The following is a 72,089-nucleotide window of genomic DNA, read 5'->3' as shown; positions in this document are numbered from 1 at the left end:
GAGTTTGCCTGCCAGTTTCATGCTAAAGCCTGCTGGAATCAGGCACAGCGCATATTGGAGAACATTTATGCAAAGTAAAGCTGCCATTGAACTTCATCTCAAGGTCTGGACTCGAGTTATTCTTTTATCCCTCAATTATTCCCCCTATTTATTGCTTCGGAGCCAAAGCCTGGGGTCCAGCCGTATCCAGGTAGGAGCACCGTGACACACAATAAGAGACATTTTAGGCCACAACATACCACTTGGCATTTCCTACACCTGCACGTTATAGAGAGGGCTCTGGGGGGAGGCCGCCCGTTGCAATTGCCCTCCCCCATTGAAATATATCAACACTTATGCAGCACATGTATTTGGGGGATTCAGGAGACAGCTGTCAGCAAAAATCATTGCTCAGCCAACAGCCATCTCATCTAAATAGCTAGCTTTACACTGCCATACACTGATTTTATGTGGCTGTATCGGTAACATGCTACTTGTATAACATCTTTGGAGTCTATATATAAGAACTTCAATTGTAACACTTCTCATTGTAACAGATTTCTCATAGTATATCTTCTACATCTGAAGTTTTTTTTTTACATCTGGTATATTTTATTCTAGTCATGTTAGTTGGAAATAGAGATAAGGAAATCGATTCTAAATTGATCAAATTGTGTTATGAACAGCTCAAAAATCTTGGGGGGATTTGTCCCAAATAGTGATGAGCTAATCAATTCATACGAATCAATTAATTTTATCAAATAGAGTTCTACAACTCAGAGCAGGTGTACTCAAAGCTGAGATTCTGGGACACCTCCCTCGCAGGTGTTGATGAGACAAATAGATTTGTACAAATCAGTTCACCCATCTCTATTCCCAAATAAATTGCACAAAATAGCTGAATCTCTTTTACAGATCAAAAGACAGAGAAGAAGGCTTCTTCCACCGAAAATAATTACTTTTAGACCATTTTTTTTTTTAAAAGACAATTTGACAGTGCAGTCCCTTTTTTTTTATAATGGGTTATTTGTTACCACCAGCTACAACCCATTTACCTATAGTCCTATAAACATATATGTCACCCTCTCTTCAATATTACTAATACTGTCTTGGCATTAAAGAACTTAAAAAGGGGTTGGATAAAGTCCAGCAGAGCATACAGAGTGTTATGCAAGACTTTTCAAGGCAGTTGGGGCACTTTTAATCCAGACTACATTAAGTTAGATGGTCGATTCCACCGAATTGGACCTGAGAAGAAATTTGCTTATCTCTAGTTGGAATTTATTTTTGCACAAGTAAGCACTAAGGGGGTCATTTACTTATCTGAAATATGCCTAACTTAGGGGTATTTTAGGCACAGATGGCAGCGCAACAGTTAGGCCTCTTTCACACGGGCGTCATGGGTGAGGGCCGGATGCCTTCAGGGTGCATTGTGGGAAACCTGCGTGAGTAGGCACGCAATTGCAGTCCATTTTGTCTGTGATTGCCTTCTGATGCTCAGGTCCTGCTGAATGAAGCGCAGGTCCTGCTGAATGAAGATAGAAGGATCTCCACGTGGTAAGCGTGATTACATCATCAAAGATTCTTTTGCAGGTCCTGAAAGAAGAAGAAAGAAGACGATGCCGGCTGCGCAATCAAGTGGTTGGGGTGAGTTAATTATATATTTTTTTTAACCCCTCAATGCACATTTTACTAATAATACAGTCAATAGACTTTAATGGGGTCCGGGGTTGCTCATCCCTATCCTCTCCTAGCAACCATGCGTGAAAATCGCACCTCATCCGCACTTGTTTGCTGATGCTTGCAATTTTCAGGCAGCCCCATTCATTTATATGGGGCCTGTGTTGCGTGAAAAACGCAGAATATAGAATTTTCACGCAACGCACAAGTGATGCGTGAAAATTACTGCTCATCTGCACAGCCCCTTTGAAGTGAGTCCAGATTCAGTGCAGGTGCAATGCGTTCACCTCACCATTGCACCCACGCGGAATTGTCGCCCATGTGAAAGGGGCCTTATTTGCGTCGCTATCTGCGACTTTTCCCCACTCACACCTGATCTAAGATTGTGGGCGTGGCAGGGGGCGGTGAAAGAGACGTACCGGCAGTACTATCTCATTCATCATTTTATACGCCTGTTATAGGCGTAGAAAATGGTCTAAATGTAAGAGAGCTTGGAAACTGTCTTTCATTTAGAACTAGCGCTGGATTTGCTGTAGTTATTGAAGAGGCCAGCTATGGACCTTTAAATGTGCCCTAAAATATAGACGCATGGGTACATATATAAAGGTCGATATATCAGCAGCAATATATCAACCAAGTAGATTGCATTTGTCATTTCATAAATTGCTAGTTATATGCAACTCCTCCACTTTTTGCATGCAGTCTTCCTTATTGATGTGTTAGTTGGTAAATTTTATTACCGAATTAAACTAAAATGTATAAGTGTCCGCTTTGTCTTTGACCTATCTCAAACCATTGCCATTATAGAATCTTGAATTTGCTCTCCATATGACATGGTCAGCCACACAGGTTGCAATTTGATGGACAGTAAGAATGAACCTTCAGAAATAGTATTTTGGCTAATATAGCTGAAACAACACTACCGTCCTCTTGACCCCTGTAAGAAAAGAATTTGCAACCCAATTTTGTGGCTGTCATAGGAGCATTGCAGAAGTAACAAAATGACTTCCATTTGAAGGCAGCCAAGATCAAAAGGACAGAGAAGCGTACTAAGCTGTCCCCACAGAGCACATTTCAGTTACAGCTAACCGTCTTTTTTGGAAGAAAACACATTAATATCCGTGTTGTAAAGTTCCCTCTCCTTCATTTTAGAATACAATCGAGCCTCATCCATTATGATAGATCAATCTAATTTACCCCTCTGACAGCTGTCATAGAAATAACAGTGAAAACATTGGCATGCTGAAATCAATATCATCCAATTATAATGTTTAAAATTCTGTTTTGATAAAAGAAGCAATAGTGAAGTGAAAAACATGATAGCAGAGTGCCGCATGCAGAACCATTATTGCTAATTTCACTCCTGAAATATTATCAGTGTGACCAAATTCTTTGGCTGCTCTTATTAAGCAAGCCAATCTGGGCTGCCTACAGATTTTCAGAATAATTGCTGTTTCTCAACTGCCTTTTTCTGTACTAGAAGGTACAGTGTCTGTAAACCATACATTATATATAGAGTACTGTGCAACAATTTAAGCAGGAGTGGGAAAATGGTTGCAAAGTAATAATGCTTTAAAAAATAGAAGTGTTAATAGTTTATTTTTATCAATTAACAAAATGCAATGTGAATGAACAAATGAGAAATCTACATAAAATCAATATTTGATATGACCACTAGGGATGAGCGAACCCGAACTGTATAGTTCGGGTTCGTACTGAATTTTGGGGTGTTCGTGACACGGACCCGAACATTTTCGTAAAAGTCCGGGTTCGGGTTCGGTGTTCGGCGCTTTACTGCCGCTTTTTGAAAGGCTGCAAAGCAGCCAATCAACAAGCGTCATACTACTTGCCCCAAGAGGCCACCTACTATTGGCATGGCTGTGATTGGCCAGTGCAGCATGTGACCCAGCCTCTATTTAAGCTGGAGTCACGTAGCGCCGCACGTCACTCTGCTCTAATCAGTGTAGGGATAGGATGCAGCTGCTGCTGTTAGGGCCAGAATAGGCAGGGATTTACTTACTGAAGTGATCGATGTACAGCTGTGTATCATACAACCTCTGCTATTTAATTGCTCACTGTTTTAAGGCTGCCCAGGGCATTTTTCAGTCACTTTTTTCTGGGGTGATCGGCGGCCATTTTGTGTCTTGTGGTGCGCCAGCACAAGCTGCCATCAAGTACATTTAACCATCAATAGTGTGTTGTTTTTTTTTGCTATATCCTACATCAGGGGCTTGGTTGTGCTTGCTATTTTATTGAGGGGTGAAATACAATTGCCAAAATAGCAGTACCCTAAATCTGGTGTTTCAGCTGTGGCTAGCCAATTGCAATACTGTCTGCTGTCTGGCAAAGGATATATTTTTTTCTGGGTTGAAATACAATTCCCAACTTAGCAATTCCCTAAATCAGTGGTTTCTGCTGTATCAGGCCAAGTTTAAATCTATCCATAAAAGGGTATATTAGATTGAAGGTGCGGATAGGGTCATTCTCAATAACTTCAAACGCTACCGTGCATCTCCAAGTCTAATTCTGTCCGTAAACGTATACCTGTCATCCAGCGCCTAAATAATAGGCCTACAATTTATATTCAGCTAAATCTGTGGTTACTGCTGTGCCTGTATTAGTGTAATACAGTACCTAAGTAGATAGCTAGATAGTGTTAGGTGCCTGTAAAAAAAGGCCTGAATTTGAATTTGATACATAGGGCCAAATAATTTTTTTCTTATTGTGGTGAACGGTAACAATGAGGAAAACATCTAGTAAGGGACGCGGATGCGGACATGGTCGTGGTGGTGTTAGTGAACCCTCTGGTGCTGGGAGAGGACGTGACCGTTCTGCCACAGCCACACGTCCTAGTGTACCAACTACCTCAGGTCCCAGTAGACGCTAGAATTTACAGCGATATTTGTTCTAAGGATGGTAAGGCCTGAGCAGGTACAGGCATTAGTCAATTGGGTGGCCGACAGTGGATCCAGCACGTTCACATTATCTCCCACCCAGTCTTCTGCAGAAAGCGCACAGATGGCGCCTGAAAACCAAGCCCATCAGTCTGTCACATCACCCCCATGCATATCAGGGAAACTGTCTGAGCCTCAACTTATGCAGCAGTCTCTTATGCTGTTTGAAGACTCTGCTGGCAGGGTTTCCCAAGGGCATTCACCTAGCCCTTACCCAGCGGTGGAAGACATAGAATATTCCTCCATAATTCATTTGCAGCACTCTCAGAATGTAAGGACAACATGGATATGGACTCAAGCACAGAGGGTGAGAAACCATCGACTCCTATGTCTAATGTATGCAACAAAAAAGATAAAGTGAAGTCTCAAAGGATGCAGCTGTTGCTGGGTGATTCAATCATAAGAAGTGTGGAGCTTAAAGAAAATGGTTTTGTGAAATGTCTCCCTGGGGCTACTGCTAGAAGAGATAGAAGACGTATTATTAATATTGTTAAGCAAGCAAAGCAGGAAGGGGACGTGGATGTTCTTGTCCATCTAGGGACAAATGACCTGGCTTGCAATGAAGTGTCAGAGGTGAAAAAATCTTTTATCACACTTGGTAATGACTTACAGGATTTTGCATCCACCATTTTATTTTCTGAAGTTCTGCCTGTGCATAATGTTCAGAATGATAGGCAGAGGCGCATAAAGGAGTTCAACATATGGCTTGGTAAATGGTGTCAAGAGCAAGGATTTGGCTTTGTTTCTCATGATAGCTCTACTTGGAATAGAAAGGAACTGTACAAAAAAGATGGTTTGCATCTTTCTCTCAAAGGAACAAATGTACTTAGTGAACAACTCCAAGAATTTGCGAAAGAGTATTTAAACTAGGAAGGGGGGGCAAAAGAGTGAAAATAAAAGAGTCCAATTGCCCCCCGAAACAATGCCAGAACAGGTCAGAAGCACAGAGGTTAAGAAATGATAAGCTCAGAGTCCTGTCTACAAATGCTCGCAGTTTAGGTAAAAAAAAATCAATGAACTTGGGTCAATAATGGCATCTGAGAATGTAGATTTAGTGGCTGTTACGGAGACATGGTTTAATGAAAGAAATGACTGGGACATAACCATACCAGGGTACTCTTTATACAGAAGAGACAGAGAAGGCAAGAAAGGAGGAGGAGTGGCCCTGTATGTGAAAGATAGCATTAAATCTAACCTAATACAAGTTGGTGAGGCCAACATAGAGTCAGTTTGGGTTACGTTGCAGTTTGCTAACCATGCAGTAACTCGTGTAGGTGTGATATATAGACCACCTGGTCAAGTTAAAGAACTAGATGATCTACTAGTTGAAGAAATAGCTAAAATGACAATGAAAGGAGAAGTTATCATTATGGGAGATTTCAATCTTCCAGATATAAACTGGAAAACCAAAATAGCAAGTTCTACCAGGAGTACAGATATTCTAAATTCCCTACTGGGGTTATCTCTACAACAAATGGTTGAGGAGCCAACCCGGAGGGAGGCCATTTTGGATTTGGTATTCACAAACGGGGATTCGGTATATGATGTCATTGTAGGCGAAACCTTGGGATCTAGTGATCACCAGTCAGTGTGGTTTAATATAAGAACTGTGAAAGAGTCCCACCACACAAAAACAAAAGTTTTAGATTTTAGAAAAACAGACTTTTCAAAAATGAAATTAGTCATAAATGAGTCCTTATCAGACTGGAACGGATTACATGGAGTCCAGGAGAAATGGGACTACTTAAAAGGTGCATTATTGAAGGCAACAGAAAATTGCATTAGACTTGTCAGTAAAAGCAAAAAAGGAGGAGACCACTGTGGTACTCAGCAGAAGTGGCCCAAATCATTAAAAATAAAAAGCTAGCATTTTGTAATTATAAAAAAACCCAGAGCAATGAAGATAAGGAAATCTACAAGATTAGGCAGAGAGAGGCCAAGCAAGTTATAAGAACTTCTAAAGCGCAGGCAGAAGAAAAACTAGCTCAGTCTATGAAAAAAGGGGATAAGACATTCTTCAGATATATAAATGAAAAAAGGAAATTAAAACAAGGAATAACTAAATTAAAAACAAAGGACGGAAGGTATGTAGAAGAGAATAAAGGGCTAGCCGACTGCCTTAATGAATACTTCTGTTCAGTTTTTACAAAAGAAAAAGGAGAAGGACCTCCACTAGAAAGAATGACTATTAAATGGTTTGATGCATGTATCTTTACAGAGGAAGATGTTCTAAGTTTGCTGTCTAAGGTGAAGACGGATAAGTCACAGGGGCCTGATGAGATACACCCAAAATTATTAAAAGAGCTTAGTGGTGAGCTCAGGGCTGGGACAAGGCCATTTGGTGCCCAGGGCGAAGATGGCAAACTGCGCCCCCCCCCCCCCCCCCCCCCCCCCGTTTTTAAGAAAGAATCAATGTTGTTTCAAAACAAGAATATACTTAAAGCAATAGAACAAAGGACTGTGGGACTTTGAAAGTCACAGACACTATAAAGTTCCCCCCCATCATCATGTGCCAGTATAAAGTCCCCCCCATCATCATGTGCCAGTTTTGTAATAAGCCCCCCCAATGTGCCAGTAACACTATTGTAAAAAAAAACAAAAAAAACCCACTTATACTTACCTAAGTGTCAGCGATGCGATGCAGCCTCTTCCTGTGTCCCACGCTGTAATGTAAGGCTCAGGCGGCACGATGACGTCATTGCGCCGGCCTCTGATAGGCTGCCGGCCTAGTGCCTGCAGCCAGGGGCGTACATAAAAATCACTGGGCCCCATAGCAGGAATCTAAATTGGGCCCCCATTCCCCTTTTATAGCCCCTCCCTTTGTTCCATGAACTATTCTTGCTGCTGCGTTTTATAATTTATGCCATCAGGGCCGGAATGGGATTACAAAACAGCCCTGGCACACAAAAGAGGTATAATAGATGCAGATGTATATTATATACAGCAGTGTACAGTTATGTGAGGTACGCGGTATAATAGATGCAGTGTGTACAGGTATATAGTATATTCCCTAGTGTTCTGATATGTGAGGTACAGGGTATAATAGATGCAGTGTGTACAGGTATATAGTATATACAGCAGTGTACTGATATGTGAGGTACGGGGTATAATATATGCAGTGTATACAGTATATACAGTAGTGTAATATGTGAGGTACGAGGTATAATAGATGCAGTGTGTACAGGTATATAGTAAATACAGCAGTGTATTGACACCTCGTACCTCACATATCAGTACACTGCTGTATATACTATATATCTGTACACACTGCATCTATTATACCTCGTACCTCACATATATAGTATATACAGAAGTGTACTGATATCTGTACACACAGCATCTATTATACCTCATACCTCACATATCAGTGCACTGCGGTATATACTATATATCTGTACATATTGCATGTATAATACTGTGTAATATATGCAGTGTGTGTGCATGTATGTGTGTGTATATATATATATATATATATATATATATATACAGAGCAGTGTATTGATGTGACACATAGAAGGTATAATACTGTAGATGCAGTGTTTATAGAAATATGTGGTCAGTTATGCATTATAGTCACTGTGAGGTACATGAGGTAGTGGTAACTGTCTGAAGTAGTATACATGAGTGAGCAATGAGTAAAAACAGGGCATGGAGGGGGGGGGGGGGTAAATGATGAAAAGTGGAGGACCTCCTCTTACCTCTCCATTCCAGTCTGTATGGATCAATACAGAGCTGCTTGTGAACTTTTAATACTTGCTGTTAGGGGTTGAAGGACCTGTGATGATGTCATCACAGGTCCTGGCAGATGTACCTTTGAAACCTAGGAACTACACCATTTTTGGTGCAGTTCCTTTGCTAGATTCTGCAGGACCTGTGATGTTGAAGATGATGTCATCACAGGTCCTGGCAGATGCACTGTTCTAACCTGGGAACTACACTTTACACTGTGCAGTTCCCTTACAGGACCTGTGATGACATCATCAAAGGTCCTTTAGCTTTAGAAAGGTAAACAGGAGTAATTAGGGGGCGGGGCCTCTCCTCCACTTCGGTGCCTGCCTGCAGCCTATCAGAGGAAAGGGAAGGGACACGCCTCTCCCTCCCCTGCACCTCCGCTGGCACAGACAGTTTACAATGGAGATGAGCGCAATGGAAGCACTCATCTCCCTGTGCCTGGCGGCGGCTGCTCACTTGGGGGGGGGGTCATTTTAGTTGGGGGGGCACATGGGGGGGCACAGCATGATGTAGGGGGGGCCGTGGCCCCCTCTGGCCCCACCCTGGCGACGCCACTGCTGCTGGCACTTCACCTGCGCCCCCCTCCTGTCCGCAAATGGTAGCACCCAGGGCACCCGCTCCTTCGGCCCCTGCCTTGTACCGGCCCTGGGTGAGCTGGCAAAACCGTTAACAGATTTATTTAACCAATCATTAGTAACAGGAGTCGTCCCGGAAGATTGGAAATTGGCAAATGTCGTGCCCATTCACAAGAAAGGTAGTAGGGAGGAATCGAGCAACTATAGACCAGTGAGTCTGACATCAATAGTAGGCAAATTAATGGAAACCCTATTAAAGGATAGGCTTGTGGAACATCTAAAATCCCATGGATTGCAAGATGAAAAACAACATGGGTTTACTTCAGGGAGATCATGTCAAACAAATCTTATAGATTTTTTTGACTGGGTGAATAAAATAATAGACGGTGGAGGTGCAGTAGACATCGCATATCTAGATTTTAGTAAGGCTTTTGACACTGTCCCACATAGAAGACTTATCAATAAACTGCAGTCATTGAGCATGGACTCCCATATTGTTGAGTGGATTAGGCAGTGGCTGAGTGACAGACAGCAGAGGGTTGTAGTCAATGGAGAACATTCAAAACAAGGTAATGTTACCAGTGGGGTTCCACAGGGATCTGTACTGGGACCGATTTTGTTTAATATCTTCATAAGTGATATTGCAAAAGGCCTCGCTGGTAAGGTTTGTCTTTTTGCTGATGACACAAAGATATGTAACAGGGTTGATGTTCCTGGAGGGAAACGCCAAATGGAAAAGGATTTAGGAAAACTAGAAGAATGGTCAGAACTCTGGAAACTGAAATTTAATGTGGATAAGTGCAAGATAATGCACCTGGGGCGTAAAAACCCAAGGGCAGAATATAGAATATTTGACACAGTCCTGACCTCAGTATCTGAGGAAAGGGATTTAGGAGTAATTATTTCAGAAGACTTAAAGGTGGGAAGACAATGTAATAGAGCAGCACGAAATGCCAGCAGAATGCTTGGATGTATAGGGAGAGGTATAAGCAGTAGAAAGAGTGAAGTGCTTATGCCGCTGTACAGAACACTGGTGAGACCTCACTTGGAGTATTGTGCGCAGTACTGGAGGCCATATCTCCAGAAGGATATAGATACTCTAGAGAGAGTTCAGAGAAGAGCTACTAAACTAGTACATGGATTGCAGGATAAAACTTACCAGGAAAGGTTAAAGGACCTTAATATGTATAGCTTGGAAGAAAGAAGAGACAGAGGGGATATGATAGAAACTTTTAAATACATAAAGGGAATCAACTCGGTAAAGGAAGAGAGCATATTTAAAAGAAGAAAAACTACCACAAGAGGACACAGTTTTAAATTAGAGGGGCAAAGGTTTAAAAGTAATATAAGGAAGTATTACTTTACTGAGAGAGTAGTGGATGCATGTAATAGCCTTCCTGCAGAAGTGGTAGCTGCAAATACAGTGAAGGGGTTTAAGCATGCATGGGATAGGCATAAGGCCATCCTTCATATAAGATAGGGCCGGGGGATATCCATAGTATTCAGTATATTGGGCAGACTAGATGGGCATTTGGGTTCTTATCTGCCGACACATTCTATGTTTCTATGTTTCTATGTTTCTATAGAATGCACTGACGCACAACCACTTTTGTTTCCTGCTGATAAGGACATGGGAATACCACCTCAGCACGTCTGTGATGATGAAACACAAGTGCCAACTGCTGCGTCTTTCTGCATTGTGCAGACTGAACAGGAGGTCAGGGAGGAAGACTGGGTGGAAGACGATGCAGGAGACGATGAGGTCCTAGACCCCACATGGAATGAAGGTCGTGCCACTGACTTTCAGAGTTCGAAGGAAGAGGCAGTGGTGAGACCGAGCCAACAGAGTAGCAAAAGAGGGAGCAGTGGGCAAAAGCAGAACACCTGCCACCAAGAGAGTCCGCCTGCTACTGGCCACCGCCATCTGGGACCGAGCACCCCAAAGGCAGCTTCAGGGAGTTCCCTGGCGTGGCAGTTCTTCAAACAATGTGCTGACGTCAAGACCCGAGTGGTTTGCACGCTGTGCCATCAGAGCCTGAAGCGAGGCATTAACGTTCTGAACCTTAGCACAACCTGCATGACCAGGCACCTGCATTCAAAGGATGAACTGCAGTGGAGTAAACACCTTAAAAACAAAGAACTCACTCAGGCTCCCCCTGCTACCTCTTCTGCTGCTGCCTCGGCCTCTTCTTCCGCCTTGGGAGGAACGTTGGCACGTGCCGCGTAGCAAACAGAGGATGTACCACCAACACCACCACCTCCGTCACCAAGCATCTCAACCATGTCACACGGCAGCGTTCAGCTCTCCATCTCACAAACATTTGAGAGAAAGCGTAAATTCCCACCTAGCCACCCTCGATCCCTGGCCCTGAATGCCAGCATTTCTAAACTACTGGCCTATGAAATGCTGTCATTCAGGCTGGTGGACACAGACAGCTTCAAACAGCTCATTTTGCTTGCTGTCCCACAGTATGTTGTTCCCATTCGCCACTACTTCTCCAAGAGAGCCGTGCCTTCCCTGCACAACCAAGTATCCGATAAAATCAAGTGTGCACTGCGCAACGCCATCTGTGGCAAGGTCCACCTAACCACAGATATGTGGACCAGTAAGCACGGCCAGGGACGCTATATCTCCCTAACTGCACAATGGGTAAATGTAGTGGCGGCTGGGCCCCAGGCGGAGAGCTCTTTGGCGCACGTCCTTCCGCCGCCAAGGATCGCAGGGCAACATTCTTTGCCTCCTGTAGCCTCCTCCTCCTACTCGGCTTCCTCCTCCTCTTCTTCCACCTGCTCAACCAGTCAGCCACACACCTTCACCACCAACTTCAGCACAACCCGGGGTAAACGTCAGCAGGCCATTCTGAAACTCATATGTTTGGGGGACAGGCCCCACACCGCGCAGGAGTTGTGGCAGGGTATTGAACAACAGACCGACGAGTGGTTGCTGCCGGTGAGCCTCAAGCCCGGCCTGGTGGTGTGCGATAATGGGCGAAATCTTGTCGCAGCTCTGGGACTAGCCGGTTTGAGGCACATCCCTTGCATGGCGCATGGGCTGAATTTGGTGGTGCAGAAGTTCATTCACAACTACCCCAACATGTCAGAGCTGCTGCATAAAGTGCGGTCCATCTGTGCGCGCTTCCAGCGTTCACATCCTGCCGCTGCTCGCCTGTCTGCGCTACAGCGTAACTTCGGCCTTCCCGCTCACCGCCTCATATGCGACGTGCCCACCAAGTGGAACTCCACCTTGCACATGCTGGACAGACTGTGCGAGCAGCAGCAGGCCATAGTGGAGTTTCAGCTGCAGCACGCTCGGGTCAGTCGCACTGTGGAACAGCACCACTTCACCACCAAATTCTGGGCCTCCATGCAAGACCTGTGTGCTCTGTTGCGCTGTTTCGAGTACTCCACCAACATGGCCAGTGGCGATGATGCCGTTATCAGCGTTACAATACCACTTCTATGTCTCCTTGAGAAAACACTTAGGGCGATGATGGAAGAGGAGGTGGCCCAGGAGGAAGAGGAGGAAGAGGGGTCATTTTTAGCACTTTCAGGCCAGTCTCTTCGAAGTGACTCAGAGGGAGGTTTTTTGCAACAGCAGAGGCCAGGTACAAATGTGGCCAGACAGGGCCCACTACTGGAGGACGAGGAGGACGAGGATGAGGAGGAGGTGGAGGAGGATGAGGATGAAGCATGTTCACAGCGGAGTGGCACCCAAAGCAGCTCGGGCCCATCACTGGTGCGTGGCTGGGGGGAAACACAGGACGATGACGATACGCCTCCCACAGAGGACAGCTTGTCCTTACCTCTGGGCAGCCTGGCACACATGAGCGACTACATGCTGCAGTGCCTGCGCAACGACAGCAGAGTTGCCCACATTTTAACGTGTGCGGACTACTGGGTTGCCACCCTGTTGGATCCCCAGTACAAAGACAATGTGCCCACCTTACTTCCTGCACTAGAGCGTGATAGGAAGATGCGCGAGTACAAGCGCACGTTGGTAGACGCGCTACTGAGAGCATTCCCAAATGTCACAGGGGAACAAGTGGAATCCCAAGGCGAAGGCGGAGGAGGAGCAAGAGGTCGCCAACGCAGTTGTGTCACGGCCAGCTCCTCTGAGGGCAGGGTTAGCATGGCAGAGATGTGGAGAAGTTTTGTCACCACGCCACAGCTAACTGGGCACTCCAGGGCACTTCATTCAATCCTCTTTTTTTAATTTTACCATTATATTGCGGGGCAACCCAAAGTTGAATGAACCTCTCCTCCGTCTGGGTTTACGCCAGGGCCTAAAAATATCTGACAGTGGCCTGTTACAGTGTTGTGTGACATGAAGCATGATTCTCTGCTATGACATGAAGCCTGATTCTCTGCTATGGGACCTCTCTCCTCTGTCTGGGTGCCGGGGCCTAAACATATCTGACAGTGGCCTGTTCCAGTGTTGGGTGACATGAAGCATGATTCTCTGCTATGACATGAAGCCTGATTCTCTGCTATGGGACCTCTCTCCTCTGTCTTGGTGTCGGGGCCTAAACATATCTGACAGTGGCCTTTTCCAGTGTTGGGTGACATGAAGCATGATTCTCTGCTATGACATGAAGCCTGATTCTCTGCTATGGGACCTCTCTCCTCTGTCTGGGTGCCGGGGCCTAAAAATATCTGACAGTGGCCTGTTCCAGTGTTGGGTGACATGAAGCCTGATTCTCTGCTATGACATAAAGCCTGAATCTTTGCTATGGGACCTCTCTCCTCTGTCTGGGTGCCGGGGCCTAAAAATATCTGACAGTGGCCTGTTCCAGTGTTGGGTGACATGAAGCCTGATTCTCTGCTATGACATAAAGCCTGAATCTTTGCTATGGGATCTCTCTCCTCTGTCTGGGTGCCGGGGCCTAAAAATATCTGACAATGGCCTGTTCCAGTGGTGGGTGACATGAAGCCTGATTCTCTGCTATGACATGAAGCCTGATTCTCTGCTATGGGACCTCTCTCCTCTGTCTGGGTGCCGGGGCCTAAAAATATCTGACAATGGCCTGTTCCAGTGTTGGGTGACATGAAGCACGATTCTCTGCTATGACATGAAGCCTGAATATTTGCTATGGGACCTCTCTCCTCTGTCTGGGTGCCGGGGCCTAAAAATATCTGACAATGGCCTGTTCCAGTGGTGGGTGACATGAAGCCTGATTCTCTGCTATGACATGAAGCCTGATTCTCTGCTATGGGACCTCTCTCCAATTGATATTGGTTAATTTTTATTTAATTTATTTTTATTTTATTTCATTTCCCTATCCACTTTTGTTTGCAGGGGATTTACCTACATTTTGCTGCCTTTTGCAGCCCTCTAGCCCTTTCCTGGGCTGTTTTACAGCCTTTTTAGTGCCGAAAAGTTCGGGTCCCCATTGACTTAAATGGGGTTCGGGGCGAAGTTCGGGTCTAGGTCGGATCCCGAACCCGAACATTTCCGGGAACTTCGGCCGAACTTCTCGAACCCGAACATCCAGGTGTTCGCTCAACTCTAATGACCACCCTTTGTATGAATTCTTCTAAGTACACTTGCACGCAGTTTTTGAAGGAAGTTGGCAGGGAGGTTGTTCCAAACATCTTGGAGCATTAACCACAGACTTTCTGTGTATGTAGGCTTGCTGAAATCCTTTTGTCACTTCATGTAATAAAAGACAGACTCAATGACGTTGAGATCAGGGCTCTGTGGGGGCCATACTATCACTTCTGGGGCTCCTTGTTCTTCTTTATGCTGAAGATAGTTCCTAATGACATGGGCTATATGTCTGGAGTCGTTGTCCTGCTGCAGAATACATTTGGAACCTGATGGCATTGCATGATGAATAAGCCTGTAATTCTCAGCATTGAGGAAACCATTAAAGAGGTTGTCTGGGTTTTTAATATCCTCAGGATAGGTCATCAATATCAGATAGGTGAGGGTCTGCCACTCAGCACCCCCACCAAGAGGATGTGGCGCTCTGGTGAGAAAATATTCCAAAATCCCATTGTCATTAGTATGTATACAGAATTGATTAAAGTAAAAAAGGGGCCTCTTCATTTTTTTAATAATAAAAGGATAAGCTAGCATGTTTGTGCAGATCAGGAAAACATTTTATCTTGCCAATATTTGACATCTCTGCAGACTGTATTTATAATTCTCAGTTTTCCCTGAGCTAGCAGGTGGATGTTAGCTGCTATGATGTCTTCTATAGACTATAAATGTAGAAAAGAGGGGATTTTGCTCCCTTTCTGTATCAAAACCTCAGAAGTTGCAACAGTAATGGAGGTCATTATACAGCAGTACTGTGCAGTTTAGATGTGAATCCAGCAGTTAAATGAAACAGTAAATCACTTAATAGCCAGCAACATGCTCTGTCTGTCTTTCTCCAGCAATCCTTCCTTTCTCTTTCTCCATCTCCCCTCTCTTCTCTATAGTCTTCTATGGGCTGCAGGTATAATCTGATCCTTCGGTGAGCTGTCTAACTTACCTTCATTTGTCTTCACTAGAGATGGCTTTGCGATTCGCCCAGCGGTCGGTTCGCGGCAAACTTAACTCATTCGCGGTTCACCGAACATGCGAACATATGGCGATATTCGTCGGCGCCATATTTTTTTACATTGTGAATAACTTTGACCCATCACACATCCATCAGGTGGTACAGGACAGCCAATTGAGACATTTCCGCACATGGACATACCCCCTACCTTATAAATACACCTGATCTGGCTGCCGTTTTTCATTCTGTCTTTTGTCAGTGTAGGGAGAGGTTGCTGTGTGGAGCAGGGACAGGCTGTTAGAGTGTTAATAGTGACACAAATCGCTAGCTAATAGGTCCACAAAAGTCCATTTAAGGACTGGTATAGGTGTGCTATTGATTGGTGTGCAGTATATAGGGGTGTAATACACTTATAATATACTTTCTAATATAGAAAGCATATTATAGTGGATTTGTATAGTGCAGCATTGTGACTGGTGATCAGTTCTGCAGCGATACTACAACTACAAAGAGTGACAAACGCAATTAGAAAAAAGTATTATAACTGGTGTGATAAATTAGTGGCCCCCAAAACCACATATTGAAGGGGGTGTTATATAAGAATATACTTTTCAAATAGTGTATTTGGGTGATGCAGAAATTTATCCGCTTTCACTGCGTTACCTCTGCTACACACAGTGAGAACATTTAAAGGAAAACATTTTTTATAACTGGTGAGAATATAGACCAGTTGCCCCCAAAACGACATATTGAAGCGGGGTGTTATCTAAGAATATACTACTCAAATGTGTATTTTGGTACTGAAGAAATTTTGCTGCTTTCACTGCGTTACCTCTGCTACACGCAGTAAAAAAAATTCCTGTATTATTTTTTTTTTTATAACTGGTGTGATAGACCAGTGTCCCCCCAAAACGACATATTGAAGCGGGGTGTTATATACCTTCTTCCACATACACTGCGCTTCTCTAGAGACTTTTGTCACAGGGTCATTTAAAAAATGACAGGCAGAGGAAGAGGCAGGCCCTTCTGCAGGGGTGGTAGGGGTAGGGCAGGAGCACCAGGCCGGAGCCAAAGTGGGAAGTTGCAGAAGGTGCGTTCAATTACGTCAAAGGACGCACCAGACTTGGTTGAGTGGCTCACTCAGCCTTCCGCTTCTGTACCCTCCTCATCCTCTCTATCTGCACCCTCTTCACTCTCTGCTGTGTGCACCCCCAAAGACACCACCACCAACACCACCACCACAATATACCCTCCACTTGAGTCACAGGAACTATTTTCCAATCCATCACAAGACATTTCCGATGTGCTGCCATTCTTGGCATCGGATCAGGAAGAGGAGGTAGCAACAGCCGCCACTCAGCAGTCTGACGACAGTACCCAGATCAGCCCAAGGAGGTTGGTCCCCGCTGTTGCTGCCTACTCCGAGATCTCTAATGTTAGTGGAGGGGATGATGACGTGTCTATAGACGTATCATGGGTGCCCACAAGAGAGGAAGAGGAGGGGAGTTCAGAGGGAGAGATGGACCAGCAGATAGGGAGGAGAAGCAGGCCGAACTTACATTGCACAGGAGGGACAAACCAGACTGCTAATGTATCAGGAGCAAGCAATCAACCATGTACGGTCACATTTGGCGCTCCCAGGATGCCGGCACAAGGCTCTGCAGTGTGGGCTTTTTTTAATGTGTCAGCTGCTGACAATAGTGTTGCCATCTGCAGCCTTTGCAGTCAACGCATAAGTCGCGGTAAGCCCAACACCCACCTAGGGACGACCGCAAGGCACCTGGGAAGAAGGCACCTGGCCTCACATCACAGAGCCCAGTGGGAGCAACGCTGTCAGAACACACAAAGCCACACTCCAGGCACTCACCGTCCAGCCTCTTCTCCTCTCTCCTCATAATTGTCCTCCATTCCACCTTCCATCATGCCATCCTCACGTTTGTCAGGAAAAAGGCAGGCTTCCATGGCCCAAATGTTTGAGCGTAAAAAAATGATGACGCCGGATAACCCTCTTGCCCAATGGTTGACCGCTGGCTTGTCAGAGCTGATAGCCCGCCAACTACTGCCATATAAACTTGTGGACTCGGAGGCCTTTCGAAAATTAGTGGCCATTGGAACACCACAATAGAAGGTCCCCGGAAGGAAATATTTCTCGCAGAAGGGCATCCCAGAGCTATATGGCCACGTTCAGCAGCAAGTGAATGATACATCTGACCACAGACACGTGGTCTAGAAAACACGGGCAGGGAAGGTATATAACTTTTACTGCCCACTGGGTGAACCTTCTGACGGCCGTCAAGCATGTAACCCGTGGCACCCGTGTAGATTTGGTTTTACCGCCACGGATTGCATGCAGGCCTGCCTCTTCTTCTCCTCCTCCTACTCCATCCTCCCTCTCCTCCTCGGCTGACTCCTCCTTTTCCGCTGCTACTGTCTCTTCCATTGCGCCGGCCAAGATCCCAGAACCTATTCGACATGCCAGGTGAGATGATGCCATGCTGTGCTGCGTCTGTTGTGCCTGGAAGCCAAGAGCCACACCGGTCCTGCACTCCTTTCAGCTTTGCGTTCACAGGCAGATCAGTGGCTCAATTTGACAGTTGGTAAAGTGGTGTGCGACAACGGTGCCAATCTGCTGAGTGCGCTGAAACAGGGCAAAATGACACACGTGCAGTGCATGGCACACGTCATGAACTTGGTCGTGCAGCAATTCATTGTCAAATACCCCGGGGTCCAGGACGTCTTGCGGCAGGCCATGAAAATCTCGGGCCATTTCAGAAGATCTTACACGGCCATGGCTCGCCTTGCTGACATTCAGCAGCGACACAACCTGCCCGTCAGACATCTCATTTGTGACTGCCCGACGTAATGTAACTTAACCTTGTATACGCTCGATAGGCTGCTCCAGCAGAAACGTGCAGTTAATGACTACCTATACGAACTCTGCGGCAGGACAGGTTCTGGGAGCTTGTTTTTTTTTCACTGCGCCAGTGGCTGCTCATGCGCGACGCATGCAGACTTCTGCAGCCATTTGATGAGATCACCAAACTGGTCAGTCGCAGCCAGGGCGCCATCAGTGACATTGTACCTTTTGCCTTCTTTCTGGAGTGTGCATTGCGTCGTATCTTTGATCAAGCCGTTGAGGAGCAGGAGCTGGAAGATGAGGAAGTCGCAATGCTGGATGAATTCCCATAGGGGGGCTACTCCATCTGAGACAAGTCAACAACAGGAGTCTGAGGAGGAGTCAGAGGAGGATGGTGCTGGGGAGGAGGAGGAGCAAGAAGAGCATGCTTTAAACCTTTCTGGGATCCCTAGTGTTGTCCGTGGATGGGGGGAGGGGAACGAGGACGACATTATCCTGGATTATGAGCAGGAGCCAGGCCGCTTCCAGTTTAGTGCAAATGGGGGCCTTCATGCTCCAGTGTTTTAAGAGGGACCCCCGTATAAAAAGCATAAAGGGCAAGGACCAGTACTGGGTGGCAACGTACTTAGACCCCCGGTACAAACAAAAAATGGGGGAAATGTTACCACCATCACAGAGGGATGTCAGAATGCAGCACTTCCAGGCCTTGCTTAGAGAAATTCTGCATTCTGCTTTTTTGTGCGCTGGCAGAGGAATTTCCACTCACAGAGAAACAGTTGCGGGTACCAATCCAACAGCGCCTGCAAGAAGAGAGCGGTTTGAAGATGTGTTGATCACTTCTGATATGAGAACATTCTTTCAGCCGACCCATCGACAGCTGTCCTCCGGATCCAGCTTCAGGAAACGCCTAGACCGGCAGGTGTCCGACTACATCAGGTTAACGGCCGATTTGGACGCTCTGAGAAGTGTTAAACCCCTAGACGACTGGGTGGGCAGGTTTGACCTCTGGCCAGAGCTTGCACAATTTGCAATGGAACTGTTGGCTTGCCCCTCGCCAAGTGTCCTGTCCGAAAGGACGTTCAGCGCAGCAGGGGGGATCGTGATCGATAAGCGCACTCGCCTAGCTCATGACAGTGTTGACTACCTCACATTTCTAAAAATGAATGAGGCATGGATCTCGGAGGAATTCAACACATGTGACCAGTAGACCATGTTTGATTCAAATTCCTCATGACAGCCCATATCCGCCACTACCCATAACAATTTATGGTCCCTGTCTTCGGTAAATACAGCGGCATAAAAGGCCTTTTATGTCCGTTGAATGCCTAATTTTTGGGACCTGTAATGGTCGACACGTACTTCTGTATCCTGTGAATGCCTAATGTACCACCAGCCACAGAATAAAAAATGCTTTGCTGTCAGGTGAACGCCTGTCGGCTAATTTTTGGGGCCTGTAATGGTCGACACATACTTCTGTATCCTGTGAATGCCTAATGTACCACCAGCCACAGAATAAAAAATGCTTTGCTGTCAGGAGAACGCCTGTCGGCTAATTTTTGGGGCCTGTAATGGTCGACACTTAATTCTGTATCCTGTGAATGCCTAATTTTTCAGACTGGAATTTAAACTCAATGGGTCTGTAACCGTTCCTCTTAATTGTGGAACGGATGCAGACACATTTTTATGGACGTGTGAATGGACCCTATATGTATTTGACATGTATTTACCGGCTGCTGTCAGTTCTGGCTGATTTAGGCCGAGCTATTACACTAAAACCGAGCAATATTACAAAAAACTAAATACACGTTATAACTGTACAAACAATTTATATAACTTATTAGAAAAAGTTGCGCTGCTTCTTTTGCATTTTGGCCAATTTGGCCTTCAATGTCTTCATTCCTGTTTGAAAAAAAATAATATGAACATTATTTGCAACTCTTATTAAATCTTTAAACCTTTATTTTGTGGTGCATCTGACTTTATGATCGCTTGCTATTTTACCTTTTTGTGCTTTTTTTTAGAGTTTTACATTTTTGTTTAAAAAGGTGTCCACCTAAGGGGTTATTTGGTATGATATTTTTAGACAGCAGGTTGTTACAGATGAGGCAAGACCTAATATTTTTCCTTATTTTTTGGTTATTTCTATTTTACACAATAAAAGCATTGTTGAACCAAAAACAATTCATGTTTTACTGTCTCCATATTTTGAGAGCCATATTATTGTTTTTATTTAGCGATTGTCTAATGGTAGGGTCTCATTTTTAGCAGAATGAACTGACCGATTGTTACTATTTTGGGGGGCATATGCCTTTATTTTTAAAGTGTTCACCGGAGGGGTTAGATCATAGGATATTTTTATAGATACGGTCGATATGTACACGGCGGTACAAAGTATGTCTGTTTTTTCTATTGTTTACCTTTTTTTTATTTTTATTTAAAGTCTTTATACACAGTCTTTATGCGATTTAAATCTCAATACATTAGTTAGTGATCTTTATGATCATTATACAGTTTATTAGTTAGTGATATTTCAGTACAGTATAATTTAATTTTGTTGGTTAGTTAGTGATAGTTCTATTGAGTTTAATATTATTTATTTGTTAAATTAATGGTTTTATTGTGGATTAAAGCGTTATTGTCGAGTGTTCTTTTTTTGTATTACTATAGTGTATGTTGTCGCCTCATTGTTGGCCCTTTTAATGTTTATGTACATGTTATGGATACATAATCATATTGCCATGTGCACATATTTACCCTCCTGGCGGGGACTGGTGATCACCTCCTCTTCCTCCGAGTCCTGAGGTGGGGTGGTGCTGGAGGGTCCAGCACTTTCCACCTCCTTCACTTCTCCCACATCGGGTGGGGGTGGCTCAGTACGCTGGGAGGGTCCGGCCTCCTCCTCCTCCTCCTCCTCTTCCTCCTCTACGGCCTCCACTGATCGCCTTCTCCGAATGGAGGGAATAGGAACTTCTGTGATCACAGAATGTTCAGATTTTAGATAAACAACTCCAAAATCTTAGGAACATTTGATATAAGGAAATTCCAATATTGAGGGATCTATATTTAATTGCAGTGGCTGCCAGCTTTATGACGCATAACTCAATCAAAAATTAACAGTATGAAAAAAGACATCCCCTCCACAGCCTCTTGATGGAACAAAAGGGCGAGAGGAGACCCATGGGATGGGATTATCTCCTCAGTGTATCATAGGATGATCTACTTCTCTACACCAGAGTCGGCTACTTCTTAATCCCATCACTTACACAATAGAACAAAGGGACAAATAAACCAGCACATTCATTGGGAGTCTCGGAGCAGAGTTAACCCTTATTGCGTTTATGAATTCACACCATGCAACTTTAATGGGGAATACGAAAGATGTGGCCTATAAACTCAACCAAAAATTCATGGTTTATATTTGTTCAGAGTTGGGGTCTCCATAGTCCTGGGTCCATAGCCCGTAGGAAGAAGGCTAGCCCTCAGGCTTCTACTGCAGACCAGTGATGGTTCAGTCCGTCACTTGTCTGGCACGAAGCCAACACATCACATCACCCAAAGAACACAATGAAACATGGTGGTGGCAGCATCATGCTGTGGGGATGTTTTTCAGCAGCCGGGACTGGGAAACTGGTCAGAGTTGAGGTAAACATGGACTGGGATATTCTTGAGCAAAACCTGTACCACTCTGTGTGTGATTTGAGGGTAAAACGGAGGTTCACCTTCCAGCAGGACAATGACCCCAAAAACACTGTTACAGCAACACTTGAGTGGTTTAAGGGTAAACATATAAATGTGTTGGAATGGCCTAGTCAAAGCCCAGATCTCAATCCAATAGAAAAACTGTGGTCAGACTTAAAGATTGCTGTTCACAAGCGCAAACCATCAAATTGGAAGGAGCAGAATCAGTATTGCAAGGAGGAATGGGGAAAAACGCCTGTGGTAAGATGTGGCAACTGCTCATAGAGACTTATCCAAAGTGACTTGGAGCTGTGATTGCCGCAAAAGGTGGCTCTACAAAGTATTGACTTTAGGGGGGTGAATAGTTATGCACATTGACCATTTCTGTTACTTTGTCCTATTAGTTGTATGCTTTACAATTAACCAATTTAAAAGAAGGTCTAAGTTGTGGGCATGTTCTACAAATTAAATGAGGCAAATCCTCAAACAATCCATGTTAATTCCAGGGGGTGAGGCAACAAAAACAAAGAACGAAGTCAAGGGGGGTGAATACTTTTGCTTAGCACTGTATACATTACAAAGTGTTGGCAAAACATACAAAAGTAATTTACCTGGGCATTTTTCGTCCTGGATTCTTTTTATAAACTGGTGCTGTCTTCTTTTCATGTCTGACCAGACGTCGGTGTTTGCGACCCATTTGGTGCCACATTTCATAGGCCAACTCCCGCACAATCCTCTGCTTCTCGGCGTGGGACCGGGTGCAGTCGTATCCCCGCCCCAACATCCGCTGCAAGAGAAAAATGCAAGCATATAATCCCAATTTTTAACAATAAAAGTATTGAAAATAATTTACTCAATTAAACTACAAAAAGTATTTAATGCTTTGAGGTGGAAATATTAGATTTTGGCCGCCTGCACACGGGCGTGTTTTTTCAAAACTAAGGACTGTACAAACCCGTCCTGCCGTCCTGCAAGTGGACAAGCGCACGGCGTCATTGGTTGCTATGATGACGTGCGCTTCCGGCCACCACCACTGTACTGTGATACACTTGTATGATCTATATAAGTGTATTACTGTACAGTGGTGGCGGCAAGAAGCAGACGGCGTCATAGCGAGTTAGCAACCAATGACGCCGTGTGCTCGTCCACTCTGCAGGATGGGTTTGTACAGTCCGTAGTTCTGAAAAAACACGCCCGTGTGCTTGCGGCCTTACTGTTACGGTTAGAAGATGGGATTGTATTACGACTGTATGTGGGTGGGGTTGGAGTTATCAGATATTGTCCAGCTAAGCAGAGATGTACCTGTCTAGTGAAGTGACGGTACGGTATGGGGTGTACAGCTGGTTTATCTCCCCGGGATGCACCCTGGGTAACTCTAAGGCCCCTTTCACACGGGTGAGTATTCTGCGCGGATGCGATGCGTGAGTTGATGCGCACCCGCACTGAATCCTGACCCATTCCTTTCTATGGGGCTGTGCACACGAACGGTGATTTTCAGGCATCACTTATGCGTTGCGTGAAAATCGCAGCATGCTCTATATTGTGCGTTTTCCACGCAACGCAGGCCCCATAGAAGTGAATGGGGCTGCATGAAAATCGCAAGCATCCGCAAGCAAGTGCGGATGCGTTGCGATTTTAACGCACGGTTGCTAGGAGACGATCGGGATGGAGACCCGATCATTATTATTTTCCCTTATAACATGGTTATAAGGGAAAATAATAGCATTCGGAATACAGAATGCATAGTATAATAGCGGTGGAGGGGTTAAAAAAAATATATATAATAATTTAACTCACCTTAATCCACTTGATCGCGCAGCCCGGCTTCTCTTCTGTCTTCTTCTTTGCTGTGTGCAGGAAAAGGACCTATGGTGACGTCACTCCGGTCATCACATGATCCATCACCATGGTAAAAGATCATGTGACGGACCATGTTATGACTGGAGTGACGTCACCACAGGTCCTTTTCCTGCACACAGCAAAGAAGAAGACAGAAGAGAAGCCGGGCTGCACGATCAAGTGGATTAAGGTGAGTTAAATTTATTTTATTTTTTTAACCCCTCCAGCGCTATTGTACTATGCATTCTGTATTCAGAATGCTATTATTTTTCCTTATAACCATGTTATAAGGGAAATTAATACAATCTACAGAACACCAATCCCAAGCCCGAACTTCTGTGAAGACGTTCGGGTTTGGGTACCAAACATGCAGATTTTTCTCACGCTAGTGCAAAACGCATTACAATGCTTTGCACTCGCGCTGAAAAATCGTGCATGTTCCCGCAATGCACCCGCACCTTTTCCCGCAACGCCGTGTGAAAAAGGCCTAAATGAACCAGCAAATACTGGCGGTCTGACAAAGAAAGTTTCTCCTGAGTCCTGACCAACAGGACACAAATTATAATTTATAGACTCTGTGTGTGTGTGCGGTATATAGTGTGTGTCTGTGTGTGTGTGTGCGGTATATAGTGTGTGTGTGCGGTATATCGTGTGTGTGTGCGGAATATAATGTGTGGCATGACAATGGATGTGCAATGTGCATATTAAATCTATTTCTCTGCTGTCCATACAAATATGCTACTAACATAGTGGGTGTGATGTCACAGGAATACTTAGTGCAAAAATCAATAATATCTAGTGAGACCTTATAAAATGTGAAGTTTTGTGCACTTAAGAAAAATTCGAATTGCAGAAGGTCGCACTGGCGATTTTTTATAACACTCTTTATGCATATAAAGCGATTGTTCAGACATGCAGGTGAAATGTAATCAAATACACTACTTTAATGTAAGATTACTTACAGTGACCAGGAGTTCTTCCTCTGCCTCGTTGAACTTCGCTCCAACCATCGCTTCCATCTAATTGCTAGTCTGTGCAATTCAGAACGCATGTGCTCTTGCGATTTATACTTTGCCAAAATTTCGCCGATAAAAAAAAGAATGCTTGTCGATCGCAAATTCGCTTAATACTTATGGTATGACAGTGTCCATGTTGTGGGACGATGTGTGCGCATCTACTAAGTATTATTTGGCTGCAAATATGACCTGGAGGTTTCTCATGTTCGCATGCCATTAAAATGAATGGGACCTGCCGCGAACCTGCGGTTTGCGAACATTTGACCGAGTTCGAGCAATCGCGTTCGCGAAACCGTCCCATCAGATGTTCGTCCATCACTAGTCTTCACTAAAGAAGGATTTGGACAGTGAATTGTTAGTGAAGCGGGGGAGCATAAGAAGAGCCTGATATGAGGAGAAAGATGCATTTTCTCTTATGCGATATAAAGAAAACATTTGAAGCAAAACCAAATCTAGAGGTGGCATTTCGCCTTTTCACCCCCACCTTCCAACAGCCATATTTTTTTTTTTATCAACATCACCCTGTGAAAGGACTTACTTTTTAATGATATAATTGAGCGTACAATAAAAAGTATAAAAAAACCTTTAAAAATAATTTTAAAAATTGCAACTCTGCCAATGTGTTTTTTAAGTTTTGTTTTCACAGTGTTTAAAAAAAATAAAAAGTCCAAAAAAAGACAATGTGTTGTTTTGCCATATTCTGAAAATTTTTACATTTTCCATCGATGGAGCTGTACGTGGAAGCTGTTTTTGTTGGTACTACTTTGGGATACATACAATTGCAGCAAACATTAATTTGACAACAAACAGTAAAAAAACCATTGAAAATGGACAGTTATAAGGTAGTTCTGTTTGGAGTCTTGACAAAATAACAAAATAACGTGGTCATAAAAGGCAGAAAGATGCTCAAAACCCCATATATCGTTGAGCATATATAATCGGGGGAGCAAATCCTGCACATGTGATCCGTTGCTAACAACAATCCCCAGCAAAAATGCATACAATGGTGGATGCCGGTAGTGGACCACATGTACCACAGAAACATCCTACACAGGGGAGCCAAATGTGTGGATGTAATTGGCTATATAAAGCAAACATTTAGAAAGAAAAAATGGTGCACTACAATGGAAAATGCAATTGACAATATATGGCTAAACCCTCACACTGATATTAAAATGAGACTTTCGCCAATATATTCTTATATCAAGAACATACCGGAGCCCGCGCTGTGTCAGACTCTATGCCACTATCCATAATTTCTCATATGGCATAGATAGGTTAGCATTAGGTCCCGTGCCACTTTAAGAGACCTGGACGGGGTGCACGGGCTCTGGTTCCTGATATAAGAATATATTGACGAAAGTCTCATTTTAATATCAGTGTGAACGTTTAGCCATATATTGTCAAATGCCTTTTCCATTGTAGTGCACCATTTTTTCTTTCTAAATGTCTGTTTGGAGTCTTGGGCTAAAATTTTATGCTCCTTCAGAGATAAACGGATCTCTGTGGGTGGCGTCTGTCTCCCGCTTGCCTATATAACCTGCTGAACAGGAAATGGCTGAAGGATACCAAAGACTGTAGGGCACTCGATTTCTATGAATTCTGACAGCATTTTAGACTAAAGGACATCTACTTGTTCAGCACTCCCTAGTCTAGCATTATCATACTTCTCCTACAGATAAAATATTCTGCATGCATGGACATGTGATCAGGTGGATGTTGTATGAAATCTACATGGCTCTAGATATGGAACCCTCAGATAGATTTAAAGGGGTATTCTGGTTGTTTTAAGTTATCTCCTGTCTACAGCATACGGGATAACTATTAGATCAGTGGGAGACCTACCTCTGGGACCCCTACTGAAAGACAATAGGGGCCCATACCCCTTGAGCCCCCTGAAATGAACGGAGCGGCCGGTTGCACATGCAATGAAAGATCTGGACATGGCCGAGTACAGCACTTAGCTATCTCTGGAATTCCCATAGAAATGAATGGTGTGGATGCGCACATGCCAAACTGGCCGCTCCTTTCAATTCGGGGTGCTGAAGGGCGTACAGGGCCTCTGTTCTTATGATACGTGGGGGTCTCTGTGGTAGGGGTATCCTATGGATAAGGGCTAACTTCAAACAACCAGAATACACCTTTAATTGAAACTGAAATCAGACCTTATGGTTCACTGCACCTCTATGCTATAGCTACTCCTCCTATTAAAATCCTCCAATTAGTCCAGTAATTTAGGTGTTTTGTATACTACATTTTTAGAGGTGACAGAAAATAATAAAATCTACTATTTTTATTATTAACACAGGGCAAGCATTGTGGTAAGTGATGAATAACTGTAATTAGTTTATTGGCAGCTGCACTGCAAAAGAATGAATCAAATAAACAGGTCTTAATATTTTCACATTTCAGTTACGGTGCTTGTATTCTTAGGACTGGTATCGGGTGCCCTGACATTCTTTTTTCTGTTATTTTTCTGCATCGTAAAATAGTTCAAATGGTAATTTTTTACTGCCCCTTTACACAGTGCACTTATTCAGCGTGATTTATATTCTTTCTGTGCACAGGATGCCCCGTTTGGACCTGTTTAGTGTTTTCTGTATTGATTTGTAGCTATTCAGGTGAGAAATTACTAGGATACATGTGTACAGGGGACAATAAAGAAAGCTCCATTTTGTGTTAAGAATTTGCTCCCTGTGTATGCTCACACTCTCAAAACCAGCTTTTCATTTCAGCTTTGCAATCACTTATCCAAAAATATGCAAGTAATAATGTAATAATTAGAGATGAGCGAATTGAATCAGACGAAGTGGAATTCGATCCGAATTTCTGAAAAAATTGGATTCGCAACGAATGTGAATTTCCTCTCGTTTTGTGGTAACGAATCGCAATTTTTCCTAAAATGGCGGCTATAATGGCGACTACATGTGTGAGGACATGGGGCAAGGAACTCTGGGAAGGCAGGTTGACCCATAATGCCATGCATGCAGCCAATCAGCAGCCAGCCCTGTGATGTCACAGCCCTATAAATACGGCAGCCATCTTAGTGTCAGACATTTTCCAGCGTTCTGAGTGCAGGGACAGATGTGAGAAGGTGCTAGGGACAGCAAAAAGGAAAAATCTCATTGTGAAAAAATAAACTGAAAAAGCAATTTATAAGTGCAGGGAAAGGATAGAGAGGAATCATTTCACAACATCTTAGTGCAGAAAGAGACGTGAGAAGGCGCTAGGGACAGTGCCAGAAAAGCAATTTACAAGTGCAGGGAAAGGATAGGGAGGAATAATTTCAAAGCATATTAGTGCAGGGAGAGACGTCTGAAGTCGCTAGGGACAGTGCTAGAAAAACCTCATTGTGAAAAAAAAATGTGATTTACAAGTGCAGGGAAACATTATTTGGGGATCCAAATAGCCATTATACAGCCCTGGCATTCCAGCAATTTGTTTTTGTTATTGGCGTACAACTGCTATGCTAAAAAGCCTTTATTGGCGTATATCTGAGGAAAAAGAAGAATATATATGCATTTCACTTCTGCAGTTATTTGTGTTGAAAGAGTTTAGTGGCTTATTTCAGTACAAAAAGGAAAAATATATACGCATTTTACTTCTGCAGTTATATGTGGTGAAAGCCTTCAGTGTCCTATTTCAGTGCAAAGAGGAAAAATATACGCCCTTCACTGTTGCATTTATTTGTGGTGAAAGAGTTTAGTGGCCTATTTCAGTACAAAAGGGAAAATATATGCACATTTTACTTCTGCAGTTAAATGTGGTAAAAGTTTTCAGTGTCATATTTCAGTACAAAAAGGAAAAAAAATATACCCACTTCACTGTTGCATTTATTTGTGGTAAAAGAGTTTACTGGCCTATTTCAGTACAAAACAAAAAATATATACGCATTTCACTTCTGCAGTTATATGTGGTGAAAGCGTTCGGTGTCCTATTTCAGTACGAAAAGGAAAAAAATATACACACTTCACTGTTGCATTTATTTGTGGTGAAAGAGTTTAGTGGCCTATTTCAATGCAAAAAGGAAAAATATATACTTATTTTACTTTTGCAGTTATATGTGGTAAAAGCGATCAGTGTCCTATTTCAGTACAAAAAGGAAAACAATATACACACTTCACTGGTGCATTTATTTCAGCTAAAAGTGTTTAGTGGCCAATTTAAGTACAGAAAGAAAAATATATTCTCAGTTCACTTCTGCAGTTAAATGTGTTGAAAGTGTTTATTGGCCTATTTCAGTACAGAAAGAAAAAATATACGCACTTCACTGGTACACTTATTGTTGGCAAAAGCATTTACTGGCCTATTTCAGTACAGAAAGAAAAAATATACGCACTTCATTGGTGCACTTATTTGTGGCAAAAGCATTTAGTGGCCTATTTCAGTACAGAAAGAAAAATATACACGCACTTCACTGGTGCATTTATTTCTGCTGAAAGCGTTTACTAGCAGAGATGAGCGAACTTCTGTTTTAAGTTCGGCGTCTAAAGTTCGGCTTCCGGTTAGCGGAGGATCCCGATATGGATTCCGAATTCCGTTGTGGTCCGTGGTAGCGGAATCAATAATGGTCATTATTGATTCCGCTACCACGGACCACAACGGAATTCGGAATCCATATCGGGATCCTCCGCTAACTGGAAGCCGAACTTTAGACGCCGAACTTAAAACAGAAGTTCGCTCATCTCTGTTTACTAGCCTATTTTAGTACAAAAAGGAAAAATATATACACATTTCACTTCTGCAGTTATTATTATTTCAGTACAAAAACAAAAAATATTCAGCATCCACTTTTGCAGTTATATGTGGCAAAAACCTTTAGTGACATATTTCGGTCAAAAAAAAAAATAATATATTCAGAGTTCAGAGTTGCAGTAATATATGTGATAAAACCTTTAGTGACGTATTTCAGTAGAAAACGATACATTTATCTGTAGTGACGTATCTTGATGAACTTCACGACTCTTCCGGGCTCAAAGCTATCTTGACTAGGGATGAGAAAACCCGAACTGTATAGCATTAACGTTCTGAACCCTAGCACAACCTGCATGACCAGGCACCTGCATGCAAAGCATGAACTGCAGTGGAGTAAACACCTTAAAAACAAGGAAGTCACTCAGGCTCCCCCTGCTACCTCTTCTGCCGCCTCGGCCTCTTCTGCTGCTGCCGCCGCCTCGGCCTCTTCCTCCGCCTCTGGAGGAACGTTGGCACCTGCCGCCCAGCAAACATGGGATGTACCACCAACACCACCACCTCCGTCACCAAGCATCTCAACAATGTCACATGGCAGCGTTCAGCTCTCCATCTCACAAACATTTGAGAGAAAGCGTAAATTCCCACCTAGCCACCCTCGATCCCTGGCCCTGAATGCCAGCATTTTTAAACTACTGGCCTATGAAATGCTGTCATTTAGGCTGGTGGACACAGACAGCTTCAAACAGCTCATGTCGCTTGCTGTCCCACAGTATGTTGTTCCCAGCCGGCACTACTTCTCCAAGAGAGCCGTGCCTTCCCTGCACAACCAAGTATCCGATAAAATCAAGTGTGCACTGCGCAACGCCATCTGTGGCAAGGTCCACCGAACCACGCTATATCTCCCTAACTGCACACTGGGTAAATGTAGTGGCGGCTGGGCCCCAGGCGGAGAGCTGTTTGGCGCACGTCCTTCCGCCGCTAAGGATCGCAGGGCAACATTCTTTGCCTCCTGTCTCCTCCTACTCAGCTTCCTCCTCCTCTTCTTCCACCTGCTCATCCAGTCAGCCACACACCTTCACCACCAACTTCAGCACAGCCCGGGGTAAACATCAGCAGGCCGTTCTGAAACTCATATGTTTGGGGGACAGGCCCCACACCGCACAGGAGTTGTGACAGGGTATAGAACAACAGACCGACGAGTGGTTGCTGCCGGTGAGCCTCAAACCCGGCCTGGTGGTGTGCGATAATGGGCGAAATCTCGTTGCAGCTCTGGGACTAGCCGGTTTGACGCACATCCCTTGCCTGGCGCATGTGCTGAATTTGGTGGTGCAGAAGTTCATTCACAACTACCCCGACATGTCAGAGCTGCTGCATAAAGTGCGGGCAGTCTGTTCGCGCTTCCGGCGTTCACATCCTGCCGCTGCTCGCCTGTCTGCGCTACAGCGTAACTTCGGCCTTCCCGCTCACCGCCTCATATGCGACGTGCCCACCAGGTGGAACTCCACCTTGCACATGCTGGACAGACTGTGCGAGCAGCAGCAGGCCATAGTGGAGTTTCAGCTGCAGCACGCACGGGTCACTCGCACTGCGGAACAGCCCCACTTCACCACCAATGACTGGGCCTCCATGCGAGACCTGTGTGCCCTGTTGCGCTGTTTCGAGTACTCCACCAACATGGCGAGTGGCGATGACGCCGTTATCAGCGTTACAATACCACTTCTATGTCTCCTTGAGAAAACACTTACCCCAGGAAGGAGTTAGCTGATCAACAAATTTATTTTGGAAAGGGTGAACAACAGTGAAGAACTTATAGATAATACAATAAAAGGAGCAAAGCACAGATTGCAATTCTGTCTAAGAACACCCCCCCCCCCCCCCCCCCCCGGTGAAGGGGATGGGCTATCTGCAACAGTGGGCTATCCTTTGGAAAATAAAGACAGTATGCACTTCCCAGCTATCTACTCCTAATACTCAGCTTAGTATAATCTACTAGCAACCCAATCCGAACATTGAGGTCTGGTTACAGAAAACATTGGCACGCTAATGTTGGTGCACTTATGATTGTCCTGCCCAGGAACCAGCTGCAGCATTCTGAAGCTTGGATGGCAGTGGAGTTGGGGGAAGATCCTCCTGGGATGCAGGCTTGGCTGTAAGGGTAATGCACCAGCTGTGCTTTCTCTTCTCATAAAGGAATCACAGTAGCTGTCAGGACTGTGCTGTAATGTCTGCACAAAGGCAGGGCATACTTCTGTCCATGGAGAGCTCTCAGACTCTCCATCTGCTGTCCATGCTGCTGTCTCTAACATGGCTGCTGTTTATCTTCCTTACTTAGCCTTTCCCTCTGGTTCCCCTGCTATTGGCTGCAGGGGAGAGCAAGTGCTCATGGGATTTTTAGTCCACTTCACCTCAAAAGAATCAGCACTAATCCCTGCTGCTGTGAGTGTCTGCTTGTAATTGGTAGCAGCAGCATCCACTAGACCCAATGCTTTCTCTGCAGGGGTTACACTTAGACCATTGGCAGGTAATGGGGGTAAGAAGTTTTAACTGTATTCTGTGGTGGATGGGCAACTAGTGAAGTGACTGGCATGGGCTAGAAGCATCAGTGTGGACAGCGGGTGGACAGATGGATGAGCCTGACTGCGGCATTTAGGACAGATTGAAAGTAGGAAGATCAATTAGTAATGAATTACAGTAATCCAGACGAGAATGAATCAAAGCAACAAGAGCTTTGTCCGTTTCCACCATAAGAAAAGGGTGGATTCTGGAGATGTTCTTGAGGTGCAGACAACAAGAGTGTGCAAGTGATTGGATATGGAGAGCAAAGTAAAGATCCGAGTCAAAGATGACCCCAAGACAACAGGCGTGCTGCCCAGGAGTTATGATAGTACCGCAGACCGAAATTGAAATATCAAGTTTAGGTGGGTTAGATGGAGGAAAGACAAAGAAGTTTAGTTTTTCAGAGAATCAGTTTTAGATACAGAGAGGACATGGGGGGACATTTATTATCCATAAATATGCCTATATTAGGCATATTTCTGGCACAGATTGTGGCACAAAGGTTATTTGTGGCTTAATCTGCAACCTTTCCCTGCTGATGCCAGGTCTAGAAAAAGTGAGCGTGACACGGGCAGGGAAGGGGACGGGCCGACAAGCCCGTCTCATTCATCATTTTCTACTCCTGTTTAAGGTGTAGAAAATGGTCTAAATGTAAGCCTTGATGGCTTACAATAAGACCATTTTCTTATATTTAGACTGGCGCAGGATACCCCAAAGTTATGTAGAGGCCTGCACCTCTTCATAAATTTGGCGGATCTACTGCTAGATATAGTTGTTATTAAGACCGTAATCTAAAATGCAAGTCTTAATAAATGACCCCCATGATGTTAGAGACAGCTGCCAGACAATAACTGGTGTTTTGGAGTAAAGCAGTGGTGATATCAGAGGATGAAGTGTATAGTTGGGTGTCATCAGCATAGAGATGGTACTGAAAACCACATCTACTGATTTGTCCGATCGGGCCTGTGTAGGCAGAGAAGTGTACCTAGGACTGAACCCTGAGAAACCCCAACATCAAGAGGAAGAGGAAAGAAGTAGAGCCAGCAAATGATAAACTAAAAGAGAGGCCAGAGAGATAAGAAGAGAACCAGGAGAGAGCAGTGTCTTTATGGCCAATTGAGTGGATCATGCTCAGGAGGAGTTTGTGGTCTACTATATCAAACACTGCAGAGAGATCATTAGACACTTTAGTAAGGGTAGTTTCTGTAAAGTGGAGAGGGCGAAAGCCAGAGTGGGGGGGGGGGGTCAAGAATAAAGTTTTCAGAAAGATAGCTTATTAAGCGAGAGTATAACGAGATATTTCAGGAGTTTAGCAGTGAAGGGGAGGTTAGAAACATGTGAGTGGTTAGCATCACAGGTCAGGTCAAGAGATGTTTGTTTTTAGTAGTGTGGTTATAACAGAATGTTTGAAAGAGGACAGAAAGATGCCAGAAGAGAGAGAGAGGTTAAATGTTGTAGCAGTAAGGTGAGAAATGACAGCTGGGGAGAGGGACTGGAGATTATGTGAGGGAATAGGACTACTGCTGCAGGTGGTGGGTCAAGAAAAAGAGAAGCCTGGAGACTTCTTCATCTGTTATAGGGTCAAAAGAGGAGAGAGCATGAGGAAGTGTGGGAGGGAGGAGGATCGAAATTGGTTGAGGACTGGGAGATTTCCTGCCAGATATAACCAATCTGGTCCCTGAAGTAGGTGGCCAGGTATTCAGCACAGAGGTCAGTGATGAGCATGCGAACTTTAGGGCTTAGAAGGGAATGAAAAGTGTCAAAGAGTCATTTTGGGTTATTTGACAGTGAAAAGATGAGATATGTAGTTTTGTTTGGCAATGTTGAGGGCTGAAGTGTAGATTTTAAGCATAAATTTATCAAGGAGGAAGTATGCTATTATTCTCCATAAGCGTTCTGCACATCTGGAACAGGGTCGCCATATTCTGTGTCAGGAGGGTCAAATTGATATTGGAGCTGCTTCACCCAGGGTGGATTTGAGGGTATGGTTGCAATGATTGGCAACCAGGTCCAGACAGGAGAGGGAAGAGATTGGGGTAAGAGCTAACTGTAGGGTGTCAGTGAGTTGTTGGGAGTAAATGGTGTGAAGGTTTCTATAAGTGTGAAAAGTAAGAATGTTGTGCGAAGAGTGAAAGATTTTTATACTAAAGGAAAGAAGATTGTGGTCAGAAAGGGGGAAGGTTTAATTAATAAAGAGAGTGAGCAGTGATGGAAGAAAACTAGATCAAGCGTACCATATTGCCATCTTTGTGTGAGGCAGAAGAGGTAAGTTGTAAAAAGCCAAGAAAGGAAGGTATAGAAAGAAAATGAGAGGCTGATGAGAAGATAAAATCATCAATGGGAATATCACCCACTATAAGTGTTGGTGACTCAGAAGATAGTAAGTAAGGAACCTGGGCAGCAAAGTGTTCAAGGAGCTGTTGGGGGGAGCCTGGGGGATGATAGACAGCAACAACTCGCAGCAGGAATGTGAGTCTGATGGTATGGATCTTAAAAGAGGGGAATGTGTAAATGGGTACAGGGGGAATGACTTGAAACATGCACTGTGGAGAAAGTAGTATGCCTACTCCTCCGCCATGCCTGTGATCAGGTCTGTAGTCTGTAGAAGTGATGTCCACCATAGGATATGGTGGCAGGGAAAGCAATATCAGAATGTTAAAATCAGGTTTCTGTAAGGTACAGCAAGTTCAGAGATTGTGAGAGGAAGAAGTTGTGGGTTGTGAGGAGTTTCTTACACACTGACTGCGCTTTCCATAGAGCACAGTAAAAAGAGACAGTCCAAAATACAAGATAAAATCCAGATTCCAGTAAAACTGTTGTATACTTTATTTTTCAAATCCATAAAATCCAAATGTTACACAATACAGAAAAGATATGTTAACGTCTACGTGTTTTGGATACAAGAATATGATCTTTACTCATGATACTCTGTATTTTGCAGAATTTTCCACAACTGAAAATCAATTTAATTCATTTCAATGGTGTGGCAAGTCCAGAAATCTATGGACTTGCCACACCATTGAAATTAAAGAAATTGATTTTCAGTTGTGGAAAATTCTGCAAAATACAAGTCCATAGATTTCTGCAAGCCCCATTCAGGTCGTTAAAAAAATTCTGCAACAAAATCCACAGTGTGAGAAGACTAATAATTATAGATGAGCGAATTCTACAAAAATTCGATTTGACGAATTTTTGGGGAAAAATTTGGTTTGATCCGACTATATTTGCATCGAATTACGTTAAAAAAACTGCTATTTCCTGGCTGCTAAGAGCCTTTATAGTGGCGTAGAACACTGTGCCTTGTAGTAGCCTTGTAGTAACACGCATAGGTAGTCTGCTTTGGTAGTGAAATAATACTGTGAGTCTGTATGACATGCAGATGATGGGCATCGCTCTTAGAATCACTGCACACTTCACTTATTAGGGCAGTCACGGGGCCAAAACGGACCAAATAACTCAAGTATGAACTCAACCTTACAGGTCGATGTTAGTGCCAAGAAGAAGCGCACTCCTTTTACACCGTCGTCAGCTGATTCCACATAGATGTCAACAGAACCTGTTCTATTAAACGCTTATACAAGTAGAGCCCCCCCGACAGAGTGGAGAGGGTGTCAGCAGTAAGTTTGTGTTGACGTCACTGATTAATTTGCCCTTCCTCTGATCCGTCAGAACAATAACCCACAAAAACTGATCCTGTCTGTGGAGCATACGCCTTCACTCGGTCAGCATTTGCTCAATAATCTATCAGTATTGCTAATGCCAAAAAAAAAAACAGGAGTGGATGTAAAACGGAGATGGCACGTGAATGGAATATTTGCATGTCTTCTGTGTTTTTTACCCACTCCTGCTTTTGGCTACCAAATCATAAGCCAATTCTGATGGGACCATACAGGCCTTACAGCTGCTACGCAGACAGGATCCACTGTACGTCTCATTTTTCCTTCCTTCTCACAGATCAGAAAAAGGGTAAACAAATTACTATGTCAGTCAGGCCAAAGGCAAAATAGTGGCCCAGTTATGAAGTGGGGAGAGTGGGAACAGCATGAGGAGACCACAGAGTGGCCCAATGACAGGGTCTGGAGGTTGCAGCAGCATCAGGAGGCCACAAAGTGGCACAATGACAGAGTCTGGAGCTGGTGGCAGCATGAGGAGACCACAGAGTGGCACAAAGACAATGTGGAGGCGGCGGCAGCATCAGGAGGCCACAGAGTGGCACAATGACAAAGTGTGGAGGTGGCAGCAGTATGAGGAGGCCACCCAGTGGCACAATGACTGAGTTTAGAGGTGGTAGCAGTATGAGGAAGCCACTGAGTGGCACAATGACAGAGTCTGGAGGTGGTAGCAGCAGCAGTAGCAGCATCAGGAGAAGGCCACCAAGTGGCAAAATGATAGAGTGTAGAGGTGGCAGCAGTATGAGGAGGCCACCGAGTGGCACAATGATAGAGTCTGGAGGTTGTGGCAGGGTCAGTAGGAGGCCACAGAGTAGCGCAATGACAGATTCTGGAGGTAGCAGCACCATGAGGAGGCCATAGAGTGGCACAATGACAGAGTCTTGAGGTAGTGGCACTATGAGGAGGCCACAGAGTGGCACAATGACAGAGTGTGGAGGTGGCAGCAGCATCAGGTGGAGGCCACAGAGTGGCACAATGACAAAGTGTGGAGTGGCAGCAGTGTGAGGAAGCCACCGAGTGGCACAATGACAGAGTGTGGAGGTGGCGGCGGCAGCAGCATCAGGAGGAGATCACATAGTGGCACAATGACCGAATGTGGAGGTGGCAGCAGCATCAGGTGGAGGCCACCGAGTGGCACAATCACAAAGTGTGGAGGTGGCACCACAGAGTGACAAGGTGACATAGTGTGGAGGTGGTGGCAGCATCAGGAGGCCACAGAGTGGCAAGGTGACATAGTGTGGAGGTGGCGGCAGCATCAGGAGGCCACAGAGTGGCAAGGTGACATAGTGTGGAGGTGGCGGCAGCATCAGGAGGCCACAGAGTTGCAAGGTGACATAGTGTGGAGGTGGCAGCAGCATGAGGAGGCCACAGCATGAGGCGGCCACAGAGTGGCAAGACGACGAGAGATTGCGGAGATGGAAGCAGCATGAGGGGGCCAGAGAGTGGCACGACGATGGGAGATTGTGGAGGTGACAGCAGCATGAGGAGGCCACAGAGTGGCCGCTTCATCTATTCATTTACAGGGAATATGGGACAGAACAGAAGGTAAAAATTTCTCAACTTTATGAAGTGCTGCTTAAAACACGATTTAATAATACACGTTCTCCGGCACAAAAGGCTTGGCAAAATGATTGTCCGTGAATTTCCCTCGAAGATTGGAATAATATATTGGCAAATTTAAGTTTACTTTCTTGTATTTTTAATCAAGTTTTGGTTCAATTTAATATTCAATATTTAATAAATTATTAATAAAAATTAAGTGTTGCCTAAGGGTACTTTCACACTTGCGTTGTGAAGGTCCGGCAGGCAGTTCCATCGTTGGAACTGCCTGCCGGATCCGGAAATCCGTGTGCAAACGTATAGTATTTGTAGACAGATCTGGATGCGGATCCGTCTAACAAATGCATGGAAACACCGGATCTGTCTCTCCGGTGTCATCCTGAAAAACAGATCCGGTATGTATTTATTTTTAACTTTTAAAGGTCTGCGCATGCGGATCCGTTTGCCAACACTTGGTGCTAGTTCCGGCATTAATGCATTTCAATGGAAAATAATGCCGGATCCGGAATTCCGGCAAGTGTTCCGGAATTTTGGACGGAGAAAATACTGCAGCAGGCCAAATACAGTAAGAGTGACTGAACTGAAGACATCCTGATGCATACTGAACAGATTGCTCTCCATTCAGAATGCATTAGGATAAAACTGTACCGTTTTTTAACGCAAGTGTGAAAGTACCCTTAGACAGGAGAAAATCCGTCAGTCTTCAGTTTATTCGACGACATGGTTACGATGGAGAAAGCATTCCAAAAAACATTTTCTCTCCACCTGGAGACGAATCCTGTCAAGATTTCAAGTGCGGTATCGGCTGCTCCTCGACCCAGATACTTCTGGGGGAACCTGCCTGGCATGAACAGGCCTCTAGTAGCTACAGACAATGAGAAGACAAAGCTTCAAGATAGCTTTGAGCCCGGAAGAGTTGCAAAGTTTAAGACACGTCACTAATGATTTTATCGCATATAACCACAGCGCTGACCGCTGAATAATTTTGGTTTTTCGACCAAAATATTTCAATAAAGATTTTACCACATATAACCGCAGCGCTGACCGCTGAATACATTCAGTTTTCGACCGAAATACTTCAATAAAGTTTTTACCACATATAACTGCAGTGCTGAACACTGAATAAAATTTGTTTTTCGACCAAAATAAGTCAATAAATATTTTACCACATATAATGGCAGCGCTGAACACTGAATAAAATTAGTTTTTCAATCGAAATACGTCAATAAAGATTTTTCCACATATAACTGCAGCGCTGAACGCTGAATAAAATTTGTTTTTCAATCGAAATACGTCAATAAAGATTTTGCCACATATAACTGCAATGCTGAAAGCTGAATAGATTTTTTTTTGCTACCGAAATAAGTCACTAAAGGCTTGGGACTCTCCACCTCAGCTCGCCACAAGCCATCAGTTCTCTGAAAGGTGCAGAGTTCACCACTTGGAAATGGAGGGACTGCAGCACCAGCAACTTGGATAGCAACACATTCAGCTTCTGCACCATTGGATGCGTGCACGCATACTGTTGTCTCTTATCAATCGCTTCGGTGATCGATTGCTGACGGAATGACTGATGAGGAGTAGGAGAAGCAAGAGCATCAGGAGCAGCAGACGATAGGAAAAACAGACAGCTCCCTTTGCCTGAGGTGGTGGAGCCTTGACTGCCTGAAATTGGGTGACACTAGGTGATGCAGCGTTTTCTGCGGCAGTCTGGACCACCACATTAGAGCCACGGTTCTCCCAGGCCACTGAATTATGACGCTGCATACGTTTACACAGGGCCGTGGTGCCAACATTGGCACACTGGCCACGCTTCACCTTCTACCTACAGATTCTACATATGGACATGTTCACCTTCTCCGGAGGCTGTACAAAAAACTGCCACCCCGCAGAGTAGGTGACTTTACCGACAATACTACGCACTGACTGACTGCTACCGCCGCTGCTTCTGTAAACCCGTGGACAGCTCTTTAATAAGGATACATTTATATAAAAATAAATTTTTCGTTTTCTACTGAAATACGCAACTAAAGGCTTTACCATGTATAACAGCGGCGCTGAACGCAGAATAAATGTATCATTTTTCTACAGAAGTACTGTACATCAGTAAGGATTTTACCACAAATATTACTGCAGCTCTGAACGCTGAATATATTTTGTTTTTCGACTGAAATACATCAATAAAGGTTTTGCCACAAAGAAACTGCAACAGTGAACGCTGAATATATTTTGTTTTTCTACTGAAATACATCACTAAAGGTTTTACCACATATAACTGCAAAAGTGAACGCTGAATATATTTTGTTTTTGTACTGAAATAATAACTGCAGAAGTGAAATGCGTATATATTTTTAGTTTCTTACTGAAATAGGCAACTAAAGTCTTTCACCACAAATAAATAAAATAAAATAAATAAATGCACCAGTGAAGTGTGTATATTATTTTCCTTTTTGTACTGAAATAGGACACTGAACACTTTCACTACATATAACTACAGAAGTGAAATGCGTATATATTTTCCTTTATGTACTGAAATAGGGCACTAAATTCTTTCACCACAAACAAATGCAACAGTGTAGTGTGTATATTTTTTTCCTTTTTGTACTGAAATAGGACACTGAATTAGGGATGAGCGAACCTGAACATTTTGGGGTGTCCGTGACACGGACCCGAACCCGAACATTTTCGTAAAAGTCCGGGTTCGGGTTCGGTGTTCGGCGCTTTCTTGGCGCTTTTTGAAAGGCTGCAAAGCAGCCAATCAACAAGCGTCATACTACTTGCCCCAAGAGGCCATCACAGCCATGACTACTATTGGCATGGCTGTGATTGGCCAGTGCAACATGTGACCCAGCCTCTATTTAAGCTGGAGTCACGTAGCGCCGCACATCACTCTGCTTTGATCAGTGTAGGGATAGGATGCAGCTGCTACTGTTAGGGCCAGATTAGACAGTGATTTACTCTTCAAAAACCTTAATGAAGTGATCGATCTACAGCTGTAAATCATTCAACTTCTGCTATTTAATTGCTCACTGTTTTTAGGCTGCCCAGAGCGTTTTTCTGTCACTTTTTTCTGGGGTGATCCTTGGCCATTTTGTGTCTTGTGGTGCGCCAGCACAAGCTGCCACCAAATACATTTAACCATCAATAGTGTGTTTTTTTTTTTTGCTATATCCTACATCAGGTGCTTGGCTGTGCTTGCTATTTTATTGAAGGGTGAAATACAATTGCCAAAATAGCAGTACCCTAAATCTGGTGTTTCAGCTGTGGCTAGCCAATTGTAATACTGTCTGCTGTCTGGCAAAGGGTATATTTTTGTTCTGGGTTGAAATACAATTCCCAACTTAGCAATTCCCTAAATCAGTGGTTTCTGCTGTATCAGGCCAAGGTTAAATCTATCCATAAAAGGGTATATTAGATTGAAGGTGCGGATAGGGTCATCCTCAATAACTTCACACGCTACCGTGCATTTCCAAGTCTAATTCTGTCCGTAAAAGGGATACCTGTCATCCAGGGCCTAAATACTAGGCCTACAATTTATATTCAGCTAAATCTGTTGTTACTGCTGTGGCTGGTCAATCTATTTAGTGTCCGCCTAAGCACAGTTTTTGTTCTGGGTTGAAATACAATTCCCAACTTAGCAATTCCCTAAATCAGAGGTTTCTGCTGTATCAGGCCAAGGTTAAATCTATCCATAAAAGGGTATATTAGATTGAAGGTGCGGATAGGGTCATCCTCAATAACTTCACACGCTACCGTGCATTTCCAAGTCTAATTCTGTCCGTAAAAGGGATACCTGTCATCCAGGGCCTAAATACTAGGCCTACAATTTATATTCAGCTAAATCTGTTGTTACTGCTGTGGCTGGTCAATCTATTTAGTGTCCGCCTAAGCACAGTTTTTGTTCTGGGTTGAAATACAATTCCCAACTTAACTTAGCAATTCCCTAAATCAGTGGTTTCTGCTGTATCAGGCCAAGGTTAAATCTATCCATAAAAGGGTATATTAGATTGAAGGTGCGGATAGGGTCATCCTCAATAACTTCACACGCTACCGTGCATTTCCAAGTCTAATTCTGTCCGTAAAAGGGATACCTGTCATCCAGGGCCTAAATACTAGGCCTACAATTTATATTCAGCAAAATCTGTTGTTACTGCTGTGCCTGTATTAGTGTAATACGGTACCTAAATAGATAGCCAGATAGTGTTAGGTAAAAAAAGATACTGGGCACTCTCTAGAATAAAAGGAACCTCACAATTTATTATCAATAGGACATATAAACATATAGACAATTCATTTAATACCATTAAAACACCATAACATAAAATCCGGATAAATATAATAAAGATAAATAAATATAAATATAAAACTGGATTCCTATTAGTCTAAAAAAATATTCAGAAATAAGACCGCCTTTGATTGTTCGGGGATAGTGTTAGGTGCCTGTAAAAAAAGGCCTGAATTTGAATTCAATACATTTGGCCAAATAATTTTTTTCTTATTGTGGTGAACGGTAACAATGAGGAAAACATCTAGTAAGGGACTCGGACATGGTCGTGGTGGTGTTAGTGGACCCTCTGGTGCTGGGAGAGGACGTGGCCGTTCTGCCACAGCCACACGTCCTAGTGAACCAACTACCTCAGGTCCCAGTAGCCGCCAGAATTTACAGCGATATTTGGTGGGGCCCAATGCTGTTCTAAGGATGGTAAGGCCTGAGCAGGTACAGGCATTAGTCAATTGGGTGGCCGACAGTGGATCCAGCACATTCACATTATCTCCCACCCAGTCTTCTGCAGAAAGCGCACAGATGGCGCCTGAAAACCAAGCCCATCAGTCTGTCACATCACCCCCATGCATATCAGGGAAACTGTCTGAGCCTCAAGTTATGAAGCAGTCTCTTATGCTGTTTGAAGACTCTGCTGGCAGGGTTTCCCAAGGGCATCCACCTAGCCCTTCCCCAGCGGTGGAAGACATAGAATGCACTGACGCACAACCACTTATGTTTCCTGATGATGAGGACATGGGAATACCACCTCAGCATGTCTCTGATGATAACGAAACACAGGTGCCAACTGCTGCGTCTTTCTGCAGTGTGCAGACTTAACAGGAGGTCAGGGAGGAAGACTGGGTGTGTCAGTGGGTAATAATTCAATTAAGAATTATTAATTATGGTCCTAAAAAAAAAAAAAATTTAGAAAATTTGTCATAAATTCTTAAAATCATGACCTGGTGAATTGTAGACAACCTAATTGATACAATTCACATCTGAGTTTGACTATTTCCTCAGATAAATAAGTTCTTTTTGACGTGAGATGATGTTAATGATAAAATGTAGTTCTGCATTATACAATAATACACAGGTATTATAAAAATATGCAGATTTATTGGTTACAAAATTATAAACATATATAAGTAAATAAACACAATGATACATGCAAATGAATATATATAGCGTTAATATAAAGCATTACAAGCTTAACAATACATGTGAATGGAAATAACTTGTCACATTATAACCAAGCTATTATTAGGTTAGGATATCAAAGTAGGAACATAAGTTATATACATTACTTCTGTTCAGAGAAAACCTCATGATATCAAGATGGGCATGTCTAATCCTAGACATCATTGTAGAATGCTAAATACATTCCACCCCCCTCTAACCAGCTACACATCACATGACTTCAGGCATGGGCAAATCCATCCAAGGATATAACTTAGAAGAGATAACTGTATCCTTCCGCCTCATCCTGGACTATTTTCACACATATGACTTTGGTAAGACTAATAAGACAAATAACAGGGATCTAGGATTTTGCTAGACCATATCTTAAATGGAAAGGACTTGAAATAAGTCCTTCCTGTGGGAATCCATCACTTAGCTTGGCGAAGAATGTTCTATCAAAAAATCCAGGGAAGGCATTTACCAGCATGCACGCTGGGCCCACTCCACACCACCCCTGTTAGTATATAGCTTGGCCCACTCCCCCTCACTCACTGAAGCCATATGGCACCAGGAGAGAGATAGTGTGTGGGCTCTCATTGCAGTCCTTGGTGACCGTGTGGCGCCGGGGGTGGTGTGGAGTAGGCCCAGCGTGCATGCTGGTAAATGCCTTTTCCTGGATTCAATGGAGGCCATTTTGGCACCGAAAATGACAGAAATTCAGGTGGGCCCCGCATGTGAGTGGAACCTACACTTTCTGAATTGTATGTTAGCCGCTATGGCACATAACAGGTATATAGTGTTAGGAACCCGTCTAACTAGAGATTGCCTTGACGTTCGGCAGACGGGCTCAGATAATTTTGTACAAAATGATTTGCCAAGTATCTCTAACTTGCTAGTATAGCATTTGCAATAATGTGGTGCTTTGGGATGTGCTGACTGACCCCCTTTTTTACTTCACAGTTTGCTGGAGGCGTGGCTGCCTCTTAGTCGTGCACTCCTGACCAGCTCGTTTGTCTCACAGGCTGATTTTAATTAGTGTTAGTATATAGCTTGGCCCATTCCCCCTCACTCACTGAAGCCATATGGCACCAGGAGAGAGATAGTGTGTGGACTCTCATTGCAGTCCTTGGTGACCGTGTGGCGCCGGGGGTGGTGTGGAGTGGGCCCAGCGTGCATGCTGGTAAATGCCTTTTCCTGGATTCAATGGAGGCCATTTTGGCACCGAAAATGACAGAAATTCAGGTGGGCCCAGCATGTGAGTGGAACCTATACTTTCTGAATTGTATGTTAACCGCTATGGCACATAACAGGTATATAGTGTTAGGAACCCGTCTAACTAGAGATTGCCTTGACGTTCGGCAGACGGGCTCAGATAATTTTGTACAAAATGATTTGCCAAGTATCTCTAACTTGCTAGTATAGCATTTGCAATAATGTGCTGCTTTGGGATGTGCTGACTGACCCCCTTTTTTACTTAACTTATGTAAGTCTGAATATACATTTTGACCTTAGAATCTTTAATTCAAAGCTATAGGGATTAATTCTGACACTTGTAGCAATTAGAGACAGACCTCTAGGCGTCTCTTTTGAATGTTTCTCACACTTAATTTATGGATCGTAAATGGCTTGTTTTCTCACAGAGATATCAGTACCTCCTCTGTCATACCAAAAATGTGATTAATTGTTACAAAACACACATCTTCAACAGACACTCTTCTAATGAGAAATATATACAATATACTGGATACATGTTGTCTTCGTAACATATAACAATATGATATAAACAAATATATATATATGTCCTACTGATTGTATTATGCTAAGGACTAACTAAGGCTCATTAAATGAATACATACATATTATATATTTTGCTTCATTAATAAATGCCTAATTGTATAGGTAATGATCACCAGCTGCATAGAGCTCATCTTTATCTACCGTCGTAAATTTAAAAGTAAACAAGGAGAATCTTCTCAGACTGGTACATTCATGAAAAGAATAACACTGAAGCTTTGTGTGACCTTAATTTGGCCTACTCAAGACATACAAAATTGCAACTATAGTCGAGCACGGCTCTTAAAGGCAATGAACATCCATTTTGACAATAATGAATTGGATATGAATGCATTTACCTATGAAAAGGCACAACAGGTGGAAGACGATGCAGGGGATGATGAGGTCCTAGACCCCACATGGAATGAAGGTCGTGCCACTGACTTTCAGAGTTCGGAGGAAGAGGCAGTGGTGAGACCGAGCCAACAGCGTAGCAAAAGAGGGACCAGTGGGCAAAAGCAGAACACCCGCCGCCAAGAGAATCCGTCTGCTACTGGCTGCCGCCATCTGGGACCGAGCACCCCAAAGGCAGCTTCAAGGAGTTCCCTGGCGTGGCAGTTCTTCAAACAATGTGCTGACGACAAGACCCGAGTGGTTTGCACGCTGTGCTATCAGAGCCTGAAGCGAGGCATTAACGTTCTGAACCTTAGCACAACCTGCATGACTAGGCACCTGCATGCAAAGCATGAACTGCAGTGGAGTAAACACCTTAAAAACAAAGAACTCACTCAGGCTCCCCCTGCTACCTCTTCTGCTGCTGCCGCCTCGGCCTCTTCCTCCGCCTCTGGAGGAACGTTGGCACCTGCCGCCCAGCAAACAGAGGATGTACCACCAACACCACCACCTCCGTCACCAAGCATCTCAACCATGTCACACGGCAGCGTTCAGCTCTCCATCTCACAAACATTTGAGAGAAAGCGTAAATTCCCACCTAGCCACCCTCGATCCCTGGCCCTGAATGCCAGCATTTCTAAACTACTGGCCTATGAAATGCTGTCATTTAGGCTGGTGGACACAGACAGCTTCAAACAGCTCATGTCGCTTGCTGTCCCACAGTATGTTGTTCCCAGCCGGCACTACTTCTCCAAGAGAGCTGTGCCTTCCCTGCACAACCAAGTATCCGATAAAATCAAGTGTGCACTGCGCAACGCTATCTGTGGCAAGGTCCACCTAACCACAGATACGTGGACCAGTAAGCACGGCCAGGGATGCTATAACTCCCTAACTGCACACTGGGTAAATGTAGTGGCGGCTGGGCCCCAGGCGGAGAGCTGTTTGGCGCACGTCCTTCCGCCGCCAAGGATCGCAGGGCAACATTCTTTGCCTCCTGTTGCCTCCTCCTCTTACTCGGCTTCCTCCTCCTCTTCTTCCACCTGCTCATCCAGTCAGCCACACACCTTCACCACCAACTTCAGCACAGCCCGGGCTAAACGTCAGCAGGCCATTCTGAAACTCATATGTTTGGGGGACAGGCTCCACACCGCACAGGAGTTGTGGCGGGGTATAGAACAACAGACCGACGAGTGGTTGCTGCCAGTGAGCCTCAAGCCCGGCCTGGTGGTGTGTGATAATGGGTGAAATCTCGTTGCAGCTCTGGGACTAGCCGGTTTGACACACATCCCTTGCCTGGCGCATGTGCTGAATTTGGTGGTGCAGAAGTTCATTCACAACTACCCCGACATGTCAGAGCTGCTGCATAAAGTGCGGGCCGTCTGTGCGCGCTTCCGGCGTTCACATCGTGCCGCTGCTCGCCTGTCTGCGCTACAGCGTAACTTCGGCCTTCCCGCTCACCGCCTCATATGCGACGTGCCCACCAGGTGGAACAGACTGGACAGACTGTGCGAGCAGCAGCAGGCCATAGTGGAGTTTCAGCTGCAGCACGCACGGGTCAGTCGCACTGTGGAACAGCACCACTTCACCACCAATGACTGGGCCTCCATGCGAGACCTGTGTGCCCTGTTGCGCTGTTTTGAGTACTCCACCAACATGGCCAGTGGCTGATGCTGTTATCAGCGTTACAATACCACTTCTATGTCTCCTTGAGAAAACACTTAGGGCGATGATGGAAGAGGAGGTGGCCCAGGAGGAGGAGGAGGAGGAGGAAGAGGGGTCATTTTTATCACTTTCAGGCCAGTCTCTTAGAAGTGACTCAGAGGGAGTTTTTTTGCAACAGCAGAGGCCAGGTACAAATGTGGCCAGACAGGGCCCACTACTGGAGGACGAGGAGGACGAGGATGAGGAGGAGGTGGAGGTGGAGGAGGATGAGGATGAAGCATGTTCACAGCGGGGTGGCATCCAACGCAGCTCGGGCCCATCACTGGTGCGTGGCTGGGGGGAAACGCAGGATGATGACGATACGCCTCCCACAGAGGACAGCTTGTCCTTACCTCTGGGCAGCCTGGCACACATGAGCGACTACATGCTGCAGTGCCTGCGCAACGACAGCAGAGTTGCCCACATTTTAACGTGTGCGGACTACTGGGTTGCCACCCTGCTGGATCCCCGGTACAAAGACAATGTGCCCACCTTACTTCCTGCGCTGGAGCGTGATAGGAAGATGCGCGAGTACAAGCACACGTTGGTAGACGTGCTACTGAGAGCATTCCCAAATGTCACAGGGGAACAAGTGGAAGCCCAAGGCGAAGGCAGAGGAGGAGCAAAAGGTCGCCAACGCAGCTGTGTCACGGCCAGCTCCTCTGAGGGCAGGGTTAGCATGGCAGAGATGTGGAAAAGTTTTGTCACCACGCCACAGCTAACTGCACCACCACCTGATACGGAATGTGTTAGCAGGAGGCAACATTTCACTAACATGGTGGAACAGTACGTGTGCACACCCCTCCACGTACTGACTGATGGTTCGGCCCCATTCAACTTCTGGGTCTCCAAATTGTCCACGTGGCCAGAGCTAGCCTTTTATGCCTTGGAGGTGCTGGCCTGCCCGGCGGCCAGCGTTTTGTCTGAACGTGTATTCAGCACGGCAGGGGGCGTCATTACAGACAAACGCAGCCGCCTGTCTACAGCCAATGTGGACAAGCTGACATTCATAAAAATGAACCAAGCATGGATCCCACAGGACCTGTCCATCCCTTGTGCAGATTAGACATTTATAACTACCTCCCCTTAACCATATATTATTGTACTCCAGGGCACTTCCTCATTCAATCCTTTTTTTTATTTTCATTTTACCATTATATTGCGGGGCAACCCGAAGTTGAATGGACCTCTCTCCTCTGTCTGGGTGCCGGGGCCTAGAAATATCTGACAGTGGCCTGTTCCAGTGTTGGGTGACATGAAGCCTGATTCTCTGCTATGACATGAAGCCTGAATCTCTGCTATGGGACCTCTCTCCTCTGTCTGGGGGCCGGAGCCTAAATATCTGACAATGGCCTGTTCCAGTGGTGGGTGACGTGAAGCCTGATTCTCTGCTATGCCATGAAGCCTGATTCTCTGCTATGACTTGAAGCCTGATTCTCTGCTATGACATGAAGCCTGATTCTCTGCTATGGGACCTCTCTCCTCTGTCTGGGTGCCGGGGCCTAAATATCTGACAATGGCCTGTTCCAGTGATGGGTGACGTGAAGCCTGGTTCTCTGCTATGCCATGAAGCCTGATTCTCTGCTATGACTTGAAGCCTGATTCTCTGCTATGACATGAAGCCTGATTCTCTGCCATGAGACCTCTCTCCAATTGATATTAGTTAATTTTAATTTATTTTATTTTTATTTTTATTCATTTTACTATCCACATTTGTTTACAGGGGATTTACCTACATTTTCTTGCCTCTGATAATAGAGGATTCAGCTCTCAGATTAGGGTTTGTTTCTGTTGTGGGGGTCTAAATCATTTGGCTAATGTTTGCCCCTCTAGGAGATTCATGGAGTTTTCTGAGGGTAATAAAAAAAAAAAAAAAAAAAGAAGATGAAACCCTCTAAAAACTTTCCATTTGCTACTATTGGCAAGGTTGATGCAGAAATTGAAGGTTTGCCGTTTGCTTGTAGTTCCCTTTTTTCTCCTACCTGCCAGGGTGACACTAGACAGCAAGAACATTGTTTGTGAGATTTTTGTAGATAGTGGAGCAGCTGTCAATCTCATTGATAATCAATTTGCAACAACGCATGGTTTCTAGGTGTGCACTTTGGAAAAGGATATACCTGTTTTTGCTATCGATTCCGCTCCACTTTCTCAAAGATCGTTAAAGGGAATAGTACACAATATCCGTTTGACTGTGGGTGACGCTCATGTTGAGGATGTGTCATGTTTAGTCTTAAGCGGATTACCTACTCCTCTAGTGTTGGGGCTACCCTGGCTCACTAAACATAACCCCACCATTGATTGGCAAGCAAGGCAAATAAATGGTTGGAGTGAGTTTTGCAGAGAGAATTGCCTCACGGCGTCTCTTTCAGAGGTTTCTACCAAGACTGTGCCATCTTTTCTCTCTGAATTTTCTGATGTGTTTTCTGATTGTGGTGTCCAGGAGTTGCCCCCTCATCGGGAGTTTGACTGCCCCCTCATCCCAGGTGCCAAGCTGCCCAAATCACGATTATACAATCTCTCCCAACCTGAAAGAGTCGCTATGCGTACTTATATCTCTGAGAGCCTGAGAAAGGGACACATCTGACCCTCAAAGTCACCTGTTGCCGCTGTTTTTTTTTGTTAAGAAAAAAGATGCTTCTTTAAGACCTTGTCTGGATTTCAGGGAGCTGAACCGTATCACAATTCGTGACCCATATCCGCTTCCTCTGATCCCGGACCTGTTTAACCAGATTGTTGGGGCTAAAGTTTTTTCTAAGTTGGATTTAAGAGGGGCATGCAACCTAGTCAGGGTCAGAGAAGGGGACGAATGGAAGACGGCCTTCAATACCCCTGAGGGTCATTTCAAGAATTTGGTTATGCCCTTTGGTTTGATGAATGTTGGAAACAGCCGGAGCATTTTGTGAACAGCATTTTTTATCATTTAATGGGGAAATTTGTACTGGTGTATCTAGATGATATTTAGATTTTTTTTCTCCTGATTTCAAGACTCATCGGGACCACCTATGTCAGGTCTTGCTGATTCTGCGAGAGAATAAATTGTACGCTAAACTGGAAAAATGTGTGTTTGCGGTTCCAGAGATTCAATTTCTTGGTTTTCTTCTCTCCGCTTCTGGTTTTCACATGGACCCTGAGAAGGTCCGCTCTGTGCTTGATTGGGAGCTTCCTGAGAATCAGAAGGCGCTGATGTGGTTTTTGGGTTTTGCCAATTATTACAGAAAGTTTATTTTGAATTATTCTTCTGCTAAGCCATTCACTGATATGACTAAAAAGTGGGTGGATTTTTCCTCGTGGTCGGTAGATGCGCTTAAAGCCTTTTCTAGTATTAAAGAGAGTTTTGCTTCCGCTCCAATTTTGGTACAACCTGATGTCTCTCTACCTTTAATTGTTGAGGTGGATGCTTCTGAGGTGGGTGTGGGTGTGGTCTTATCTCAGGGTCCCTCTCCTGCTAAATGGCGACCGTGTGCCTTTTTCTCAAGGAAACTCTCCTCTGCAGAGAGAAATTATGATGTGGGAGATAGGGAGTTGTTGGCCATCAAATTAGCTTTTGAGGAATGGCGCCATTGGTTATAGGGAGCCAGACACCCTATTACAGTGTTTACCGACCATAAGAATCTGGCCTAGTTGGAATTGGCCAAGCGTCTCAACCCGAGACAGGCCAGATGGTCTTTGTTCTTTTCTAGGTTTAATTTTGTTGTTACGTTCCGCCCTGGGGTTAAAAATGTGAAGGCGGATGCCCTGTCACGTTGTTTTCCGGGAGGGGGGAACTTTGAAGACCCGGGTCCCATTTTGGCTGAAGGGGTGGTCGTCTCTGCTCTTTATCCTGATTTGGAGGCAGAGGTTCAGGCAGCCCAGGCAGAGGCTCCTGATCTTTTTCCTCCTCGGAGGTTGCTTGTGCCTCTCTCTTTACGACACAAGGTTTTTAAGGAGCACCACAATACTGTCCTAGCTGGGCACCCGTGGAGTAGAGCCACAGTGGATCTCATTGCTCGGAGATTCTGGTGGCCGGCTCTTCGTAAGACGGTTGAGGGTTTTGTGGCAGCATGCGAGACATGTGCTCGTGCCAAGGTCCCTCATTCATGGCCATCGGGTTCTCTCCTCCCGTTACCCATTCCTTCCCGTCCTTGGACGCATCTTTCCATGGACTTCATTACTGACCTGCCTCGTTCCTCGGGGAAGAATGTGATTCTGGTGGTAGTGGACCATTTTAGCAAAATGGCGCATTTCATTCCCTTTCCTTGGTTACCCAATGCTAAGACGCTGGAGCAAGCGTTTGTTGATCACATTGTTAAATTCCATGGCATTCCTTCAGACATCATTTCTGAAAGGGGCACGAAATTTGTTTCCAGATTCTGGAAGGCCTTCTGTTCTCGCTTGGGGGTTCGGTTGTCGTTCTCTTCTGCTTTTCACCCGCAGTCGAATGGTCAGACCGAACGCGTCAATCAGAATCTGGAGACATATCTGCGCTGTTTTGTGGCGGAGAATCAGGAGAATTGGTATTCTTTTTTGTCCCTTGCTGAGTTTGCTTTAAATAACCGTCGCCAGGAGTCCTCTGATAAGTCAATGTTTTTTGGTGCATATGGGTTTCATCCGCAGTTTGGGACATTCTCTGGAGAGGGGTCTTCTGGTTTACCTGATGAGGAGAAATTTTCCTCATCTTTGTCATTTATTTGGCAAAAGATTCAGGGTAATCTGAAGAGGATGAGTGAGAGATATAAGCGTGTGGCGGATAAGAGACGTGTGCCTGGTCCGGACCTGAATGTGGGTGATCTGGTGTGGTTGTCTACAAAGAATATCAAACTGAAGGTTTCCTCCTGGAAGTTGGGTCCTAAGTTTATTGGGCCTTACAAGATCTTGCCCGTCATCAATCCCGTTGCCTTCCGTCTTGATCTTCCTCAGACTTGGAAGATCCTTAATGTTTTTCACAGGTCCCTATTGAAACCTTATGTCCAACCCACTGTACCCTCCTCTTTGCCTCCTCCTCTGATTTTTGTTGATGGTAATCTTGAATTTCAGGTCTCTAGGATTGTGGATTCTCGCATTATCCGCGGTTCTCTTCAGTACCTCGTTCATTGGAGGGTTATGGTCCTGAGGAGAGGATGTGGGTCCCAGTGGCGGACATTAAGGCCACTCGTCTCATCAGGGATTTCCATAGGTCTCATCCTGAGAAGGTGGGCTCTGAGTGTCCGGAGTCCACCCGTAGAGGGAGGTATACTGTCACCGCCAGTTCTGTGAGGAGGTCTGGCAGACGTTCTTCTCTACCTCTTGTATGACGTTCTTTGTTTTGGTTTCACTTTGTCATCTTCTTTCCTTCTGCCAGGTGTCACTTATTTAGACTAATCGTCTTCCTTTATATTCCCTCCCATACTGCCTCACTTTGCGGTTTATACTACTTCCTGGATGAAGTGTTCACTGCTGGAGGCTACTGCTGCTGTTTGCTCAGATAAGTCTTTTTCTTTATTGTGTATCCTTGCTGGCTTGATTCTAGGTGACCCTGACTCCGTCCGTATTAAGTGCAGGGAGCCGGTGGTCGTGTCTCCTCACTAATATAGGGTTTTCAGGTGTCACACAGTCTTAGGTATGTGGGCATGCAATCGTCTACCATTGAGACCCTTGCATGTGCATAGCAGTCAGGGAGAGCTCTTAGGGTTTTAAAGGGCTCACCTTTATGCTTCTTAGTTTGGGATCAAGCCAGTCGGTCGTTTATTTATAAGTTCCAGCTATCTGCAACTTCATCCGTGACAGCCTTGGAATGAATTGCACTTTAATAATAAATAGTAATAATAATGTTAAAAAAGGTCTTGATGGACCGGAATATTGCATGTTATTACTAACTCTGGATGTACAGTCAGGTCCATAAATATTGGGACATCGACACATTTCTAACATTTTTGGCTCTATTCACCACCACAATGGATTTGAAATTAAACGAACAAGATGTGATTTAATTGCAGACTGTCAGGTTTCATTTGAGTAAAGCAAATTTTCGCGAACGGGCGAACCGCCATAGACTTCAATAGGCAGGAGAATTTTAAAACCCACAGGGACTCTTTCTGGCCACAATAGTGATGGAAAAGTTGTTTCAAGGGGACTAACACCTGGACTGTGGCATGCCGAAGGGGGATCCATGGCAAAACTCCCATGGAAAATTACGTAGTTGACTCAGAGTCGGGTTTTAATCCATAAAGGGCATAAATCACCTAACATTCCTAAATAGTTTGGAATAACGTGCTTTAAAACATCAGGTATGATGTTGTATCGATCAGGTAGTGTAAGGGTTACGCACGATTCACAGTGACAGACCAAACTCCCCGTTTAACGCACCGCAAACAACCGCACAGTCCATTTGTGCAAATGGGGAGTTTGCGGTTGTGCAAAAGGTTGGATACCAAGCTAGCCATGTCCCGTTCCTTGTCCTCACTGATGTCATTGAAGGTCTCTTCCTCCACCCAGCCACGTATAACACCAAGGGTCCCTGAAAGGTGACAACAAGCCCCCTGGGACGCCTGCTGTGGTTGGTCTTCCACCTCCTCAAAGCCACCTTCCTCCTCTGACTCCTCTTCTTCAGACTCCTCTCTCTGCATTGCTTCTCTCTGCATTATTATAAGGTGGTTAAGTAGTACAATTCCTATCAGTTTAATCCCTGTTACGTCCACTAGTATTATTATTAGTATTATTATTATTATTATAAGGTGTGTTAAGTAGTACTATGCCTATCAGTTTAATCCCTGTTACGTCCACTATCAGGGGAGGTGTATGGAATAGATTTTAGACAACCGCAAAGAGTTGTCAATAGTTGACACAGTCATGACATAAATTTTATTCCTCTATGCGTCAATTTTGGTGTAGTGATGACTGTGCTCATGCGCATGTTTGGGAGAATGCAGGCGATGGGGGTTTCTCAAAGCCTATGGTCGTGCTGAGGTAGTTCAGTGACAGTTAAGTGACCCAGAAAACAATGATTCTGCAGTGTGGGCCCATTGTTGGCCTAGTAGGCTTTAATGATCACCTTAGATGATCACAAAGAAAATGAATGTTTTTTCTATGCAAAATTATCCAGCCGATCGCTTTTGGTCTGTTCACAATGAAGCAACGACCTTATCATCTGGGGTGTGCCAACATTGCCATTGCTAACACACTCATAGAGGTGGTCGCTTCATTGTGATACGCAAGCCCCTTCACCACAATAAGGTAAAGATCACAAAGGGGAATTGACACATGTATGTGCCTTTTATTTGTTTTGCACCAGAGGCCAGAAAAATTAGGCATGTACATATGCCTGAAAAATTAGGTATTGTTGCAGCCGCTGCTGTAGCAGCGGCCAGAAAAATTGATGTTTCCCAGGCAGAAAGTGCCCTAAAACATTGCGGCTTGAACCCTAGTTGGTGGCGGATAAGTCACAAAAGTCATCCGGCATTCAGAGATAAAATCCAGCAGCGTGTGGACCATTTTTAGCCCAAGGCAGCTCACCTCATCAGGCCTTTTTTAGTCGAATGTATTGCCCACTGTCAGTCCCTTCGGGATCCATGCCTCATTCATCTTAATAAAGGTGAGGTAATATAGACTTTTTTGACCTAGGCAACTTCTCTTCTCAGTGACAATACCTCCTGCTGCACTGAAGGTCCTTTCTGACAGGACACTTGAAGCGGGGCAGGCCAGAAGTTCTATCGCAAATTGGGATCGCTCAGGCCACAGGTCCAGCCTGCACACCCAGTAGTCAAGGGGTTCATCGCTCCTCAGAGCGTCGATATCTGCAGTTAAGGCAAGGTAATCTGCTACCTGTCGGTCGAGTCATTCTCTGAGAGTGGACCCCAAAGGGCTGTGGCGATGCGTAGGACTTAAAAAGCTCTGCATGTCCTCCATCAACAACACGTCTGTAAAGCGTCCTGTCCTTGCCGGCGTGGTCGTGGTAGAAGGAGGATTACTTTCACCTCTTCTCCTGTTAGATTCCCGTTGTGCTGTGACATCACCCTTATATGCTGTGTAAAGCATACTTTTTAATTTATTTTGAAACTGCTGCATCCTTTCCGACTTGCAGTAATTCTGTAACATTTCAGGCACTTTCTGCTTATACTGGGGGTCTAGTGGCGTGGCCACCCAGTACAGGTCATTCTCCTTCAGCCTTTTTATACGAGGGTCCCTCAACAGGCACGACAGCATGAAAGACCCCATTTGCACAAGGTTGGATGCCGAGCTACTCATGTCCCGTTCCTCGTCCTCAGTGATCTCACTGAAGGTATGTTCTTCCCCCCCAGCCACGTACAACACCATGGGTACCAAATAGGTGACAACGAGCACCCTAAGATGCGTGCTGTGGTTGGTCTTCCTCCTCCTCCTCAAAAGCCACATTCCTCCTCTGACTCCTCTTCTTCACACTCCTCTTTCAGCGTTGCCGCAGGTCCAGCAAGCAATGCTGATAAGGCTGTTTCTGGTGGTGATGGTGACCACAACTCTTCCTCTTCCTCTTCACGCTCATCTACGGCCTGATCCAGCACTCTTCGCAGGGCACGCTCCAGGAAGAAAACAAATGGGATGATGTCGCTGCCTTCGGTGCGACTGACTAGGTTTGTCACCTCCTCAAAAGGACGCATGAGCCTACAGGCATTGCGCATGAGCGTCCAGTAACGTGGCAAAAAAATTCCCAGCTCCGCAGAGGCTGTCCTAGCACCCCGGTCATACAAATACTCGTTGACGGCTTTATCTTGTTGGAGCAGGCGGTCGAACATTAGGAGTGTTAAATTCCAACATGTCGGGCTGTCGCAAATCAAGCGCCTCACTGGTATGTTTCGCCGCTGGATATCTGAAAAGTGCGCCATGGCCGTGTAGGAACGCCTGAAATGGCCACACACCTTCCTGGCCTGCTTGAGGACGTCCTGTAAGCCTGGGTACAGGTCAGATTACACACATGTGCCATGCACGGCAAATGTGTCAACTTTCCCAAATTCAATGCCGCCAACAAATTTCTTCCGTTGTCACACACCACTTTGCCGATCTCCAGTTGGTGCGGAGTCAGCCACTGATCCACCTGTGCATTCAGGGCGGACAGGGGTGCTGGTCCGGTGTGACTCTCTGCTTTCAGGCAAGTCAACCCCAAGACGGAGTGACACTGTCGTATCCGGGATGTGGAATAGCCCCTGGGGAGCTGGGGGGGTGCCGTTGATGTGGAGAAAGACGCAGCAGCAGAAGAGGACTCAGCCGAGGAGGTTATGGAAGAGGATGGAGTAGGAGGAGTAGAGGAGGTGGCAGCAGGCCTGCCTGCAAGTCGTGGCGGTGTCACCAACTCCTCTGCAGAGCCACGCATTCCATGCTTGGCAGCCGTCAGCAGGTTTACCCAATGCGCAGTGTAGGTGATATACCTGCCCTGACCATGCTTTGCAGACCAGGTATCAGTGGCCAGATGGACCCTTGCCCCAACACTGTGTGCCAGACATGCCATGACTTCCTTTTGCACAATCGAGTACAGGTTAGGGATTGCCTTTTGTGCAAAGAAATTTCGGCTGGGTACCTTCCACTGCGATGTCCCAATAGCTACAAATTTTTTGAAGGCCTCAGACTCCACCAGCTTTTATGGTAAAAGCTGGCGGGCTAAGAGTTCCGACAAGCCAGCTGTCAGACGGCGGGCAAGGGGGTGACATTGTGACATTGGTTTCTTACGCTCAAAAATGTCCTTGACAGACACCTGACTGTGGGCAGATGAGCAGGAACTGCTCAAGGCGAAAGACGGAGTGGCGGATGGTTGAGAGGGGGCAAGAAGGACAGCAGTGGTTGACGTGGCTGAAGATGCTGTACCAGGAGGAGGATAGCGGCTTTGAGTTTGTGTGCTGCTTGTACTCATGTGTTGATCCCATAGGCGTTTGTGATGTGCGATCATGTGCCTTCGCAAAGCAGTTGTACCTAGGTGGGTGTTGGACTTCCCACGACTCAGTTTCTTTTGGCACAGGTTGCAAATGGCATCGCTGTTGTCAGAGGCAGACACACAAAAAGAATGCCACACTGCTGAGCTCTGCAATGACGGCATTCTGGTGGTGGCAACAGCATGCGTTGATTGGCGTACTGTCTGGCTGACCCCGGGTTCTGATGCATGCTGTCTGACTGTGCCACTAGCTCCTTGCGACGATCTCCCCCTGCTTCCAACTCGTCTCCTCCTCCTCTGTATCCCCATCTGAACTTTCCCCCAGTCCTTCTTCTCTTCGAGTGGGCACCCACGTGACATCCACGGACACATCGTCATCATCAACCGCCTCACTTGTATCTGACAACTCAGCAAAGGAAGCAGCAGCGGGTAAAACATCATCATCATCATCACACCGTACGTCCATGTGTGTAATGCTGCCTGACTGAGACATATCCCTGTTATCTACATCCTCTGGCAATAATGGTTGCGCATCACTCATTTCTTCCAATTGATGTGTAAATAACTCCTCTGACAGATCAAGTGAAGCGGCTGTGGTGCTAGTGTTGGTGGTGGCGGCAGGCAGGCGAGTGGTAACTTAAGAGGTGCCCGAAGCTGAGCTGGAGGAGGATGGTGCGTCAAGGTTCCGAGCGGAAGCTGTAGAAGATTGGGTGTCCTGTGTTAGCCAGTCAACTATGTCCTCAGAACTTTTTGAGTTCGGGGTACGTGGCCTCTGAACACTGGGCATTATTCCAGGGCCAAAGGGAATCACAGCACCATGACGGCCCGTGAGGGGTGGCCTGCCTCTGCCTGTCATTTTTTTTATATTAGTTAAGTTGTACTATGCGTGCAAGCTACTGTGACACCAGATATGAGTTGCGCTGGTGACACTATGCACTTGCAGCAGGGCCTTAAACACACAAACACGTGCAGGCAACTGACTGCTACAGTTGTGTTCAAAATTATTCAACCCCCACTGAAATTGAGTGTTTTGGCCAGTTTGACATTGATTTTGATCATTTCAGTCATCTTGTTTACAATTAAATCAAAGAGGCACTTGTAAGTCAGACAAATATAACATAACATTTATAATTAAATAAACACAAATGTCTTTTCTGTGCTCACATCATTATCAGTTTTATTCAACCCCCAAGTGACATTCAATCTTAGTACTTAGTACAACATCCTTTTCCAGTTATAACAGCTTTTAAACATGAAGCATAGCTTGACACAAGTGTCTTGCAGTGATCTACAGGTATCTTCGCCAATTCTTCATGGGCAAAAGCCTCCAGTTCAGTCACATTCTTAGGCTTGCGTGCTGCAACTGCTTTCTTTAAGTCCCACCAGAGGTTCTCACTCGGATTTAAGTCTGATGACTGCGATGGCCACTTCAAAATGTTCCAGCCTTTAATCTGCAACCATGCTCTAGTGGACTTGGAGGTATGCTTGGGATCATTGTCCTGTTGAAAGGTCCAACGTCTCCCAAGCCTCAGGTTTGTGACAGACTGCATCACATTTTCATCCAATATCTCCTGGTACTGAAGAGAATTCATGGTACCTTGCACACGCTGAAGCTTCCCTGTACCTGTAGAAGCAAAACAGCCCCAAAGCATGATTGACCCCCCACCATGCTTCACAGTAGGCAAGGTGTTCTTTTCTTCATAGGCCTTGTTCTTCCTCCTCCAAACATAGCGTTGATCCATGGGCCCAAATAGTTCTAATTTTGTTTCATCAGTCCACAGAACACTATCCCAAAACTTTTGTGGTTTGTCCACATGACTTTTGGCATACTGCAGTCGACTCTTCTTATTCTTTGGAGACAGCAAGGGGGTGCGCCTGGGAGTTCTGGCATGGAGGCCTTCATTACGCAGTGTGCACCTTATTGTCTGAGCTGAAACTTCAGTACCCACATCTGACAAATCTTTTTTCAGTTCCTCAGCAGTCACACGGGGACTTTTCTCCACTTTGCGCTTCAGGTAGCGCACAGCAGTCAAAGTCAGCATCTTCTTTCTGCCACGACCAGGTAGCCTTTCAACAGTGCCCTTTGCCTTGAATTTGCGAATGATGCTTCCTATGGTGTCTCTTGGTATGTTTAACATCTTTGCAATCTTCTTATAGCCATTGCCCTTCCTGTGAAGATAAATCACCTCTTCTCTTGTCTTCCTGGACCATTCTCTTGACTTCACCATGTTTGTAAACACACCAGTAAATGTCTAGAAGGAGCTGAGTATCACAGTCCTTTTAAATCTGCCTAATTGGTGCTTATTATGCTTGATTGCTGCTCCTTGACATCCACAGGTGTTTTCAATACCTGATTGAAAACACTTGAATGAACCTCTGTTCTTTACAGTGGTAGTCTTTAAGGGGTTGAATAATTGTGTCAATGAAGAAATCACAAAAAAAAACATTTAATACTGTATTACAAAAACAATTGATGTCATTTTAGTTGCATTTGGTTCTTTAAAAAGTCCTTGTAAGATTTCATTCTGAACACAATTACAAATGTACACTAAATTCCCTAAAACCCTTTACAGCATTGGGGGTTGAATAATTTTGAACACAACTGTATTTATTCACAGTCAAAATCGTTGTAGTTTTTTAAATGTAATCTACTGTGACACCAGATATGAGTTGCGCTGGTGACACTATGCACTTGCAGCAGGGCCTTAAACACACAAACACATGCAGGCAACTGACTGCAATTTATTCACAGTCAAAATTGTTGTTTTTCTTTAAATGTAATCTACTGTTACACCAGATATGAGTTGCGCTGGTGACACTGTGCACTTGCAGGGCATTAAACACACGCGCGTGCAGGCAACTGACTGCTATTATATTACAGTCAAAAAAGTTTTTGTTTTTTTTTAAATGCAAGCTACTATGACACCAGATATGAGTGGTGGCACTGGGCAAGTGGGCACAGTATACGCTGTGAGCCTGACACACGCTGACAGGAGACTGCATTTAGATTACACATTGAAAAAAAAAAGCAGACTGATGTTCTAGCCCTAAAAAGGGCTTTTTTTGGGTGCTGTTTTTACAGCAGAGATCAGATGAGTCTTTCAGGACTGTAGTGGACACTGAATACACTAGCCTGGCTATCGATTTCCCTATTAAATCAGCAGCAGCTACACTGTCCCTCCTCTCACTAAGAATGCAGCTTCCGAATGAATCTAAAATGGATGCTCTCCAGGAGGTGGGAGGGTCTGCTGCTGATTGGCTGGAATGTGTCTGCTGACTGTGAGGTACAGAGTCAAAGTTTACACAATGATGACGAATAGGGGCGGACCGAACATCGCATATGTTCGCCCGCCACAGCGAACGCGAACAAGCTATGTTCGCCGGGAACTGTTCGCCGGCGAATAGTTCGGGACATCTCTAAATTTGAGTGCATTTACATCCAAATCAGGTGAACGGTGTAGGAATTACAATAGTTTGCATATGTGCCTCCCACTTGTTAAAGGACCAAAAGTAATGGGACAGAATAATAATCATAAATCAAACTTTCACTTTTTAATACTTGGTTGCAAATCCTTTGCAGTCAATTACAGCCTGAAGTCTGGAACGCATAGACATCACCAGACGCTGGGTTTCATCCCTGGTGATGCTCTGCCAGGCCTCTACTGCAACTGTCTTCAGTTCCTGCTTGTTCTTGCGACATTTTCTCTTCAGTTTTGTCTTCAGCAAGTGAAATGAATGCTCAATCGGATTCAGGTCAGGTGATTGACTTGGCCATTGCATAACATTCCACTTCTTTCCCGTAAACTCTTTGGTTGCTTTTGCAGTATGCGTTTGGGTCATTGTCCATCTGCACTGTGAAGCGCCGTCCAATGAGTTCTGAAGCATTTGGCTGAATATGAGCAGATAATATTGCCCAAAACACTTCAGAATTCATCCTGCTGCTTTTGTCAGCAGTCACATCATCAATAAATACAAGAGAACCAGTTCCATTGGCAGCCATACATGCCCACGCCATGACACTACCACCACCATGCTTCACTGATGAGGTGGTATGCTTAGGATCATGAGCAGTTCCTTTCCTTTTCCATACTCTCCTCTTCCCATCACTCTGGTACAAGTTGATCTTTGTCTCATCTGTCCATAGGATGTTGTTCCAGAACTGTGAAGGCTTTTTTAGATGTCATTTGGCAAACTCTAATCTGGCCTTCCTGTTTTTGATGCTCCCCAATGGTTTACATCTTGTGGTGAAAATTGTAAATTGGGATACAGCGGCTCACCCCTATCACGTATGGATAGGTGCTCACCCTCTAGTCCTACCCTCAGGACCACAAAGAAAGCAAAGAAAGCAAACAAAGCTCTATACATCTTGTGGTGAACCCTCTGTTTTCACTCTGGTGAAGTCTTCTCTTGATTGTTGACTTTGACACACATACACCTACCTCCTGGAGAGTGTTCTTGATCTGGCCAACTGTTGTGAAGGGTGTTTTCTTCACCAGGGAAAGAATTCTTCGGTCACCCACCACAGTCGTTTTCCGTGGTCTTTCGGGTCTTTTGGTGTTGCCGAGCTCACCGGTGCGTTCCTTTTTTTTAAGAATGTTCCAAACAGTTGTTTTAGCCACGCCTAATGTTTTTGCTATCTCTCTGATGGGTTTGTTTTGTTTTTTTCAGCCTAATGATGGCTTGCTTCACTGATAGTGACAGCTCTTTGGATCTCATCTTGAGTGTTGACAGCAACAGATTCCGAATGCAAATAGCACACTTGAAATGAACTCTGGACCTTTTATCTGCTCATTGTAATTGGGATAATTAGGGAATAACACACACCTGGCCATGGAACAGTTGAGAAGCAAATTGTCCCATTACTTTTAGTCCCTTAACAAGTGGGAGGCACATATGCAAACTGTTGTAATTCCTACACTGTTCATCTGATTTGGATGTAAATACCCTCAAATTAAAGCTGACAGTCTGCAGTTAAAGCACATTTTGTTTTGTTTAATTTCAAATCCATTGTGGTGGTGTATAGAGCCAAAAAATTTTGAATTGTGTCAATGTCCCAATATTTATGGACCTGACTGTATATTAATGTACATTATACTTATTGGATGGGGCTTCCTTTAATAATGCAGCTAGTTTTGTGAAATCTGGTAAGAGATCCTATAAGTGGGGAATCATAACGTTGCACTACTAATACAGCAACCAGCTTCCCAAGCTGCTGTCATGCTGACTGAAATTGTACCAACTATACCAATAGCAATGCTCCTGTAGCTACCAGATGCCTAACTATGAGGCAAATGACATGTACCAGTTGCTACCATACCCAGCTATCTCTTCAGGATCAGTTAGGTAGACCAGAGTTCCAGAAGATCCTCAGGTAGACCTAGGCTACCAACCCACTTGATGGAAACTTCAGAGCCAGTAACTTGACAGAGTCTATTTCTTATGACTAGATTCACAAATAATTTACTGTCTAGTAGTAACTAAAATATATGGTGAAATGAAAGTGGACATTCACATGGAGGATGGTTACTCTGGTAACACTATTTGTAAGTATGTACTGTATGTATTTTTACTGCATGTCATACTATTGTAGTCATCATATTAAGGTAATTGGTAGAAATGCAAGCTGCTCCTATATAGATTTATTTTGTTATTATTTTAGTATGCTTCCTTACAATTGATATTTAGAATTTGTATACCATCATTTTTTTTTACATTTCCAGTAAATGCATTCTTATGAAAAAAGAAAATAAATAATAAGCGACTTCAGCACACTGTACAGTGTAAGAAGCTACTTACCAGAAAAATAATCCAGGAATGGTAGTCAGGGCTGGACATGTCTCCTCATGAATACTGGACATATTTCATGAATATTGGACATTTCTCATGGAACAGAAGACATGCCTCATGAATATTTTAATAGTCCTGCATCATAAATGTCAGCCTTGCCTTATGAATACAGTGAATTTGTTGATCATGAGAGGTTTGGCTACTTGTTCATATACATGTTTACAGACCTCAAAATGGATGCTGTCACTTAATGAAGATAGCAGTATATTTTCTGACAATTTTATTCTACCCTGGAGGACCCACTACTAGGTTGTCTGAAAACCATTCCAAATTAATACAAATGAGAATAAATGAGCATTGTACAAAAGAAGGAATTGCCAAGATTAAGATAATTTGCTGATATATGGAAGGTAATTGATTATAAATGCCAATTCAGAATAATAAATTAGCAACTATCTCACGGCCATTTCTTCTAGATCCACACAGCATACAATTTATATATAAAACATAATTTGTACCTATATAAACATTTTGCAGGCAATAAATTGTACCAAGCAGTTTTCACATTTCCTTTTACAACTTTTAGGCTAAATGGTGGATAAGCGTGCAGAGAATCTGCAGCATAATAAGGTAGCAGCAAAGTGGATGAGATTTTTAAAAAACTGAACAGAATCTACACATTTTACCCAGACAGAGGTTTTGGACAATTAAGGGGATTAATATTCATACAAACGCTCGTTCCCAATAATTGCTACATGTGAAACGAGCAAACACTTGTTCATTGGGTGATCGCAACCTTCAAGCGGCACCTGAAATTGTCATTTGTTGGCAAAAAAAATAATCCACTGTAAACAGGGATGTGCTGCTGCCAATTAATCTGCATGGGGATGAACAATCGCAGTAGTGATCATTCATCCACATACAGAGGGCATAACTGCTGTGTGTGAAGCAGGCAGTAATTGGGACTGAACAGTCTATTTCCAATCATTGCATCATTGCCCTGTGCATAGACCCATGTGAGTGGGCCTGTAGCCATACTATTAAAACTCCAGCATGACAATATATGTTGCAGGTTTTGATGGGAATATTACCCTTTGCAATGCAGAGGATGAAATCTATGTCAAACATGTAGCATTTTTGCTGTCAGTTCCACAACAAAATTTACCATTGATTGTGAATTTTAGCCCCTTTCAGACAAGTCTCATGCATCAGACTCGCAGCGTGAGAATGCAGCAGCTCCCGTCCTGGCCTCCCAGCACTGACGGGGTCACATTGCATTATATTGATTTCTGATTCTATGTAAACCTTACAGTTCTGAAATATATTGCAATTTAAAATAATTAACTGACAATAGTTGTCATCACAAAGTCTTTGATGTCTTGTAACACAAGGAATGGTAATACTAGTGACTAGAGTTGAGCGGACACCTGGATGTTCGGGTTCGACGGGTTCGGCCGAACTTGAACCCGAACTTTTGAGCACTAAAATGGCTGTAAAAATATCATGGAAAGGGCTAGAGGGCTGCAAATGGCATCAAAATGTGGTTAAGAGCATGGCAAGTGCTCTTTAAACAAATGTGGATAGGGAAATGACTTTAAATAACATAAAATACGTAAAAATAAAAAATAATAATCTTGATCTAGGAGGACGAGGTCCATATGGAGTAGGAGGTTGAGGAGGCGGTGGATGTGGCAGTGTAGGTGGAAGCGGCGGTGGAGAAAGAGGAGGTAGCCTACACTGCTTTCTGGTTTTAAATATTTTTATATTTTTTTACATTAGGGTACACCCCAAAACATTGGGAAATATAACCTGGGATAACCACCTGCAGTCGTGCTAAACACACGTTCAGACAATACACTGGCTGCAGGGCAGGCCAGCACCTCCAAGGGGTAAATGGCAAGCTCAGGCCATGTGCCCAATTTGGAGACCCAGAAGTTGCAGGGGCTGACCCCTGTCAGTCAGTTCGTGTAGGCGTGTGCAAACTTACTGCCCCACCATGTCGCACAACCCCGTGATGTTCACGATCCAATTTAATATCTGCTCTATCAACTTTCGATGTTCTTTTCTGCGCCTACCATCGTGATCAAGGGTGGCGGGGAATCAGGGTTCCACGCCGGAGAGGGAGCATGAGAAAGAGAGACCACATCCAAGGGAGGATTCATTTTTTCTAATTAAAAATTATAGAATTGAATTATGGGACAAATTATTGAAGCATAAAAGTGTGACAACTTTTTAAAGTTTAAGCATTGAATGAAAGGATGTGGCGCGCATTAATTACTGAGGAATTTATAAAATTTTATTCCCTGTCAACTATGCAGAGCAGGGGTTTCTATCCGGCAAAATAAGAAAAATGTCACCTGACAATGTAATTGACGATTTTTTTAAATTTATGTTCCTGTCACCTATGTAGAGGTGCCCCAGTGACATCCACCTTCCATTTGGATATCTTCTCTATCAACTTTCGATGTTCTCTTCTGAGCCTACCATGTTGATCCACCGGAGAGGGAGCGTGAGAAAAAGAGACCAAATTTAAGGGAGATAAATTTATTTAAAAAAATTGGGATTGAGAGGAAACGTGGTGAAAGCTGTTAAATTGCAAATGTGGGACAAATTATAGAAGCCCAAATGTGGGCCAGAAGAGTAAAGCGGAATTATGGGAAAAATTATTGAGGTTAAAATTTTGGACAAATTACAGAAGCCCAAATGTGGGCCAGAAGAGTAAAGAGGAATTATGGGAAAAATTAATGAGGCGAAAATTTTGGACAAATTACAGAAGCCCAAATGTGGGCCAAAAGAGTAAAGCGTAAATGTGGGAAAAGCTGTTAAAGCGTAAATGTGGTACAAATTGCAGAAGTCCAAACGTGGGCCAAAAGAGTAAAGCGGAAATGTGGGACAAATTATTGAAGCGCAAATGTGGTACAACTTGTTAAAGTTTAAGCATTGAATCAAAGGAGGTGGCGCGCATCAATTAAAGAAGAATTTCTGACATTTTATTCCCTGTCACCTATGCAGAGCAGGGGTTTATTCACGTCTAAAATCGTATAATGTCAACCCAAGAATGTAACAGAAAAATTATTGAAATTTATTAAGCCGTCAACTAGGTAGAGGAGGGGTATATTACACCCAAAAATTGGTGAATTTCCCCAGAAAATGTAACTGATAATTTTTTTTTTAAACCTGTCTACTAGGTATAGCAGTTGTGCATTACACCCAAAAATTGGTGAATTTCACCCGAAAATTTAACTGACAAAGTAGTGAAATGATATAAAATAAAATATGTACAAATAAAATAAAATAATTTGATTTATGAGGTGGAGTTCCACATGGAGTAGGAGTTTGAGGAGGCGGTGGACGTAGCGGTGTGGGTGGAAGCGGTCGTGGAGGAGGACGAAATAGCCAACAGAGGTTTTTGGTTTTAATTTTATTTTTTAAAAGAGTGTGGCTGGTTAGTGCCGGTATACATGTCTATTCTACACAAGGTACGGACAAGTCCTGTGGGATCCATGCCTGGTTCATTTTAATGAACGTGAGCTTGTCCACATTGACTGTGGACAGGCGGCTGCGCTTGTCTGTGATAACGCCCCCTGCCGTGCTAAACACACGTTCAGATAATGCACTGGCTGAAGGGCAGGCCAGCACCTCCAAGGTGTAAAGGGCAAGCTCAGGCCATGTGACCAATTTGGAGACCCAGAAGTTGAAGGAGGCAGACCAGTCATTCAGTACATGTAGGCGTGTGCACACATACTGCTCCACCATGTTGGTGAAATGCTGCCTCCTGCTAAGACGTTCCATATCAGCTGGTGGTGCTGGTTGTTGTGGCGTGCTGACAAAGCTTTTCCACATTTCGGCCATGCTAACCCGGCCTTCTGAGGTGCTGGCGGTGCCCCAGCTGCATTGCCGACCTCTTTCTCGTCCTCTGCCTTCGCCTTGTGCTTTTACTGTGCCCCCGCTGTCAGGTGGGAATGCCACCAGCAGAACGTCTACTAGCGTGCGATTGTACTCGCGCATCTTACGATCACGCTCTAGTGACGGAATTAAGGACGGTATGTAGCGTGACCACCCAGTGGGCAACTCGGCGGTCGTTGCGGAGGCACTGCAGCATGTTATCGCTCATGTGTGCCAGACTGCCCAGAGGCAACTAAAAGCTGTCCTCTGTGGGAGGTGTATCGTCTGTGTCCTCTGTATCCCCCCAGCCATGCACCAGTGATGGCCATGAGCTGGTCTGGGTGCCACCCTGCTGTGAACATGGTCCCTCTTCTTCCTCAATCTCCTCCTCCTCATCCTTCACCTCGTCATCCTCCAGAACTGTGCTCTGGCTGGACAATTGTGTACCTGGCGTTTGTGGGTGCAGGAACACACCCTCGGAGCCACTTGTGAATGGCTGGCCAGAAACCCTATGAAATGATCCCTCTTCCTCCTCCTTCTGTGCCACATCCTCTTCCATCATCGCCAGCATAGAAAGTAGGATAGTAACGCTGAGAACTGAGTTATCGGCACTGGCCATGTTGGTGGAGTACTCGAAACAGCGCAACAAGGAACACAGGTCTCGCATGGAGGCCCAGTCATTGGTGGTGAAGTGGTGCTGTTCCGCAGAGCGACTCACACGTGCGTGCTGCAGCTGAAACTCCACTATCGGCTGCTGCTGCTCGCACAGTCTGGCCAGCATGTGCAAGGTGGAGTTCCACCTTGTGGGCACGTCGCATATGAGGCGGTGAGCGGGAAGGCCGAAGTTACGCCTCAGTGCTGACAGGCGAGCAGCAGCAGGGTGAGAACGGCGTAACCGCACACATACGGCCCGCACTTTATGCAGCAGCTCTGACATGTCAGGGTAATTTTTAAGGAATCTCTGCACCACCAAATTCAGCATATGCGCCAGGCAAGGGATGTGCATCAAACCGGCTAGTCCCAGAGCTGCTACGAGATTTCGCCCATTATCGCACACCACCAGGTCGGGCTTGAGGCTCACTGGCACCAACCACTCATTGGTCTGTTGTTCAAGGCCCGTCCACAGCTCCTGCGCGGTGTGGGGTTTTAAAACTGCCTGCTGTCGTTTACCCCTGACTGTGCTGAAGTTGATGGTGTTACGCTGAACAGGTGAGGAGCTGGTAGAGGAGGAAGAAGCAGAGTAGGAGGAAGCAACAGGAGGCAAACTGAAGCGCCCTGCAATCATCGGTGGTGGAAGGACATGCGCCAAACTGCTATCCGCCTCAGGCCCAGCCGCCACTGCATTTGCCCAGTGTGCTGTTATGGAGATATAACGTCCCTGATCGTGCTTACTGGTCCACGTATCCGTAGTGAGGTGCACCTTGCCACAGATGGCGTTGCGCAGTGCACACCTGATTTTGTCCCCTACTTGGTTGTGCAGGGAACAGATGGCTCGCCTGGAAAAGTAGTGGCGGCTGGGCACGACGTATTGTGGGACAGCCACCGCCAAAAGGCCTTTAAAACTATCCGTCTCCACCAGACGGAATGACAGCATTTCAAAGGCCAGTAATTTTGAAATGCTGGCATTCAGGGGTAGGGATCGCGGGTGGGTAGGGGGGTACTTCCTCTTCCTCTCCAGCGTTTGGGATATGGAGAGCTGAACGCTTCCGTGGGACATTGCGGAGATGCTTGGTGACCCAGGTGGTGGTGTTGCTGGAAGATCCTCTGTTTGCGGGGTGGCAGGTGGCACTGTCACTCCAGAGGTGGATGAAGAGGCTGAGACTGCAGCAGAAGTGGAAGCAAGAGGAGCCAGAGACCTTTCTTGGTTTTTGAGGTGTCTACTCCACTGCAGCTCGTGCTTTGCACTTAAATGCCTGGTCATGCAGGTTGTGCTCAGGTTGAGAACGTTTATGCCTCGCTTCAGGCTCTGATTGCACAGCGTGCAAACCACTCGTGTCTTGTTGTCAGCACATCTCTAAAGAACTGCCACGCCAGGGAACTCCTTGGAGCTGGCTTTGGTGTGCTCGGTCCCTTGCTGCGGTGGGCAGTAGTAGGCGTACTGTCTAGAGGACAGCCGCTCCGCTTTTGCACCCTGCTCCCTCTTCTGCTGTGCTGGTGGCTCTGTGCGACCACCGCCTCTTCCTCTGAACTACATAGGTCACTCGCATGACCTTGATTCCATGTGGGGTCGAGGACCTCATCGTCCTCCACATCATCTTTCACCCAGTCTTCACCCCTGCCCTCCTTGTCGGTCTGCACACTTTTAAAAGCCCCAGCAGTTGCCACCTGTGTTTCGTCATCATCCGAGACGTGCTGTGATGGTCCTCCCATGTACTCATCTTGAAAGATAAGTGGTTGCGCATCGGTGCACTTAATCTCTTCCACTTCTGGGGCAGGGCTAGCTGGATGGCACTGGGAAACCCTGCTAACAGAGTCATCAAAAAGCAGAAGAGACTGCTGCATGACTTGGGGCTCAGACTGCTTGGCTGACTTGCAAGGGGGTGAGGTGAAAGACTGATGGAGATTGGCTGCAGGTGCCAACTGTGGTCTTGAGCATGAGACTGGGTGGGAGACATTGTGAAGGAACTGGAGCAACAGTCAGCAACCCAATCTACTATCGCCTGTACTTGTTCAGGCCTCACCATTCTTAGAGCCGCATTAGACCCGACCAAATACCGCTGCATGTTCTGTCATCTACTTGCACCTGAGGAAGGGGTTTTACTTGTGCGTGTAGCTGGCACAGATCAACCACGTCCTCTCCCTGCAACAGGAGCTCCACCAGCAGCACCACGACTAGTGTTGATCACGAATATTCGAATTGCGAATTTTTATCGCGAATATAGGTACTTCGAAAATTTGCGAATATTTAGAATATAGTGATATATATTCGTAATTTGGAATATTCGAGATTTTTTATTGCGAATTTTTGTAATGCAAATTTTCGTAATGCGAATTTTTATCGCAAATTTTTCAATTGCCGAGTAAAAACATGATTCCTCCCTGCTTCTTGCTTGTGGGCCAATGACTCAAGGATATCTATAAATATTTTCAGCTTAAGAACGCTTTGATGACAGTGGTGCATGTAGATAAATATAGAAAGGAGCAATCAGATAGATTACACAAATTTACCAATGGAGGAGAAAAAAGAGGAATAACTGCAAAAAGATATGGGTTTTTGATGGAGGGAAAAAAAAAAACAGATTACATTACTTGCCAGAAGAAAATGGGAAAAAGGACTTGAGTCTTTTACGGAAGAGAAATGGAAAGATGCTCTTAGAAGTTATACTATGGTGTCGGATAGGGGTTCACATAAGATATCACAGTTTTTTTTATAGTGCATAGACTACATCGATCTCCTTGGATGTTAAAGAGAATGGGTGTGAGAACTTCAAATAAATGCCCAAAATGTAGGGGAGAGAATGCAGATCTTATACACTGCTTTTGGAGATGCCCTAGACTTTTTAGGAAATAGCAGAGATAGTATTAGTATTTTTGGAGGTTCAAGTTTTTCAAGATCCAGTAGTCTGTATATTAGGGGCAACTGAACATCTGAAGATAAATAAAGAGATACGATTGGTTTTGGGTAAAGTACTATTTCAGGCTAGACTCCTTATACTTAGGAAATGGGTAAAGGAAGATCCCCCCACAGTGGGACAGTGGCGAGAAGCAGTTGTCAACCTGATTAAAGTGGAACGGGTGACTGAGAGCTATATTAAAAAATCTGAAAAAATTTGCCGAAATATGGGAAAAATGGTTATACTAGGGCCGGACGCCAATTTTTTTTATTTGTTTTCTCTTTTTCCCGTCCCTCTCCCTCTCCCCAAGGTTGGTGGGTGGGTATTTGGGATAAATGAAAAAAGTCATTATAATATTTATCAATTTGTAATATGGACTTTTGTATTGTTGAATTGATGTGATTTGTGGATAAGTTTTTATAACATTGAAATAAAGAAAGATATAAAAAAAAAAAAAAGAAGAAGCAGGGAGGAATCATAACTTTAAAATGGGAAAAATGCTGAATATTCTAAAAAACTAATATATAGCACTATATCGAAAATTTAAATTTTTTTTGAATATTTGTAATATTCTAAAACAAAAATATATAGCAATATAGCGAATATTCGGAAAAAAATATAGAGCAATTTAGCTAATACAGTGCTATAATCTTCATTGTCTAATAGTTGTAATTTTTTTCTCATCTGAAGTTCAGATTGGAAAAAAATTTCAACTATTGAAAAAAAAGATTATAGCACTATATTAGCTAAATTGCTCTATATTAGTTATTTTTTTGAATATTCGCTATATTGCTATATATTCTTGTTTTAAAATATTCTGAATATTCTAAAAAACGAATATATATTTTTTCCGAATATTCGTAATATTCTAAAACAAGAATATATAGCAATATAGCGAATATTCAGAAAAAAAACAAATATATAGCAATTTAGCTAATATAGTTCTATAATCTTCTTTGTCTAATAGTTGTAATTTTTTTCTCATCTGAAGTTCAGATTGGAAAAAAATTTCAACTATTAAAAAAAGATTATAGCACTATATTAGCTAAACTGCTCTATATTCGTTTTTTTTTTTTTTCGAATATTCGCTACATTGCTATATATTATTGTTTTAGAATATTACGAATATTTAAAAAAAATTATATATTCTATATAGTGCTATGACTCATTGGCCCACAAGCAAGAAGCAGGCAGGAATCATGTTTTTGCTCGGCAATTGAAAAATTTGCATTACGAAAATTTGCATTACGAAAATTCGCATTACAAAAATTCGCATATTGCACGATCATTACCTTGTCGATTTTTCGAGTAAAAAATCATAGAATAAAACGAATATTCTAATTCGCGAATATTCGCTGAATATTCTACAAAATATTTGCGAAATATCACGAATTCGAATATGACCCCTACCGCTCATCACTAACCACGACCTGGGCCACGTCCCTTATTTGACGCTCTCCTCATATTTCTCAAATTTAGGATCTTGCCCTAAATGGGTGTTTAATTAATAGTAGAATAGAGCGACAGTATGTACAGGGTGTATCTCACACGCCCTGAACCAGACTAGGCCTCAATTAAAGTTGTTTGCCAAAAATGGCTGTATTTCAAATACCTGAATAAAACCACTGTATTTAAAGGGTGTATCTCACACGCCCTGAAACAGACTAGGCCAAAATTAAATTTGTTTGCCAAAAATGGCTGTATTTCAAATACCTGAATAAAACCCCTGTATTTAACCACCTCAGCCCCCAGTGCTTAAACACCCTGAAAGACCAGGCCACTTTTTACACTTCTAACCTACACTACTTTCACCGTTTATTGCTCGGTCATGCAACTTACCACCCAAATGAATTTTACCTCCTTTTCTTCTCACTAATAGAGCTTTCATTTGGTGGTATTTTATTGCTGCTGACATTTTTACTTTTTTTGTTATTAATGGAAATTTAACGATTATTTTGCAAAAAAATTACATTTTTGACTTTCAGGTGTAAAATTTTGCAAAAAAAACGACATCCATATATAAATTTTTCTCAAAATTTATTTTTCTACATGTCTTTGATGAAAAAAAAAAAATGTTTGGGTAAAAAAAAAAATGGTTTGGGTAAAAGTTATAGCGTTTACAAACTATGGTACAAAAATGTGAATTTCCGCTTTTTGAAGCAGCTCTGACTTTCTGAGCACCTGTCATGTTTCCTGAGGTTCTACAATGCCCAGACAGTACAAACACCCCACAAATGACCCCATTTCGGAAATTAGACACCCTAAGGTATTCGCTGATGGGCATAGTGAGTTCATAGAACTTTTTATTTTTTGTCACAAGTTAGCGGAAAATGATGATTTTATTTTCTTACAAAGTCTCATATTCCACTAACTTGTGACAAAAAATAAAAAGTTCTATGAACTCACTATGCCCATTACGAAAT

This window comes from Bufo bufo, chromosome 5 (assembly GCF_905171765.1).
Source record: "Bufo bufo chromosome 5, aBufBuf1.1, whole genome shotgun sequence".
NCBI classification, from domain to species: Eukaryota; Metazoa; Chordata; class Amphibia; order Anura; family Bufonidae; genus Bufo; species Bufo bufo.
The sequence above is the reverse complement of the archived record's forward strand: the minus strand, read 5'-3'. Positions refer to the sequence as shown.